We start from the raw sequence: 65,492 nt of genomic DNA, 5'->3' as shown, positions 1-65,492 counted from the left end.
TATAGTATATAGTGATGCAATATTCATTTTCATATTGCATGAGAGCAAATATTAGACTTTTTAAGCATAAATCAAATTGAGGAACTAACATTTTCAAATGTTTTAATATTTTCAAATGTTTCTGGAAGATCTTGACAAATTGCTACTAAAAACTGTTTTTACACCAGAATATTTGAAAAAATTTTTTTATTCGAATCTGCTATGAAGACATGCTCTATAAGTTGACTCAGTTATTGAAGCACCAAGACTAACTTTGATAAAGCTTCCTCCACCATCAATCCCTAATTTGACAAAAAAAGCTGGAAGTCAATTCTCTTTTTTCCTCAATTTTTTTTAAGAATTTCTTTCAAACTTTGACAGTGCACCATAACCTTTGGTCCAGATTTAATTAATATTATCAGATTTATTAATATTGAAATTAGTGAGTATAATTTAATGAAATTAGTTAATATTAGTATTAAATATTCTAGCTTTTTGTGACTACCCTTGTGTACTTGCTGTTTGGGAAATTAAGCACTAACAAATATTTGACTCTGTTAAATTTAGTTTGATTTCCATAAAGTCATACAAATATGGAAAATTCACCAGTTTACCTTCTGAAAATCTAAGAGAAGACCTGCAACCTTCATAAATACCAGTGGGAACTCTTGGGTTGAAGCTTATAGATGTTTGCAAAACTGAATTGAATTGTCTTTTGAGGTCACTTAGCTCTCTGTTTTCTTTTTTTAAGCATATACAAAACCTTCATTTTTTCTTCATGGATTCTTACTTAAGCCATTTTAAATAATTCTCAAATTCAAACAAAAACACTTTTAAATTTAAAAATAAACAAAAAGATTAACTTGATTTTTTCCGAAAACAATTCGTACGAAATTTTAAAAAATTTTTAAGTTATACGGTTTTCCATTACTTCACTGCTCCACAAAATCACAAGATACTACTTTGAGCTGTGCCAAGAAAATGACTTATATTAGCTAAAAGCCCTGTGCATCCAGACTCCAAAAATGTAAGAATTGAAATCCATCTATTTTGTCCACAAGAGAAAATCAATTTCAAATTTTATTACCTTTAGCACATAGTGATGAAATGTCAGCTTTTTAAAGTTTTGCATTTTTACAGCATTCAAAACAATTCCATTTCTGTAAAAAGCAGATAAAACATAATGCAACATATTCTATTGTTACTTAAGGCTGAAAATACAGAATATTTTTACACTGAAATAAATAATCTTAAAATTTCGAATTAGATCATGTTCTTGTTATTCTTAAAATCTTTAGTTCTCATATTCTCGAGTTCTCTTCACAAGTGCTTAGTGTTGTAGTCATTAACGCAGGCCAAAAGCTTTTGGCCATAGTCGGGATGACCAGGAGTTCGCTTGCAACTCTGCCAATGGGCACTAAATTGGTAATGAATTGTTTCTGTTGCTTGTTCACCGAAAATTCCAAGAGGTGTTTTCTTCATTTCAACAAATTGTTTGATGTGAAAAAACACAACATGCACCTTTGGAGGAACACTACACATTGGCAGAGCCAAAAAAGAGACTTTGAACTGGTTGATGCTTCCTGAGTAATCTTATCCAAGTTTTGCGCCAAAGCAACAAGGTACAACCACTTGAAATTTTCTCATGGTTTCCACAAAACCAAAAGCCTGGAAGGTAGAATCTTTCTCTACAAGATGCTGAAGCAAGTCCAGATTGTTGAGAAGTTTGTAGCATTGATTGCCATGGAAAGGTTCTTTATGGAAAGGTTCTTCATCAATATGAAGAGCAGCAGGCCATTGGCTGGCTTTGGGTCAAATATTCTTTAAAGATTTGTACAGGTGGTTTACCACACCAAGCATAAGGTGGAGCTCTATTGGAGGTATCAGCTCTAAAATCAATGAGTCAGAAGAACCAGTAATTATTGGCTCATGAATCACATTGCTAAAAGATTTTGCCACTCTGAAATCACCTCCAGATCGTTTAAATGCTTGTTAGCAGTTCATCAATGATCCAAGTGTCCTAAGTGAGCCATAACTTGAAAGGCATTTTGAATCCACATCACACCATGTGCAAGAATGTGAGCTTGCATGGTTTTGCAGTCCACACATGATGTTTTCCAACTTCAAATCACATGAAATGATGAACTTTGATGAATTTGCTTGAATCAGTGACCAGATGTGCTTGACATTCAGATAGTTTTCAGGTAATTCTTCAGCATTGGCAACAATCAACTGTTGTTTGACACCACTGTCCTTGGCTATTCTCTGAGTCAAGGGTTGCTTTGAAGGTGGGGAGCTGACATCCTCTCTCTGGCCCATTTCAATGATTCCAAGGCAAACCTTCAAAAATCCACCTCCTCCATCAATCTCAACCTTGATCAAATGATCAGAGAAAACTATTCTTGACAAGAGAACCTCATCAATTAGCTCTTTCAAGTTTTTGCAATGAGCAACAAGGTTCTCTGTCTGTTCAGTACTGTTTTCTGGTTGTGATTAAATTGTTGTCTGAGTGAAAAAGTCGGACAAAAGCAATGACTTTAGCTGAAACTTGGCTCGAAAGTTGGGTTCAACAATCCTTGATTTAGCAACTTGATTAATGGTTGAGGCAAGCTTTTCCATTCAATTGTTTGATAGCCCAGTATTAAGCTGAACTTGAACAAGATCTTCTGTTGTCATGCTGGACTCATGGAATAATCTCTTTGGACTGGATGGTCCTTAAGCATATAAAATATTTTACTACCATTTAGAAAAGAAAAATAATGATTGAGCACAAAGTCAAAGTATTTTCAATTTGCAAATCAGATCTTCATTATCTTACACGAAGTTGTTGACCTCCTTGAGGTTGAGAGATTTTGACTGATCCACCAGGAGTTGCATCTTTGGTTGTGATCATTTGTGAGGCAATTTGCTCTGCTGCTTTTGGGTCTTCAGATGCAAGTTGTTTCAAATTCTGTCGGTACTGAAACTGATTACAGTTGTGTGTCAAACCTTTGCCAATAAAGCTCAGGTAGGTAGAGTAACGTTTTTGTGGCTGACAATCCTTTATTTCCTTTGTTTCTAATGGACTTCTTTCATTCAGCTTTGAGTGACCTATCTGGCATATTATGCAGTGACATTCTTGGTCTCTGGTTGCCATTCTCACATTGATAAACTTGAAGTTGAAAAAGGAGGGAAGCTCAACATCTTTTCCTTATTTTTTTCTCAAAAGAGTAATCCGGCATGCTGAACAAATGCCTCTGGGCACTCTTGGGTCTAGGAAGTCGAGATTTTCTTCAAAGATTTTTTTCACTCTGTCCGCTTGAAACTGAGTAAGCTCTCCAGTAGCCTTCTTCATGCACATAAAACAAACGGTTTTCCTGCAATCTTCATGATCTTTTGCTTTGTTAGGCATTTTGACGATTAAAAAAGATCCTGCCACGGCTGCACATTTCAAAACAAATAAAGGTTTTTCGTAAAATAACCTGTAATTTTGCAAATTTGCAATAATAATGACGTAATTGGGTTTAAAGTTCGGGTAAAAGTTGGGCCAAAAACTACAAGTAAGCATGAATTTTTAATAATATTTACAGGATTAAAGGGCTTACTTATCTGTATCTTCAGCAGCAATAATTGTAACATACCATTGTTTATTAGTATTATTATTCTTACTCCTAAAAGTCTGTAGGTCAGGTTTGCATATTTCTGGAATATTTCGATGTAGTTTTTGGTGCTGTAAAAATGAAAAATTCTGAAAGGCTGTCATTTCTTCATATTGTGCAAAGTAGGTAAAAACTAAAACCTAATTTTCTCCAACAAACAAAATAGGTGGATTTCAATTTTACATTTTTGAAGTCTAGTTGCATAGGGCTTACAAAATTCCGTAAAGTTATTTTTAAAAGAATGGCACTAATATTTATTTGCGTTAATTAAAAATTTTCATGTTTGTTTTGTATTATTGGATAAAAATTCAGAGTTTTGAATGTAAGATAAAGGGTGTTTTCGGGTCAGCCAGGTTCGCAAGATTTTATTATTTTGTAGGAATGAAGTGACTTAAGTATTTTAAATAATTTTAACTATTTTCCAAATAATGAAATATTATGTGCATTTTAGTGTGACAGTATTATGTAAATACGACTGAACCTAGCATAAATTTTCAAGTTAGAACGTGTCAATCATTTTATCACTTAGGGATTTTTTCAACTTAGTAATAAAAAATCCAGTAGCACTTTCTACTTTCAACTGACGATGGTGGTAAAGACTTTAAAACATAGCGTAATTTTTTAAGCATTTTTCAACAGCAATTTAATTTTTCAAATACACCCAGTTCCTTTTTGATGCTAGTCAACATATTTAAGGAAGTCTTGTTCATTAATCAAATTGGATTTTTGCGATTGGAACTGTCAAGTTTTTCAGTCTTACACTTTTTTTGTAAAGGTTCTTTAATTTCAACAAAAAGCTACAGCCAAAACCAACGTGTGTTTTTTGTTTTTTTTTTATCTCTAGGCTAAAACCAACATAGAAAAATAAGTTGGAATTTATCAAGACAACGGTGTTGAAGATCTTTATTTCTTAGAGGTGACCTTTTAAAAAACCTTCCAATCAAGCGACTTTTTTTGGATAATGATTTTAATTCCATGAAGCTCACATTAAGCTTAACAGCTTCGTCGTTAAGTGGTAATTCTTCCCAAAAGACAGAAGTTTGATAAATAGTTTCATTATCATCATCATCAACTTCTTTAGCGTCCCCTTCTACGTTGTCACTACAAGAATCTTTATAAAGTGTATCAACTATTACCAATTGAATTCTATGAAAAAGATAGTTGATAAGGAATTTAGACAATTTTCCGGTTTTTTTCCATTACACCATTCCAAAAATATGATTGCTAAGTTTTAACCAAAAGACTTCAAGTTTTGATTCAATCAATTAAATTAAAGACCATCTTTAATCAATCAATTTAAAAATAAAATTAAAGACCATCTTTAGCCTTCATTTAGAAGTCAACCATTCGATCAAAAACATGTTCAGAAGAATCTTTCCTGAAATAACTGGCAACAATTGAAAGTTTTCTAAGATCAGGGTATAAATTCGAACTCAAAGTTGTTCCTGACGATGACGTTCGGCAAGAAACTCCCGTCACTTCTTTAATGCTTATATTTTCTACTTTTGCTAAATGATAAATGAAATGCTATTGCTGTTTGTATTGCCTTAAAAGTTGAAGGATAATATTTGCATTTAATAAAGTTGAAGGACAATATTTGCATTTAATTTTCATCTCTTGTTGAACTAAAGTACTAAAGTTATTGTTGAAAGAACTCAACTTAAGCCTTCAAATTTAACTTTTCTTTTTGTACATAAGGTCTGGAGAAGCATTATTGTGGCTACTGAAGTAATACCCATCATTCCCAACAACTGTGGTGTTTGATAAAGTAAAATAAGATTTGTCATCAAAAACAAAAATCTTTTTAAAAAACTTTTAATACAAGTGTTCGCATTTAGGGCGAGTGACAGCTCTTCGTTGCTCAGGTCACTAGTGATTCCCAGTAAAGGTGTTTGATGTTGTGCGTGAGTGTGGTCAAAATTTTTTGACTCCTTTTGTAATGGTTGTACTGGGATTATTATCAAATTAAGCTTCAAAATGGTTGATTTTACGTTTTGTCATTCTTGTACCTTTTTTTTGTTTGAAAATTTTTTTGTTTGCTGCTGTTTGGTCCACTTTTGTAACTTCTAAATATACGATGTAAAGTTGCATTCAAACATTTATTTAAAAGCAGTTTTGGGTTAACAGTTTTCCTTGTGTAATGCTATCTTAATAGAACTTGTACGCCCGTTTTATACAACTTGCCCGTTTTCTTACTTCCACTGTTTTTGAGCTCATTTTTATAAAAATTATTTATGAACAATTATTATTGACTAATACATTTTTTTTTTGGTAATTAAATAATTGTTTAACTTGCATAAGACGTTTTTTATTCAAACATTTACACATAAGCCATTGAATTTTTTTGAGTTCCATTTTTAAGAGAATACTCATAAATCAATTGCAAGACTTAAATACTTAAGGTTGTCGAAAGGTCTTCAAGTTTACTTCCTCCTTTTCTTACTCTTTTCCCTTTTCTCCACTTTTGTTTATCTTAGAATTTTTTTTTGTATATTGGTTTCTTTGTGTTAGATTGTTTGCATCTTTTCGTTATTGTTTTTTTAGTGTGTAAATTATTATTTAAGTAGCTGCGAATGGAGTCTTATTTTCATTTTGCATTACTTTTAGCTTCCTCACAAATGTACTTTTACGCAACTACTTGCTCAATTTTGTAACCATAATTTATTGCTTTATTAGTTTGTATTAGTTTATAACTTTATGCAACTACTTGCGCAATTTTGTAATCATAATTTATTGCTTTTATTGTAACTAGTGTAGCAATACGTTGTTAGCGTCAATTCGATGCGAGTGGAGAAGAAATAACAACTTAAACAAGGTGTGGATGCGTGCTCTGCTTAAATTAAGAGTTGAGACAAAAAAAATTATTATAGACGCGATGGGAGATGTGTTATTTTGAAAAGTGCAAACGAAAGACAATACCAATTTTTAACAAAAAGATTTTTTCTTTCTGATTAAAATTATTACTATCAATACTGTTTATAACGTTATAGCAAAACCAACACGAACTCCTCTACTATAGCTAAAAAAAGAGTTGTGGAACTCGAGCCATATTTTAATTTAAACAATAGCATCAAGAAATAAAAGTTATAATAAGAGGTCAACGCTAGTGGAAGGGTTTATCAACCACCAGGTTTTTAAGATCTGTTGCACTTAACATTAAGAAAGAACAAGGTGTTTTTATATTTTCATCAAACAAATCTTGCAAAGCGTTCTCCGCAGTAGATTCATAACTAGTTATTAAATTTTTTGAAGGTCATTAGTAATAACATGTTGTGTCTGGCATGAAGGACTGTGTTTGTATCGGAAGGAATATGTACCTTCAAAAAAAAACTGATTCTCATTACTTTAAATGAACTATATGTTTGCAGCATTTTCCCACCAAATAAAAGCAAACTAAATCATGATGAATTAAAGTTTATGCAAACTTTCAATCTAGCGACTAAAGCTGCAACACCATCAGCACTTGCATTAGCAAATATTCTAGTGACTCTATCTAAACCAGCGACGCGATACGCCCAATATCAAGAAGCAATTAAATCAGGCAATTGGAAATTGAAATCTTGCACACACAAAAAAGAAACGAATTTAAAAAACATGTGTACCAGAAGAACATGTAATAGCAGTGCTCAAGTAACTAGTATTGCTCAATACTTTAATACTGCAATTACATGTTCTTCTGCTACACATGTCTTTGCAGTGCTCAAGTATCGAGCGAACAAAGTTACCAAAAAATTAAAAACTCTCGTTAAACATTGGCAATCAAGGTGATAATTATGATTTTATAATTATCATAATTATCATGTAATTATCATAATTGTCATCAATGTCTGAATAAGTTCCATAGGTTGCTTAAAACAATAAGTAGATACACTTTAGAGAAAAGTAACAATTGAAGTTTGCAACAATCTTTTTAAATTGATGCAAATGAAATACATGGCCTTTGTAAGAGTACATGGGAAATACTCGTCCTTTTTTTTCCACTGAAGACTGACCAAGCATGATTGACCCAACCAGTTATAAAATTACAGGATTACGGCTAAAGAATTACTGATAAAAAAAACACTAAGGATTAAACTAACATTAAATTGTTTCCAGGAATCTGTACCTAAAAAAGGAAGATTAATACAAATCATATTACTGAAAATGGTACTCAGTAATGTTTATTTAAAACAATATTTTGTTCTTTATACTTTTTTCTTTGCCTCAAAAGTTACTTCAATCCAAATGACCTCATCAAATACTTTAATATATGTTTTAGATACTAATTAATATTTTTCTTCTCTAACTCATTTATAAAAATTCTTTATATTGTTGGAATTTTTTATATATTAAATACTGATTGTAGCCATTTAATAAATAAACTATCTTTACCCCCGTGAATTAATATTATTTATGGCGTTCCTCCTCGGGGGAAGAACAATATGGAACTAAAAAGCGATAACTTAAAAGAAAAAATGGCGGAATAGGTTAGCGTTTTCCTTACAGAACAATAGAGTATATAAAGCTGTATATTTAGTGTAGAGTTAAAAAAAAAAAAACCAATAAGTTTGGATCATGTAGTTAAAAAAAAAAGAGTATAACGACTATAGTATAACTTGTTCTATTACTTTTAAGCTTTTCGTATGAGTAAACATATCAATAATATTCTTATTTAATACATTTTCTCAAAGGAAAGTAAAATAAAGAATTTGAAAAAATGCTTATCATTTTTTAGTAATGTTTTATAGTTATAGTGTTATATATAAATAAAACTAACTTAGATAAGAAAAATTTAATAGAATATGTTAAATAAGTCTCTATGCTATGAACCTAATTAAGTTAGCAGTTATGACCTGGATACCTTTTTTTAATGGGTACATTAATTTTTTTATCTTATGCAAACTACAATTAGTTTAATTGGTATACTTCATTCTAAGTTTTATTTTTTTTTAGTAATAAATTATTGTCGGAATGTCTCTGCACTGGCTGAGTTTGGTCACATGTGTTTAATATAAGAATTATTTTTGGTTTAAAATGGACTTGAGAAAAGTTCCTGATGCCGAAAAAGTTCGGTTATCAAGAATTTATATGTTTGGGGGGATTGTGTTCTTACCTTTCTTATGGTTTATAAATGCAGTCTGGTTTTTTCGTGATGCATTTTGTAGAGAGCAATTTGAAGGACAGTCTTTAATTAAAAGAAGTGTTGTTTTATCTGCCATTGGGGCATTACTATGGATTATAGGATTGTCTGTCTGGGTAGTTATGTACCAAGTGAACAGACCTAGCTGGGAAGAAATTGGTGATAAACTTTCTTTTTTGATACCTCTGGGTCAACCCTAAAGCATTTTTTATTTATCTAGATGTTGAATTTTGATGTTAAATTCCCCATAAATTTAGACATTTTCTTTTGATTTGTTTTTGCTTTTGTTATTGTTATTGCATAAAAATTGTAATATGTCATAAAAGTTGATGCTAGTTTTAAATTAAGTTTTTTTTATATTTTGATAAATGTGATGCATGTTTTAAAGCATCTTACTAAGGTGTTTTTTTTTTTCTTTAGATTTGTTTTCTTTTTAACTTTTTTCCACTCTGTTTATTTGATCTCTTAAAAAGCTTCACTATGGAAATATTTTCTAGAACATGAACTGGTTTCTTTTTTTTTTTTAATTATGTTTTAGTTTAATGACTGTTTATATTTTGTTCTTATTTTTGTCCTTTTCTAGATGAAGTATACACTCATTAAAATAGATTGTTTATTTATCATTATAGTTTTGCTATAAGATCTTAATTTTATTGTAACTATGTTTCTGTACATAAAACCAATAGATGTAACTGTATGAACTCTTTGATTGTAGCTAAAAAAATTTTCAAATGCTTTAAATAATATACTAGAGCAAAGTTTGTATCTATGAGCATGAAAATATCTTTGTATGTACAAGATAAAGTAATCAAAACTCCAAAGCTTATAAGAATCATTTGAAATAGTTTTTAGTAAACCATTAAGATTTGAGGACTCTAGTAAGACTACTAAGATCATCTCTGAAAAATAGATATTGCCAAGAAATAATGAAATACCAAATTGATTGATAAAAATAAATTTTATATTGTAATAAAAAATATTTATTACATTAATATTTGTATAATTATATGTTTAAATATAATATGTTTAGTTAATTTGAATAAGTTATTGCTAAGTTCAAAGTTAGATTTTTGAAATAAATATTGTAAGAATAAGGTTTCACTTCTAAAAGTATGCTTTGAAATTCTTATTGTAGAAATTACACAGTACAGGTGTTCCATACTTCAATATTACTGAATTATCAGTCATATTTCAATTTTGCAAAAAGATCTAAAACTGCTGGTTATTCATGGTTGAAAAAACTGTATTTGTTAAAAAAAAATTACAAGATGATAGATAACCAAGTTAAAAGTGAAATGGGAATGGTTAAAAATAATCAATCTATGCTCTCAGATAAATCTTATAAGGCTAAAAGTCAAATAGTTGATCTCTCAAGAGTTTATTCCAGCTCTGCATTAAAAGATGAACCCAACTCTGACCTTAAAAGTATCCGCCGAAGTTCTTCTCGTTCAATTAAAAGGCCAAAATTTGATGATGAATTGGTAGAAGCTGGTCATAAAAGAGTTCTATCAGCTAGAAAAAATTCAGATTCAAGTTCTGTAGATATGAAGTTAAAAAAGGTATGCTTTTATGATGTTTTGTTGAGTGTTGAAATTCTACATATAAGCTTTGCTATGATATTTTCAAATGTTTAGAATGTCAGCAACAGCAAACAAGTATCAAGTATTCTTCCCAGAAAAAAAGTCTGCAAGGTTAAGGTATGTTACTTTTCTATTTTTTTTTTTTCTTTGGATAAACTGTTATTTTATTTTATTTTAAATAAAAAACAATTTATCCAATTATATATCAGATATATACTTGGATAAACTGTTTTTTTATTTAATAGAAATATGTCAGATATTAATTTATGTCTAATCAGTAATTTATGTCACTAAAAAAGCTAGTAAATTAAAAACTTGTAAATTGAAAAATAGCATATTTTAGCATTTCATGTTTAAAACAATATATAGCTAAGAATTTGTTCTTATTAATTCTTATCCTTAGTTACATTTCTAATGATTACCATAGTTTGCATGATGAGATCATCCTATTACATTGATATTATAAACAAACAAAAATTTCTTACTTGATTTTTTTTTACCATTTTTTACTTAGAGATAGTAAATGTGAAACTTGTTTTTTACTTAGAGATAGTAAATGTGAAACTTATTTTTTACTTAGAAATGTGAAACTTATTGAAAAGTGCATCTGTCATAGGTTGACAACTGGAGATTCAGCAGACCATTCAGAACATCTTTAAGGTTTTCTAACCAACATTCCTTAACACTTTGTGTAGTTTGTTAGCAGCAAAAATTGGCTAAATCTTTGCAAAGCAATTTATTGCAGACATTATAATTAAAAATTATCAATTATACTTTTTAGTTGGTAATAGTTAGAAATATTCAAAATTTATTAAACAAGTGAGAAAAAAAAAAAAAAGATTATACATTTTTCACCAACAAAATTAGAAGAAAAAAAAAGTTTTACAATTGTCTAAGAACATTTTTCAAAGAATAATATATATTAATATATATTTCAAAGAATGCTAAAAAAAATTAAATTTCTACTTTGGAAACCTTTGCAATAAATTTTGCTTTGATACACTAAAAAATTTAGCATATATAACCCAAGTTATTTAATTCAAATTTATGTTTGTCAGTTTCAATGAATTGATCGAGAATTGAAATTCAAAAGTTTTACTCATGAATCTAACAATTAGAACAGTGATTGTAGTTAACTAAATCTCAACAACAAGAAAATGTATTATTTTAAAATGTTATGAAAATTAATAAAAGTTGAGATAAGTTGATGTAAATGAGACCAAGCTAAGGGTGAACCAAAGGAAGAACATTTTTAAAAAATTTTAAATGATGACCATTTACTAATTGAAGCATAAAAAGTGAAAACTTTTTTAGGATTACATTGCTTCAATATTTTTAATGGAACAATGAAACAACAAGTGTATTGTACGTACTTTGCATTTTAATTTTATAAACTTGTTATATCTAAAACAATATGATGTTTTGTTTTGATAAGGTTTACTTCTATCCTTATATTTTTCAAGGTCCTTTAATAAACTTTTTATGAGAGAGCATAATTTAGAAAAGCATAAGTAATTCTTTTATATTGAAAAAGTATGTGCAGTAAAAAAAAAAGTACTGTCAAAATCAAAAGCTGCATAAGACCTTTTTCCAACTTATAAAAACGTTTTTTAAGGCAGAAATAAAACAGGTGACTAAAAAGATTAAGACTGAAAGAAAAATATCAGATTAGAAAAAGTTATGTGTTAAGTTTAGAAATGCAAAAATAACTTGAAAATGTGATACTTAGACTTGACTACATGGCTGGTTTAAGGTTGCATTGTTATTAGTTATTTACATTTTTCTCATTTTGTTTTTGTTAAATTCATTAAAAGAAAATATTAACATATTGTTTAAACTTATCATTATTATTAGACAAACCCTGTTCCTAGTGATTTTGGACGCTGGCGTCCTGCAGATGACCTCCGGTTGATCACCTCTGTGCAACAAGTATGTCATGAACTTTAATAAGAAATTAAATTCTTTTGTTTTCAGTTGATTAACAATTAAAAGGTTGTTTTAAAGTCTAAATAGTGGAAATTATCAAGGTATTAAGTTTTTTTTTTAACTTTAAATCATCTTCTTTAGACTTGTGATTTGCAAGCTGTTCACTTAGCGGTTCGTTTTTCATGTTCTTTTACTTTGAAAGAAATACAAGACCGATGGTTTGCATTACTTTATGATCCTCTCTTATCTAGGTGTGGAAGTAGTAAAAACTATTTCTAATAAAAATCATAAAGTTAATATTACTATCCAATAAAATCTTTATATTTTGTATTTGTCAAACTTTTTTTGAGTGAGTTAAATTTTTTTGTTTTGGTGTTAATATTTTAAAGCTTATCATCTTAATTTTATTTTGAAATTTTATTTTATTTTGGTTTATGACTCAAGATTATCACAACAAGCAATTAAATCTCTTCCTGCAGATGTTGTCAACAAAATTTTGAATGAAGCTTTGTGGTCTCGAGAGGAGGAATGTTTGTTGGCAGATGTTGATATGGTTTATAATTTGTTAATTATATTATTCTGATAATATGTTTTTACTTTAAGCATCTATTTGTACTTTATAAGTTTATAAGTTTACTTTTCTCTTTTGTCAACTTTGTTTATTTGTGTCTTAAAATGCTTATTAACAGACTAGAGTAATAAATTTCATCAAAAAATGTTTTTATATGTTGAAAAATGTTGTTTATGTTTATTATGTAAGTATTAATTCGATTATGTTTAGAGTGCAACTCGAGATACCACTTTCTTCCAAAAGCTTTTAGATGATAATGTTTATGTTTTTCATAAAACTAGAACTGCTCAGGTTCTTCAAGATCATTGGTTACTTCTGAGACATTATTATCTTCTTAACTCCCAAACAGGTATTAAACTTTTTTTTTTTTTTTTTTTTTTTTTCCTTTAATTTCTTACATTGGGTAATTTATAAATGACACTGAAGTTGTGAAAAACTAATTGCAAATTTAACAATTATTACATTTCAAAATATTTTCCTTTTGTAGATATGTATCTGTTGAATCATCTGTAGATTAGCATTTTTTAAATGTTCTGTAGATGTGCATTTTTTGAATTTGGTTTTGCGAAAATCTTGTTACTTTGCTTTTATGATTGAGTTTTTGTTGATTTTCACTTTATTTTTTACTTTTAGTGAAATCACATGTTTCAACTGGAGTTGCTACATCAATTTCTGAGATGGAAGCAAAGATTGTTGACGATCAGTTAGTGTACGTTCAATCACGTTAAGTTTATGGTTCAATCACGTTAAGTTTACGGTTCAATCAGATTTATAATTTTTACATGTACTTATTTTTATTTGCAAATAAATTTCTTAGGGGCAATGAAGATGAAGCGCTTAAACAAGCATTAGCTTTAAACGATCGGTGTGCCAAGCGAGAAATCAAAAGATTGGAAAAAGAAATACCCCAGTGGGAGTTGTTACTGGAAAAATATGGTGTTCATGGTATTTTTGAACCAAATTAAGCTTTTTCTACCAGGATTTTGTTAGTTGATAAATCTGTTATCTTGTAAGTATGTGCTAAAGTTTTGTTAAACTGTCTATTCAGAGTTGGCGTTCACAAGTTTTAAGCAAGGTGATCTGGCAGTATTGCAAGGCAGAGTACTAAAATATTTCATGAAAACAGATCAGGTACTTTTCATATCATCATTTTTCTTCATACAATCTTTTCATTTTTAAGTTACCAAAATCTCTCATGAGGTGTTTTTTTAGTTACTTATTGGTAGAGCAGGATATGGTTATGAAGTCGATGTTGATCTAACAATTGAAGGTCCTAGTAGAAAAATATCAAGAAAGCAGGTTTTTTTTTCTTATTATAATCGTGGCTTCGTTTTGTCTTGGTTGTTTTTACTTATTTTTATTTCTTTGCTTTTAAAATTTCTTTAAAGTTAAAATTGCTTTTAGATTCTAATTGAACACGAAAGTGGCCGCTTCCGCCTTCGTAATATTGGTAAATTACCAATATACGTTAATGGAGAGGTGATTTCAAAGAACATTGAAATCGATGTTATCGATAACTCCGTTATCGAGGTAATTATGTATACGGATTAAGTTCAGCGGGAAAAAGTACTTTTATGTTTTTGGCTTATGGCTGTCTTTTTTTTATTGTTTTAGGTTTACTGTATGAAGTTCTTGTTTAACATTAACCCAGATCTGCATAAAACTGATGTAAATCAATCAGACGTCTGTGTTGAAGTCACTTAAGAAAGCGAATTGCTTTCTTTTCATGCATGCGGAGTCAATTAAATCATCCATGGCGATGATAGACTGAGTTGTGCCGCGAATCAGTTAAGGCTCGCGTGATTTACGAGCCTACTAAAGTTCACCTTACAGGGTTACGAGCCTACTAAAGTTCACATTGCTTCTTTTTAAAGGAGAACCTTCTAGTAGATTGCTTTATAAGATTGATATCGATTTGTGTTAATGTAACGAAAGTTCAAGCATTTTATACTACAGATGTTCACGAATATTTCACTCTCGCTCCTGTAACAATTTAGTCTGAACTTCATAGTCAAAATATGTTTTGGCATTTCTGGCAATTAAACTTGAGTTTTTAAATCGCAACTTGAAATTTTTAAAAATTGGTATCAAAGATATATGTTAGCAATCTTTCTTTAAAAAAAGAAATCTGATAGTGCCAGGATTAAAAATATAGAGTAGGGTGGGGCAAGATGCCCCCCTTAACAAACTTTAGCGTATATAACAAATGCTTTTACATTTTCTAGTAGTTTTTCTTTTTAATATCAAAGTTTACTTATAAGAGAAGACATTGGTGAGATAAAATAACTACTTTATTACTGGTGATAAACTTTAAATTTAAAAAAACTAATAATTGTGCAAGGAGACATCTTGGCCCAGCCGTGGGGCAAGATGCTCCAAGGAGTGCATATTGCCCCAAACCTTTAAAACAGTTGTTAAAAATAACTATCAGTTAGAATAAAAGCTATTAATAGTTCTTTATAAAAGCTCTTTAGATTTTGTTAAAATAACTGAAATGTAAACACTGCAATTATTTTATGCAATTGTCTTGAAGATAAATAACTTCTTCTTAATTTATATCACTAACATAAATGTTCAAATAACATATACATGATTATGATTCACAGTAGTAGCAGAAGTCTGAATCTTCTGGACCACATGAAAAGTGGTACCAAGATGTACATTTAGTACACTGTGTCACGAAATGACTTTTAATTCGAACCTCTTGTCCCGAGAAAACCCTTTGGAGGTTTGAGAGTACACATGTGTAGAATAACACTAGAGTTGGTTTTGAAATCTTTCATCATCGTCCGAGAAAGAAAAATCAGTTTAAAGTTTTTAATTTTATTGCTCAAAATAAAAATTTTACAAAAAAATAATTTCTTTAAAAAAATCTTTGTTCTCTATTATAACATAAATTTCTTCAACATATAATGTGTTTGCAACTCTAAACAAAGCAAAACCAAAAAAAATACATACAAACTATTCTTGAAAGACAAACAGTTTTCTACTTTCAGCTTTGAAATTCAAGCTGTGAAAAACATTAATGATTCTAGATACTTATACAAAATTATTCTACTCAATTGATTAAGAAGCAAGCCTTTATTAAACTCTTACATAGCATAAGTAATTAATAACTGTAAATGTCTCTTCCACAAATAGAAATCAAAATAAATGTTTACTGTTATACTCGATCAAACAGTTTCGAAGATTCCTGGGATAATCCCGATGGATTATCCCAGGAATCTTCGAAAACGTTGCCGATGAAGACTGAAGTTGTGGTGAAGTGACTCTGTGGCTTGCTCAGAAAAGATGCCCAGAGAGTGGTTGTGGCGATCAATAAGCTGTGTCACATGGAAGAAAACAGTATGTGCTTTGGGGGTAACACTTGTGTTTGGAAGGTTGAGATAGGAAGCTTTAAACTCTTCAATAAGCTCACAGTAGTTCTGTTGGAGTGTATTCCCAAAGCAGGCATGAACAACAGCATCAAATTTTCTGAGGGTTTCAATAGATGGAAATGCCAAAAAGCAAGCATGCTTCTCTGCAAGTTGTTGAAGTGAGTCAACATTTCTCAAAAGCTTTCTACACTCATTGCCAGCAAATTGTCCTCCATGAAAAGGTTGTTGTTGAATGTTGATCATCTTTGGCCACTCATCTGCATTTTGCCAAACCTGACAGAGGTTCTTAAAGAGGTGGTTCACAACACCAATAAGAAGGTGAAGTTCCATAGGAGGAATAAAATCTAGGACAAGAGTATCATCAGAAAGTCTTATTATTGGCTGGTGAACAACATTTTGAAAGTCCCTTGCCTTTTTGTTTGGGCACCGGCTGCTTGGAAGCCTTCAAAATCAGAACGAATGGAGCCAAATGTTCGAAGCTCACCACTGTGATGAAGATTCTTTGACTCAATGTCACACTAGGTGCAAGGGTGTGCACTAGAGTGAGATTGCAAGCCACAAATTATGTTAGCAAGCTTCATGTCGCATGACAACACAAAAGACATTCTCTCTAAACACAGTTTATCCAGGATTTGTTTGACATTGTCATAGTTTTCAGAGACATTTTCTGCAATGGCCACCAAAAGTTGACGCTTCACTCCTGAGTCTTTGAATTTTTCAAAGAGAGGTTTCTTTGATGGAGGAAAAGTATCTGGTGTTTCTAAGCTCATAATACCAAAAGAAACTTTCACGAACCCGCCTCCACCATCTATCCCCACCTTAATAAGCTGGTCTGACTGAGGGCCTCTGACTTCAGCAACAGTGTTTCTTAATGACTCCATTTCATTGCAGTACACCAATAAATGTTTAGACTCTTGGCTAGTGCTTTTGGATGTATCAGTAATTTCTGAGGTGACAAAGAGGTCAGAAAGTTGTTTTCCAAGAGATTCAAACTTTTCTCTGAAATTTTTCTCCACAACACGCTGTGGAACTACTTTGTTTAGAGTTGAAGCAAGCATATTCATTCCTCTATTTGAAAGACCAATCTGGTTTTGAACTTGTACTAGATGTTGTGCGGTCAAGGTGGGTGTAGATGAAGGAAATAATTCTCTTTGTCGCGATGGACCTGCAAAAAATCACAGAAAGTTACCATTGTATCATTTCCGAAATTCATAGTGTATATTTTATTGCTATGCCCTTTGACAAAAGTTTTTTTTGTTTAAAAAGTACAGTTTTTACCTGGAGTTACTGGAAAGGGTCTTCCTACTCCTTGATTGAGACGGACAGTGCCATGGGGGGAAGGAACTTTGTTGGCAATTACAGAAACAGCCACTCTTTCTGCTGCTTTTTTGCCCTTTTCTGCAACTTCGAGTAAGTTCTGTCGTAACATTGCTTTAGTACAGACATGAGGGATGCCTCTTCCTATCAATGAAAAGCATGCTGAACATCTTTTCTCAACAATTGGCTGTTCTATAAGCTGACTGGCAGTGTTTGTTGCTCCACTTATCTGAGGGCTTCTGAATTTTGCTTTTCCCACACTACAAATCAAGCAATCACATGCTGATTCTCTTGTTGCAGGACGGATCTTTATGTTTTGATAGTCTGGCAAGGAAGGAAGTTGGACATCTCTCCCTTCACCTTTTCTTCTGAGACTTACTCGACAGTTTTCACAGATTCCAATTGGTACTCTTTGGTCTTCAAAGTTGATTCTTTGGCCCAAAATTTCTTGACTGCGTTTAATCATAAAATCAGTCAGCTGCCTGTTAGCTTTGTTCATACAGAGAAAACAGACAGTTTTCCTGTTGTCTTCATGAGTTTTTGCTTGGTTAGGCATTTTGAAAAATGACGCACACCTTGTTCTTTTAAAACGGTTTCTAAACTGTTTGCAGGTTTTTCCTGGAATTTTTTAGTTAATTATTTTTTTGCTAAAGTATTTTTGTATGTACTATTTGTAAAACAAATAACCAAAATAGACAGTTTTTTTGAGAAAGAAAAAAAAACTCTTAGTTTATTGACCTTATTAAATAAGCATGAAATTAGAAACTTTAAACTGATTTTTCTTTCTCGGACAATGATGAAAGATTTCAAAACCAACTCTAGTGTAATTCTACACATGTGTACTCTCAAACCTCCAAAGCGTTTTCTCGGGACAAGAGGTTCGAATTAATAGTCATTTCGTGACACAGTGAGTACGTTGTGTCCAATCATCAAATGGTGGCATATTGTATGGACAAGAGCAAATGGTGCATAGAGTTGTATCAGTGATAAAACTTTCAGAGGCAGAAACCATATCTTTCTTCCTTTTCATTTGTTTCTTTATTTCATTAGGTCTTTCTGCTTTCTGATTTTCAGGCTTCTTCACCTTTTTTGTCTTCAAATTTATTGATTTCATTTTTTGCTTGATCACCTTATTAAGTGCAGCTTTTTCTTTACGCACTATGACTGCTTGTTGCTTTTCTTTTACATTGTTTTCATGCTCTTCTAGTCGTTTCTTGAAAGGTGAAGAAGTAAGATTTTCAGCTGACTCTGTCTTTCTCTTTCGTTGTCTTAATACAGGAATTTTGGGACGTGGAGAAATCTTTTCCAAAATTTTTAAGGGAGACTTAAGGCCAAGACACTCGTCAACAATTGGCAAAACTGCATCATCAACAGCCTTCAATTTTGCAGCAGTAAATGTTGTGCTCATGACATTTGGCAACTGTATAGGTGCAACAAGAGGCAAATTAGACAATTCACTAGATTGCTGACAGATTTCCAATGGCTCAGCTTCATTAGTGAGCAAAGCTGCGTCAAAGGCTTCATCGTTAAAAATAAGGTCATTTATTGGGTATAAACCAGAGCATCTAAACCCATTGATTGATTTGTCAATGTTTGCAGTAAAGTTGTAGGCAGTTGCAAAAATACCTGCCATGTCAAAAAATGAAATTCTACGCCGCTGATGTGATAACATCCAGTTGCTTGCTGCTGTATTGTAGCCAACTTTCAATGGTTTAAAAAATGTACGATCTAAAGGTTGCATCTTGTGTGTACAATGAGGTGGAAGAGTTATGAGATGGATCCTATTGTCACGACAAAAGTTAATGGCCTCAAGTGTTTTGTGACTGTGATGACCATCAAGTACAATTAATTGCTCATTAGTTTTAGATGCATGAGTCACAGCAACAAAATGTGTTAACCATTCAATGAATAAAGATGAATCAGTCCATCCTCTGGAGCTAACTCTAATTATTGAGCCTGAAGGTGCACCAACAGCCAGCCTATCAGTTATTCGCTTACGGGGAAATATAAATAGTGGTGGGATATAAGCGCCACTTGCACTCATTGCACACACAACTGTCACAGTAGCTCCTCTCTCTCCACTAGTCATTTTTGTAACTTGTCGTTTGCCTTTCGTTGTAATTATTTTTCCTGGCTTATGGACATTTGTGATTCCAGTTTCATCCATATTCCAGAGCTGATTGGCTGAAAACTTATTTTCCTCAAATAATGACTTGTATACTGAAAAAAACTGATTTACTTTTGGTTTATTAAAGCCAATGGCTCTGCTTATACTGGTGGCTTGTGGAGTTCGAATAGAAAGTTGTGGATTGCGAGACATGAATCCTCGCAGCCAATCCACTCCTGCCATTTTTGACTCTTTATTAAAAGGATTATCAATTCCCATTTGTTTAGCAAAATCATATGCTAGGCGACGCACATCTATTGTTGTCAAGCCAAATAATGCTCTTTCCATAATCTGAACTTGTGTAACAATCTTTAATTCAAATTCTTTACTAACAACAGGAGATTTTCCACCCAGAGATAAACCACCAACTACTTTTACTTTTTCATCTCGATTACGCTGTAATGTTTTTTTGTTAATACTAAATTCTGATGCAACATTCTTTAGACTGCAGCCCATCTTGATTGCATCTAATGCTGACTTTATTCTATTATTTGTTGCACCTCTCTGTGTTTTTTGCACATAATTTCTCACCATTATTTGTAATATTTAAATATGTATCTAAAGAAATATTAAAACCTTAAAATTTTAATTGTATGAACATACACACACTAAAAAAACTAACGGCATTATAACAGCATTTATGTACGCAGATTCTATAATGCCGTTATTAATGCTGTTATATTCACGGATCCAAAGATATAATTGGAGACCAAACAATTTTGGCGTTATAATGGTGTTATATTTGCTGTTATATTATGCTGTTATGTTATGGTGTTATATTTAAAGATTTTTGCTGTTATTTTTACTGATAGTTTTGCATTTATACTTGCTGTTATATTTAATGTCACACACGTGACAGCAAATATATCAGCAAAATATCACTGCAATGCTGCCACATTTTGGCATATTTAAATAAGATGTTTTGAAACTGCCAAATTAGTTTCTAAAGCGTTAGCACGAGCTGATAAAAGTAAAAAGTAAATAAAAATGAAAGCAATTAAAGTTAATTTTAAAGAAAATGCTGAAATAGTTATTGCCAGTAATTTTTTAGAATTTTGTGCATCTGGTAGGTATATTTTATTTTATTTAGACTAAAAATTTTATCATTTTAATTCACCGTATCATTAACGATTTTTAATTTAAATTGAAAATTATCATTAGAAAATGCTCATGCATCTTAATATAACTAAATAACATGCTAATTTTATATTATATGTTATGTTAAATTTTGATTCGAAATAATTTTATAGTAGCACTAGGAAACTTTACTTGCTTTTATAATAACATGTTAACATGTTATTATAAAGTCAAATGTCCTAATCGTAGTATCATCTCAAATCAAAATCTAAAAATACTTTGTTACTTTTTTCAAACTGTTAAAATAAAATTATAGCACCAAAAAATTTGTCACTCCTTTTTTAGTATGATAATTTGAATTAGTAGATATGTAAAAGACAATTTTCAATAATATCAAGTTATATTTACACTATTTTATGTTTTAGCTCGTGAAACCTTTAATTTGCCCATGATTGAAGAAATCAAGTGGAACGGTTGTAAAGTAACTGCTAGTAGTTTTGCTGCTCTTCTCAATGAACAAAATTTAGAGCTTACGATTCAAGCTCCACAACTTGTTGATATTTCCAACACTCAACAAGTTGGTCTTTTATCTAATTTAAATAAAACTGACACAGCTCAATCATCACCATTATGCCAATTTTCATCCATTTTAAATGATTATGTAGATTTTGTGGTACCATCAAAGAATATAAATCTGATTTCTGAAAAACAATATATGGCTGAAGAATGTAGTGTAAATGTTGTTCAGCCTCCAGTGAGACAACTATCTTCATCAGATCTGAAAACACCCCCGACACCACGAAAGGTAATAAACTATAACTGTTCTGTTTGTTATTGTAAAACTACAACTTATAGTTTTATGCTTCATCACTTAAAACTGCATGGCAACCAAGCAGCCGTTTTTTGTGAAATTTGTTTGTCAAATTTTAAAAGTCTTTCAGGATTCCTGAAACATTCCAAAAAATGTTCCATTAACCAGGTCAATACCTGTACTACTGAAAATGAAGTAGAAAACGAGTTTGTGGTTGAAATTGGTACTACAAAAATTAACGAAGATTATTTAGGAGCTTTGGCATTACATTTACAAGGAAAGCACAGATGTGCTCAAAATGTTTTAAACATAATTTTCAGTAATTTAAAGGAAATGCTTTCTGTATTGAATGTTGACATAGAGGCTTTAAAAGCAACTTGTGATAAACTGTCAACACAATATTTACGGGAAAAGTATTACAAGAATTATTTACAGATTCCAACCGCAAAAGTGATTGCTCTGAATAACCAAGGTTGTTTTATTCCTTTCATTGAAATATTGTCTTTCCTATTACAATCTCAAGAAATTAGTAACTTTACAGCAGTGAATGGGGACACAAACCACATGAAAATTGGAATATATTGTGATGACCTTGGAATAACAAATCCTTTAGGAAAGGCGCGTAAAAAGCAAAAAATGTTTGTATTTTACTTTCAAATTTTAAATATCCCTTCATTGTATCGCGGTAGAATGTCTACTATCTTTCCGTTAATTTTTACTTTAACTAAATGGGTAAAAGATAAAAATTTTTACAGTAATCTTTTCAGTGATTTTATTTCTTCGATAAGCCAGCTGAAAAATGGAATGGTAATTAAAGTTAAGGGTGTTCCCAAAAAAATTACAGTTGAAGTAGTATACTTCTCAGGAGACTCTCTTTCTGCAAATGCAATTGGAGGTTTTAAAGAAGGTTTTAGTGAAAAGACATTGCGTTGTTGCAGAAGTTGTAACTCAACCAGACAACAAATGAAAGATTTTTCTAACCATGAAGAATGCAGTATTCGCAATGCTCCTGAACATATGATACGTTTAAATGAACTAAACTCTGGTTTAAGCAAAGCTGATAAGTTAAAATGGTCCAAATACTACGGCGTTGTTTCAAAAAGTATACTGTCAAACATTCCAGGATTTGATGTGACAAAACAGCTTTTATTTGATCCTATGCATGATTTGTTAGAAGGTCTCATTCCACTTCAGTTAGAGTTATTTTTGTTGTACGCCATTCAGAACAATTTTTTTACTTTGCAAGAAATAAATGATTGGCTGCAGCGGTTTAGCTATGGTAATGGTATTGAAAAGCCTAATATGATTCATTCCTCAATAAAGATTCATGGTAGTTTTGGCAGTGGCCAAACATTGACCCTTTCTCGTGTGATATCATTTTTTGTCTTAGAACGCATGGGTCAAACAGATGTTCATTTCATTTGTTTGTCAAAAATTATTCAGGTGCTTCAGCTGTGCTTGTCTCCTGTTGTTACCCCCCTTTTTTTATCTGATTTAAAAGCGTTAATTCAAGATCATCATTGCTTATTTTTGTATTTGTATCCTGATAAATTCATTCCGAAGTTACACTTTCTTATTCACTACCCTGCTCAAGCTGAACGGTTTGGGGCTCTACGGGAACATATGTGTATGGTTTATGAAAGAAAACATCAGGTTGTGAAGAATTTTCGACACTTTAATTTCAAGAACATTCCCTTTTCAGCATGTAAAATGATGGTTGTTAATACCACAAGCAATTTTTTTAATGCAGCTGGAGAAAGACGTGGTGATGTATATGGACAAGTGGACGAGTTGAAGTTCAAAAAAGGCTCTATTATTTCTGCTAAAGTAAATGGCATAATTTACAAGATTAATGATATCATTTCATGCCTACATGAAGAAAAGTTGATATTCTACAAAATCCTTTCAATATCATCAGAAAATGACAAGCGTGCTTTTAAATGCTCTAAACTTATAGTACAAGCGCACTCAGCATATTTGATATGTTGTGAATCTTCTGAACAAGTTCTTATTTATCCAGATACTTTGATATTTCCTTGGTGCGTCATACAATATTCTAATTCTTCAAGTTCTGTGAATGGCAGAATCAGTATTTTTCCTTTAGCAGTGCCAAATCTAAGTTTTTTTAATATATGTTTATAAGTTTATATTTTAAAGTACATAATAAAAATTTGTTAATTTTATTATATTTTTTATTTTTACAGCAGAAACACATTTAAAATGTGAAAATATTGTTTGAATAAAGATTCAAAGGAAATTCAGATTTTAACATATATTATATCCTTTTTTGTATGTTCAGAAAATTTGGTTTGAAATACTGAAATCTATTGTATAACTCTTGCATTTTATTTTATTTTTTGGCTATTAAACTTTCATAAATGTTGGCATTTTGACATGACACAACAACACAATAAATATGTTGCAATAAAAATCACAAATAATGTTCTTAAAAAGATATGAACATTTTCTAACATGATTCTTTTATACACAATATAAATAGTTGTGACATTTAATTACAAATTATATAAAATTTATATTAAAAAATTTATCTAAACCTTATTGTAAACAATGTAATATTATTTAATGTATGTTGCTTATAATAAGCTCTGATTTTTAATATGCCACCATGAAACACCCTAAATTCTAAGTCTCAAAAACCATTTAAACAATCGCCCCACTATGATTTAGCTAATATATCACACACTTTGCTGTAATATTTATTATGTCAAACATTTTATTGTGTTAATGTTTTTTCAGATTTCAACAGTTCCTTTTGATTCAGATGAAGTTGCTCACCTGAGGACTTTTTTTAGTACATCATCTTTGAACTTCTTAAACAATGTCTCAACAAATGATATTTTGAAAAAGGAGTTAAAAAGTAGCATTCTTCAGTATTGTCATGTTGCCCTTCCTTCAGACAATGATGCATGGGTTCGGAGAGAGTTTTTTTCTAAACTTAAGTCAACACTTCGTTTTAATTTTCCAAACTGCTTGGAACACTGGGTAAGAATTGTTTTAAAAATTATTTACAATCTCATGGCACTGCTATATTTTTTTAGGTGTGTTTATGACACATACATGTTTTGTTGCTGTTGTATGAAATAAGTATTTGTTTATGTACCCTTAAATGATATAGTTTTGAAAAATAAATTCTCCTAGGATTCACTTCTAACCCAGGTATCAAACATAATTAGGCAACAACGTTGGTCTAAAAGTCATCCAAATGGAAAAGCAATTAGACAATTTCAACAGGTTTCAAAACCTAAAAAGTCTCCATATATTATGGATTCAATATCCACAGCTGAACCAGTACTTTCAGAAGATCAGCTTCTTCTTGAAGTTGAGGTTATATTTTTAATTTATTTATTATGCTAACTTAATTGGAACAGCAATATGATAATCAATACTTGAAATATTTTACTGAATTAGTAAATATTATATAATTAGTAACTATTATATAGTTTTTTTTACTAATTAATACTTTTTCACAATCAAAAATACTTTAAAAAATTGTTTAATGTATAATATATCAAGTAATTTTATAACATGTGTTATACCCACCTTAGCACCATGCGCCATATCATGTTATTTTAAACGATTTTATGATAAACAATTTTTGGTTGGTTAATTGATTATGTGCACCATTGCTTATTTTTGAATTTACAATATTTTTATTTTTATATTTTTTAGAATGAAATAACAAAAACAAAACCATCTATCAATGTTCTTGCAATTTTGAATAGAAATCTTTTTAAACCAAAAATATATGAAAAACTCCCGCTTCGATTGTCACTGGCTCCATGTTTAATAATTGCTGAGTTTAAGCGCCTTTACCCACAGTATAGTTTTATTGAAGAAGCATGTACAATTTTTGTTAATAAAGCATTTGCAGGATCTTCGAATCACCTTGAAAGTTTGCTTGATTTACAATGTAAAATAGGTTCAAAAAAAGCAAAGGATGTCTTGTTTAAGAAATCTGAAGTAAGTAAAATGAAATATTTTATGAATTCTGTTTAATGATTTCAAATAATGAATTTATGAAAATGTCTACATTATTTTTGTGTTAAATAATCTACTTAATGTAGAATTTATTTGTTTATTACAAATATTTATTTGGGAATAATATTTGCATAAATATTTATTTCATTTCAGTATAAACTTATTATAAAAGAAATTAAAATAATTATACAATACCTTAATTAAAATGCAAAAATAGATTAAAAGCTGAAAGAATAAAATTCATGAAATAGTAGCTGAAAAAATTAAAATGAAATCTGGTGTTATAAGAAAAGATTTTATAAATTTTAATCTGTTACAACGAAATCTTTTAAACTATTTGGAAAATACCTATTAAATTATATTTGTAGAAATTTTTATAATTAAAGTTTGAATATATTTCATTAAGTCTGACGATCTGCTCGATGAGTTGAAGATACCTGCAAAGTATGGTCCGCAAGTGCTTTATAACGCAACACAATATGGCGTTCGTAGTAGATCAGGATGCGAAATGATCAACACAGATATACGGACGATTAAAGAAGTTTTATGCGTTATTGTTTGCATTTACTACTTGTTAGACCTCTCTTATCCGTCTTCTTTTTCACAACTAATGGGCCTTTTCCAAGAAATGTTACTAAATGAATGTTTCGAAAAAAAATCAAAGAAGACTTACTCTTATATTACATGTATAAACAGTTAACTTTTTTTAATTAAGTAATTCTTTAAATTTTTTATAAAATATTTCATTTTATATTTAACTTTTTTATGCCTAACGATTAAGGGATATAAAGCTTTTTTTTGAAATTACAAAAATAATAAACTGATTTTATAAATTTTTGATAATTGACACGTCATTAAAAATATGACACCTAATCCTTGGTTTAAGCGGTTACTTAAAATAAACAGATTTATTAGAAGTTCATTGATCTAAAATTATTTTTACAAGGAATATTTATGGTGTCTTTTTTACAATTATATCAAAATGTCATTGGATATATTAAAAATATTTTATAAGATATATATTATGCCTTACTAGTAATAATTGCATTGAAAGAACTCATATTGTTTAATAGATCAAATAACTGCTATTAATTATATTATATATAGATAATGTATTAATGATTAGTTTTTTATCTTACTTGCAAGTAATTTTTTTACACGCTTTGTTTTTATCCATGGATAAAGACAAAACGTGTAAAAAAATATATAACGGCATATTATGCCGTTAGCTTGGTTTTTGAATATAACACCAAATATAACGCCATTGGATAACGATATAACAGCATTTTGCTGTTATTTATATTTAAATAACAGCATTTTACTGTTATTTTTGCTGTTATTTATAAAAATATAACAACATAAGTGAAAAAAAAAACAGCATAATAACACCATAACAATACAAGATAACGCCATTAATGCTGTTATATCGTGTCCCAATGCTGTTATATTTTTGTTAAATATAACAGCATAATTTTTTAGTGTGCAAACACATACACACTAAAAAATTATGCTGTTATATTTAACAAAAATATAACAGCATTGGGACACGATATAACAGCATTAATGGCGTTATCTTGTATTGTTATGGTGTTATTATGCTGTTTTTTTTTTCACTTATGTTGTTATATTTTTATAAATAACAGCAAAAATAACAGTAAAATGCTGTTATTTAAATATAAATAACAGCAAAATGCTGTTATATCGTTATCCAATGGCGTTATATTTGGTGTTATATTCAAAAACCAAGCTAACGGCATAATATGCCGTTATATATTTTTTTACACGTTTTGTCTTTATCCATGGATAAAAACAAAGCGTGTAAAAAAATTACTTGCAAGTAAGATAAAAAACTAATCATTAATACATTATCTATATATAATATAATTAATAGCAGTTATTTGATCTATTAAACAATATGAGTTCTTTCAATGCAATTATTACTAGTAAGGCATAATATATATCTTATAAAATATTTTTAATATATCCAATGACATTTTGATATAATTGTAAAAAAGACACCATAAATATTCCTTGTAAAAATAATTTTAGATCAATGAACTTCTAATAAATCTGTTTATTTTAAGTAACCGCTTAAACCAAGGATTAGGTGTCATATTTTTAATGACGTGTCAATTATCAAAAATTTATAAAATCAGTTTATTATTTTTGTAATTTCAAAAAAAAGCTTTATATCCCTTAATCGTTAGGCATAAAAAAGTTAAATATAAAATGAAATATTTTATAAAAAATTTAAAGAATTACTTAATTAAAAAAAGTTAACTGTTTATACATGTAATATAAGAGTAAGTCTTCTTTGATTTTTTTTCGAAACATTCATTTAGTAACATTTCTTGGAAAAGGCCCATTAGTTGTGAAAAAGAAGACGGATAAGAGAGGTCTAACAAGTAGTAAATGCAAACAATAACGCATAAAACTTCTTTAATCGTCCGTATATCTGTGTTGATCATTTCGCATCCTGATCTACTACGAACGCCATATTGTGTTGCGTTATAAAGCACTTGCGGACCATACTTTGCAGGTATCTTCAACTCATCGAGCAGATCGTCAGACTTAATGAAATATATTCAAACTTTAATTATAAAAATTTCTACAAATATAATTTAATAGGTATTTTCCAAATAGTTTAAAAGATTTCGTTGTAACAGATTAAAATTTATAAAATCTTTTCTTATAACACCAGATTTCATTTTAATTTTTTCAGCTACTATTTCATGAATTTTATTCTTTCAGCTTTTAATCTATTTTTGCATTTTAATTAAGGTATTGTATAATTATTTTAATTTCTTTTATAATAAGTTTATACTGAAATGAAATAAATATTTATGCAAATATTATTCCCAAATAAATATTTGTAATAAACAAATAAATTCTACATTAAGTAGATTATTTAACACAAAAATAATGTAGACATTTTCATAAATTCATTATTTGAAATCATTAAACAGAATTCATAAAATATTTCATTTTACTTACTTCAGATTTCTTAAACAAGACATCCTTTGCTTTTTTTGAACCTATTTTACATTGTAAATCAAGCAAACTTTCAAGGTGATTCGAAGATCCTGCAAATGCTTTATTAACAAAAATTGTACATGCTTCTTCAATAAAACTATACTGTGGGTAAAGGCGCTTAAACTCAGCAATTATTAAACATGGAGCCAGTGACAATCGAAGCGGGAGTTTTTCATATATTTTTGGTTTAAAAAGATTTCTATTCAAAATTGCAAGAACATTGATAGATGGTTTTGTTTTTGTTATTTCATTCTAAAAAATATAAAAATAAAAATATTGTAAATTCAAAAATAAGCAATGGTGCACATAATCAATTAACCAACCAAAAATTGTTTATCATAAAATCGTTTAAAATAACATGATATGGCGCATGGTGCTAAGGTGGGTATAACACATGTTATAAAATTACTTGATATATTATACATTAAACAATTTTTTAAAGTATTTTTGATTGTGAAAAAGTATTAATTAGTAAAAAAAACTATATAATAGTTACTAATTATATAATATTTACTAATTCAGTAAAATATTTCAAGTATTGATTATCATATTGCTGTTCCAATTAAGTTAGCATAATAAATAAATTAAAAATATAACCTCAACTTCAAGAAGAAGCTGATCTTCTGAAAGTACTGGTTCAGCTGTGGATATTGAATCCATAATATATGGAGACTTTTTAGGTTTTGAAACCTGTTGAAATTGTCTAATTGCTTTTCCATTTGGATGACTTTTAGACCAACGTTGTTGCCTAATTATGTTTGATACCTGGGTTAGAAGTGAATCCTAGGAGAATTTATTTTTCAAAACTATATCATTTAAGGGTACATAAACAAATACTTATTTCATACAACAGCAACAAAACATGTATGTGTCATAAACACACCTAAAAAAATATAGCAGTGCCATGAGATTGTAAATAATTTTTAAAACAATTCTTACCCAGTGTTCCAAGCAGTTTGGAAAATTAAAACGAAGTGTTGACTTAAGTTTAGAAAAAAACTCTCTCCGAACCCATGCATCATTGTCTGAAGGAAGGGCAACATGACAATACTGAAGAATGCTACTTTTTAACTCCTTTTTCAAAATATCATTTGTTGAGACATTGTTTAAGAAGTTCAAAGATGATGTACTAAAAAAAGTCCTCAGGTGAGCAACTTCATCTGAATCAAAAGGAACTGTTGAAATCTGAAAAAACATTAACACAATAAAATGTTTGACATAATAAATATTACAGCAAAGTGTGTGATATATTAGCTAAATCATAGTGGGGCGATTGTTTAAATGGTTTTTGAGACTTAGAATTTAGGGTGTTTCATGGTGGCATATTAAAAATCAGAGCTTATTATAAGCAACATACATTAAATAATATTACATTGTTTACAATAAGGTTTAGATAAATTTTTTAATATAAATTTTATATAATTTGTAATTAAATGTCACAACTATTTATATTGTGTATAAAAGAATCATGTTAGAAAATGTTCATATCTTTTTAAGAACATTATTTGTGATTTTTATTGCAACATATTTATTGTGTTGTTGTGTCATGTCAAAATGCCAACATTTATGAAAGTTTAATAGCCAAAAAATAAAATAAAATGCAAGAGTTATACAATAGATTTCAGTATTTCAAACCAAATTTTCTGAACATACAAAAAAGGATATAATATATGTTAAAATCTGAATTTCCTTTGAATCTTTATTCAAACAATATTTTCACATTTTAAATGTGTTTCTGCTGTAAAAATAAAAAATATAATAAAATTAACAAATTTTTATTATGTACTTTAAAATATAAACTTATAAACATATATTAAAAAAACTTAGATTTGGCACTGCTAAAGGAAAAATACTGATTCTGCCATTCACAGAACTTGAAGAATTAGAATATTGTATGACGCACCAAGGAAATATCAAAGTATCTGGATAAATAAGAACTTGTTCAGAAGATTCACAACATATCAAATATGCTGAGTGCGCTTGTACTATAAGTTTAGAGCATTTAAAAGCACGCTTGTCATTTTCTGATGATATTGAAAGGATTTTGTAGAATATCAACTTTTCTTCATGTAGGCATGAAATGATATCATTAATCTTGTAAATTATGCCATTTACTTTAGCAGAAATAATAGAGCCTTTTTTGAACTTCAACTCGTCCACTTGTCCATATACATCACCACGTCTTTCTCCAGCTGCATTAAAAAAATTGCTTGTGGTATTAACAACCATCATTTTACATGCTGAAAAGGGAATGTTCTTGAAATTAAAGTGTCGAAAATTCTTCACAACCTGATGTTTTCTTTCATAAACCATACACATATGTTCCCGTAGAGCCCCAAACCGTTCAGCTTGAGCAGGGTAGTGAATAAGAAAGTGTAACTTCGGAATGAATTTATCAGGATACAAATACAAAAATAAGCAATGATGATCTTGAATTAACGCTTTTAAATCAGATAAAAAAAGGGGGGTAACAACAGGAGACAAGCACAGCTGAAGCACCTGAATAATTTTTGACAAACAAATGAAATGAACATCTGTTTGACCCATGCGTTCTAAGACAAAAAATGATATCACACGAGAAAGGGTCAATGTTTGGCCACTGCCAAAACTACCATGAATCTTTATTGAGGAATGAATCATATTAGGCTTTTCAATACCATTACCATAGCTAAACCGCTGCAGCCAATCATTTATTTCTTGCAAAGTAAAAAAATTGTTCTGAATGGCGTACAACAAAAATAACTCTAACTGAAGTGGAATGAGACCTTCTAACAAATCATGCATAGGATCAAATAAAAGCTGTTTTGTCACATCAAATCCTGGAATGTTTGACAGTATACTTTTTGAAACAACGCCGTAGTATTTGGACCATTTTAACTTATCAGCTTTGCTTAAACCAGAGTTTAGTTCATTTAAACGTATCATATGTTCAGGAGCATTGCGAATACTGCATTCTTCATGGTTAGAAAAATCTTTCATTTGTTGTCTGGTTGAGTTACAACTTCTGCAACAACGCAATGTCTTTTCACTAAAACCTTCTTTAAAACCTCCAATTGCATTTGCAGAAAGAGAGTCTCCTGAGAAGTATACTACTTCAACTGTAATTTTTTTGGGAACACCCTTAACTTTAATTACCATTCCATTTTTCAGCTGGCTTATCGAAGAAATAAAATCACTGAAAAGATTACTGTAAAAATTTTTATCTTTTACCCATTTAGTTAAAGTAAAAATTAACGGAAAGATAGTAGACATTCTACCGCGATACAATGAAGGGATATTTAAAATTTGAAAGTAAAATACAAACATTTTTTGCTTTTTACGCGCCTTTCCTAAAGGATTTGTTATTCCAAGGTCATCACAATATATTCCAATTTTCATGTGGTTTGTGTCCCCATTCACTGCTGTAAAGTTACTAATTTCTTGAGATTGTAATAGGAAAGACAATATTTCAATGAAAGGAATAAAACAACCTTGGTTATTCAGAGCAATCACTTTTGCGGTTGGAATCTGTAAATAATTCTTGTAATACTTTTCCCGTAAATATTGTGTTGACAGTTTATCACAAGTTGCTTTTAAAGCCTCTATGTCAACATTCAATACAGAAAGCATTTCCTTTAAATTACTGAAAATTATGTTTAAAACATTTTGAGCACATCTGTGCTTTCCTTGTAAATGTAATGCCAAAGCTCCTAAATAATCTTCGTTAATTTTTGTAGTACCAATTTCAACCACAAACTCGTTTTCTACTTCATTTTCAGTAGTACAGGTATTGACCTGGTTAATGGAACATTTTTTGGAATGTTTCAGGAATCCTGAAAGACTTTTAAAATTTGACAAACAAATTTCACAAAAAACGGCTGCTTGGTTGCCATGCAGTTTTAAGTGATGAAGCATAAAACTATAAGTTGTAGTTTTACAATAACAAACAGAACAGTTATAGTTTATTACCTTTCGTGGTGTCGGGGGTGTTTTCAGATCTGATGAAGATAGTTGTCTCACTGGAGGCTGAACAACATTTACACTACATTCTTCAGCCATATATTGTTTTTCAGAAATCAGATTTATATTCTTTGATGGTACCACAAAATCTACATAATCATTTAAAATGGATGAAAATTGGCATAATGGTGATGATTGAGCTGTGTCAGTTTTATTTAAATTAGATAAAAGACCAACTTGTTGAGTGTTGGAAATATCAACAAGTTGTGGAGCTTGAATCGTAAGCTCTAAATTTTGTTCATTGAGAAGAGCAGCAAAACTACTAGCAGTTACTTTACAACCGTTCCACTTGATTTCTTCAATCATGGGCAAATTAAAGGTTTCACGAGCTAAAACATAAAATAGTGTAAATATAACTTGATATTATTGAAAATTGTCTTTTACATATCTACTAATTCAAATTATCATACTAAAAAAGGAGTGACAAATTTTTTGGTGCTATAATTTTATTTTAACAGTTTGAAAAAAGTAACAAAGTATTTTTAGATTTTGATTTGAGATGATACTACGATTAGGACATTTGACTTTATAATAACATGTTAACATGTTATTATAAAAGCAAGTAAAGTTTCCTAGTGCTACTATAAAATTATTTCGAATCAAAATTTAACATAACATATAATATAAAATTAGCATGTTATTTAGTTATATTAAGATGCATGAGCATTTTCTAATGATAATTTTCAATTTAAATTAAAAATCGTTAATGATACGGTGAATTAAAATGATAAAATTTTTAGTCTAAATAAAATAAAATATACCTACCAGATGCACAAAATTCTAAAAAATTACTGGCAATAACTATTTCAGCATTTTCTTTAAAATTAACTTTAATTGCTTTCATTTTTATTTACTTTTTACTTTTATCAGCTCGTGCTAACGCTTTAGAAACTAATTTGGCAGTTTCAAAACATCTTATTTAAATATGCCAAAATGTGGCAGCATTGCAGTGATATTTTGCTGATATATTTGCTGTCACGTGTGTGACATTAAATATAACAGCAAGTATAAATGCAAAACTATCAGTAAAAATAACAGCAAAAATCTTTAAATATAACACCATAACATAACAGCATAATATAACAGCAAATATAACACCATTATAACGCCAAAATTGTTTGGTCTCCAATTATATCTTTGGATCCGTGAATATAACAGCATTAATAACGGCATTATAGAATCTGCGTACATAAATGCTGTTATAATGCCGTTAGTTTTTTTAGTGTGTACACAGTATTATACAATTGTTTAATGCATTATTACTTTATACATTACATAAAATCCATAAACTAACTCTCTTTGAGTTAAATTATGGATTGAGTTAAAAACTTACTAAAGTTACATGTACATACAAAATTACTCAAGATTATTAATAATAACACGATGTTGCAATTATTAATAATATGATGTTGCAAACTAAACACAGCTCTTTTTAGTAAAAATTGTATTACACGCATGTAATAATAAATGAAATTGTATTACATTCAATTGCTGATAAGTAATTGAATGTAATACAACTTCATTCAGCTGAATGCAAATGCATATTTGTAAAAGTTTTACAAATATGCATTGAATTGCAGCAATTGCATGTGATACAGCTTCATTTTACTTAGCATACACATTATAACATTTAATTAATATATAAAGTTATTTTAAAAAGCTATTTATAAATATGTTTAATAGTTATCAACATATAAACCAACATATAAACATTGTCAATAGCTAAATTAGTAAACGCTTTAATGTTCTAAACACATTTTAAAAGTGGTAGAAATTCCGTAAAACCACGACGCAAGAAGCCCTTTGAGGGCATCTTACCCCACGTAACCGAGGACATCTTGCCTCATCTGTAGTGAGTGCAAGTTTAATACAAATAAAATTAATTTTATTGTTCAGTTATAAACTTTCTTTACTATATATTATTGTGGGATGAATTCTCTATAAAATAACACATTCCTTACCTTAATCGCATCAGTATTGCCAATCCAATAAACATTCGAAATTAGAAGCAACTTACTAACAAAATACTCCAAAAAGTTATAAACCGATTTAAACCTCAACTAATAGCAATATTAAAAACATTTTTTACTCCACGATACTGTTTTAACTTTATCAATAGTATAATAGAGGAATAAAACATTGTTATTCTATAATATTCTCACAAAAGCAAAAAGACTTCTTGCCCCACGGGTCATCTTGCCCCACCCTACCCTAATCTCTTTAATCCTGGCACTATCAGAATTTTTTCTTTATAAAAAGTTGTATAAGGCGGGATGAATTCAATATTTAGTTTGGTTGCTCATGAGTATTACAGCTAGAGTAAAATTGACATCTGATTTCACTGATGTACCTGGTGTAAATGTTGTTTTGTGCGCCACAACAACGTTGTCTAAAAATGAAAGATAAACAAAGTCAGTAAAGAATTTCATGTCGTGCTAAAAATTACCCAAGATACAACAAATATATCGATTATATCATAAAGCTAATATCTTCTAATAACTTAAAATATAAATGTACAAATTACAGAACAAACAATTGTTAAACTAATTTAAATCAGGACGCCCTTTGTCGATGTTACTATTATAACTTGTAACTCTTAACGATTACGTGATCAACCCACTATTAATTTTGCAACAGTTGTTACCGGGCTGTCACCAGCTAACTGAAAATCGTTAAGATACGCCAGAAGTAACTTTCTGCACGAGAAGAAACTTCTGTTTACTTCTACAAATTTTTGAGATCTTGCTGACCAGAGAAAACCCTTTGGTAGGATGAAAGGGTAGAGCCAACTGAACAATAACATGTAGTCACTGAAATCTAATCTATAAGAACAAAAAAATAATTAAGGTTTAAAATTCTATTCTTTGACAGAATCTACTTATAAATGACAACTATATTTTTCATTTTTACAGTATTGCATACTGTTTTTGACAAAATTATCACATCCTTGATAAAAAATCATAAACCATAAAATTAGTTCAAAGCACATCCTGTTTTTACTTTCCACAGAGTGCAAAATAAAACAAAGACAAAAATAAATGCAAACTATTTTCTAAAAACAACAAACATGTTTTTAATATCATAATTTTGACATTTAAAGTTAATCCAAACCCAATTTTTATTTCCACACTAAAGTTGTTTTTATTAAATAAATACTCAGCAAATTCTAAGAACAATTCTAGGTAGGGGAGTGCGTGAATCATTACCAATGAATCTTGAATTAATGATGAAGTGCCTCTGTTGCTTGCTCTAAGTATATTCCCAAAGATGGTTGTTTTCATTGAATGAAGTGCTGCATATGGTAAAAAACTGTGCGGACTTTTGGAGAAACATTTGCGCTTGTTTCAAGAAAAGAGTTGAGAATTTTGGATTTTTTCTTAACAGCTTAAGTCTAGGTTCATGCCAAAACAAGCCTCAACAAGTTCATTAAATTTTTTAAGAGTGCATACGACAGGGATTGCTTGAAAAGCAGCTTGACTCTCTGCATATTGCTAAAGACTATCTAGTTTTTTGAGAATTTTTCGGCAATCTGACCCTTTAATTTGGCCCCCATGATAGGGCTGTGTTGCAAATTTTTTGTCTTCAAGCCATGTTGGCAGGTCAGCACATATTTCTTCCAGAAACTTTACAAGGTGATTTACAACTCCCATCATCAAGTGAAGTGCCATGGGAGGTATCAAATCAGCAACAAAAGATTTTTCGCAGCTTGATGTGAGAATGGGCCCATTTATGTATTAAGTATTTTTTAAGAGTTTGGTATTTTTCACATCAGCCGCAGAATCTGTGAAAACCTTGTGCCATCTTTTCAAGGATTCAACTGTTTGGGGTGAGCCAGTAAGGTTGAGAATTTTTTAATCAATGTAACGCCAACAGCGGGGATGCATGCTTGAATGAGATTGAATTCCACAAACAATATTTGTTAATTTCATATCACATCAGAGCAAATATTGGACATCATCTGCTTTGATAAAATTGAGCATGGCACTAACATTTTCAAAGGTCTCAGAAAGATCCGGAGAAATTGCTACCAATAGCTGTTGCTTCACACCAGAGTCCTTGTTATTGTTTTCGGTTAAAGGTTGGTTTGAAGGTGTGGGCTCTTCTGGTGGTGATTCTTTTGATAAAATCCCCTGACTGACTTTGAGAAAGCCTCCTTCACCATCTATTTCTATTTTAATGATAAAGCTATTGGCTGGTTCTTTTCTCTGAAGAATTTTTTTAAAAAATTTGGTTCAAACTCTGACAGTGGAAAACAATTTTTGGTCCAGAGTCAGTAGGAATTGATGAAACAACAAAGTTTTCTGACAAAGTTGACCATGGACTACTTAAATACCCGGCCTTCTTTCCTGCCTAAATCGAAAAAAAATAGAAGGCCAGGGGGCAATGCTATAAACATAAAAAACGAAGTTTTTTCTGTAAAACATGAAGCTTTTATCGTAAAAAGCGAAGAAAAAAAAAGTCCATTGCTATAAACATTCAAAAAATTCCGTTTTTAAGATAAAAACTTCGCTATTAAATCCAATGCTATAAACGAACAAGGGAATCGCTTTTTCAGATAAAAAAAATGCGTTTTTTCGAAAAAAAACTTTAGATTTTTTATCTCTATTTTAGATATTTTCTTCGTGATTTTTAGCGGCCATTGTTGGAACAACGTTAGCGCTTCAAAATCATTGAACATTCTTTGTTTGTCTTTTTATGTAGTTATTCTATAGATAAAACTGAAAAGGATTTTGGTAACTCCATAATAAACTAATTACTTAAAATCTGCATTTATTCAGATTTTCATTTCCTTGTTGTCCTTCGTTAACAAACCATGCATGTATTTAACATTCCATGCTTATTTATGTAGGTTTTCCATTGTAATTTTGGTTAAACAAACTTTTCATAACGTTTGACTAAAAAAAAGTATGAATAGTCCACAAATATGCCATGTAATACACAAGTAAAAAACAAAATAAAATGCTATCTAAAGAACTTAAAATGTTACTAGAAATAAAGATCAGAGAAAATAAAAAGGTTCTTCTTGGGAACTTAGTATATTTTAATCAGCAAAACTATTTAAATAAAAATATATATTCACAAATGTTACAGTATAAGTATGTAATATATAGTGTATTTTACATTCAAGTTTATATACAAATAGTTATAAACTAATGTGAAGTAAACTACTAATAGTGCTAATGATATATAACAAGGGTAATAATAATGGCAATTTAATCATTATATTCAAAAACAGTAGCAGCAGAGATTTATTACAATATATAAAATTAACAATGGTAACATGATGTAATGTATGGTATATATCATTTTTATATATATATATAATATATATACAAAATTGATATATATGTAATATATATATATATATATATATATATATATATATATATATATATATATATATATATATATATATATATATATGTATAATAAAGGTAAGCTTTTTAAGGTATTATTCTAATTATAAAATAATATAATATTATAGAATATTTAGTGAAATATTTAGACAGCCCAGCCTTTTTAATAACTAATAAAGTTTATTAAGTAGGCCTACTTAATAAAAATTTTAAAAAAATTGTTGTTATCAATAACGCATTACGGATAAAAAAAGTGCGTGAATTCTAGTGACGTATACGTTTTATGCTTTATGGCAATGGCCGAAAAAATACAAACAGCGATAAATTCTTCGAGTTTACGCATTTTTTTACGTAAAAATAATTTACTTAAAAAATTGCGTTTTTATGAAAGATTTTATTTCTCGAAAAAAAGTTTTTATTGCATTGGCCCCAGTTTAAAAAACGTATATTTCGTTAGATGGACAAACTATAGCACGATAATTAAAATTTTTTTGAGAAAGAATGTCCATCGGGTTGAATATACGATTTTTAAACTGGCCTTCTATTTTTTTCGATTTAAGCAGGAAAGAAGGCCGTGTATTTAAGTAGGCCATGGACCAATGGTTTGAAACTTAACTGGAAAGTTGGGTTCAACTAATCTGCTTTTAGAGATTTTGTTCAACGATGATACCATTTTATGCGTCTTCAAATTCGTGAGATTGGTGTTAACTTGGGCTTGAACAAGATCTTGTGTTGTGAGTATATGTGGATTATTTGCAATTGAAGCTGAGGCTGGTCCAAGATGCACTGGAATAGAATGTCGTCTTTGTGGCTGACTTAAACAAATAGTTCCTCCTGGTGAAGCAGGTGTAGTGAAAAAAATAAATTTTGTTATAGCTCCAGATGCAAGTACATCTCTGGAAGCAATTTCTTTGATGTTCTGACAAAATGATGATTTTTTACAGGAATGTGGTACTCCACGACTGATCAGGGAAAAACAGCAGAGCATCGTTTTTCAACTAATGGTTTTTTTATTGTTTGTTAAAGTTGATTGATGTTTGTAAAATTGAATTCACTTTTTGTTTATCAAGTTCTCTGTTAGCCTTTCTTAAACACAAAACACACACAATCTTTCTGCTCTCAGTATAGTCTATGGCAGAAGCCATTTTAATCGTTCACTAAATTCCACAATATTAATTATCTGACTTCAAAAAGCAATAACAAATAGGTTTTGTTTTTATTTGTGATGTGCGAAAAATCAAATTATGTGTTTTTTTTTAAATCCTTTTCAAAGTTTCATAACTTTTTTATTTTTTGTCCGATTTTAATTAAAAACCAAAACAACGTGGTTTTAAATTTCCTGCTGTATGGTTTATTGATAATTTAATTTAATTGTATAAAATCAACGGACATTGATTTGTACATACCCACTTCAATTTTTCTTTTTTTTTTTTTAAGCAAAATTTAGTCTAAATATGGCGTAAAATTTGTTTATATGAGCGAAAAAAAATCATAACAAAACAAAGGCATTATCGTTTACAGAGATTCTAGATAGTTATCTCTATCACACAATTTTTCGGTGATGATTTATCTCACCTTTAATACTTTCAAACATTTGCTGTCATTTTACAATTTAAAAAAAATGCTATCTTTGCACACTTAAGTAAACATAACTCAAGAAAAAAAATGTTTGAAGTGCTGTAATAATGCAAAGTACAGTTGTCATTTATAAAAAGATTCTGCAAAGTAATGAATAAAGTTTTAAACTTTAACTACTTTCTTACTGTTCTTAGAGATTAGATTTCAGTGATTCCATATTATTGTTCTATTTGCTCTACCTTATCATCCCACCAAAGGGTTTTCTTGGGTCAGCAGGGTTCGCAAGATCTCAAAAATTTCTCGGAGTGTTACATTATCCAATTAATACTTCATTGAAGTAAATATCAAGGATGGAGATTAGTTTTCGTGAGACTTTTGTCAAGAATTTACGTGTGGGTACACTAATGTAGTTCTATTTAAAAAGAGGCCACAAATTATTTGTGGCCCCTTTTCAAATAAACATTTTTAGCAAATGATAACATTTGCTGAAAATGTCAACATTAAAAATCAAAAACACCAAATTACAATTTTAGCAAATGACAATTTTAGCAAATGATAACATTTGCTCATTTTCACGCATCATTTTCCAAACTAGACATTATTTCAAGCTCCAGATAAACCCAGGTTCGTACAAAAATATTCATTTCGCTTTGGTTAGGAAAATGTGGCTATTCGGAATGTGATGAACACCACTCTTTAGATTCATTAGTACCTTTATTGGACAGATGCGATGATGAGGTTGATGGGATGGGAACTGGCATCTGATTATTATGTGGCACTGGCACAATTGATGACGTAATATCGCGATATGTTAGCTTCTATCTATTCGTAATTTTCTTATATCTTGATATATCGACCATACAGAAATAGTAATCTGTATTGTGGTTTGTTGATTCTCTCCAATCAAGATATAATACTAGAAGTGTTTTAGGGTGAATTAAAGTTTTCATGATGCTCTGTGTTCAATAGTTAAGAAAACTATTATGACAACATTGGTTTTGAACATCTTCTCCCAACAAGTCTATAAACTGTTTAAAATTAGTAATTTGAGTTTTAAGAGTTCTAAATGTTTAGGAAAAGTAAATATTCATATATGGATAAAACATCTCACTTTAAAGAATTTCGGTTGATTACACTCTATTCGCAGATCATAAAAAATCCTTTGTTATTTGAAAACAATTAACGACTTGTGAAGTTCGATTAATTCGGTGCCCGAACTAATTTACTGTTGCCGGGCACGTTCAGAGTTGTTTAAAAGTATGTTTATGTTTTCTTAAAATTGTAGTAAATGCATTTTATTTTAAAGATTATAAAAGTTATTTAAAAAGACTTACTCAAAAAGGTATCAAATATAGGTTTGTTAAATATTGTTACTAAGTATTGTTACTAAGTATTGTTACTAAGTATTGTTCTAAGTATTTGAATATTTTTGTTGACCTTTAGACTTTATACCTATTAGAAGCTAGTATTTAACATAAAATTGATATATCTTCCTTATAAAACCTGGCTATATTGCTATTTTTGTAGCTATTTTGTAGTTATTTTTGTTGCTGGTTTTATATTTATTATTGAAACCTAAAAACTAACATAGCTATAAGTGATTTTTTTACTTCTGTTTCAGGGGTCAATACAAATGCATTAGATGATGTGGAATGGTACTTTATAATGTGTCAGCATGACATTTATTCGCTCTACATTAATTCACATGCCTTGCAATAGTTGCTCAATTCGGCATAGAAATAGAGGATGCTCTGGAAAATTTATACAAGGAGTTTTGATTGGTGTGCTTGTAGTAACAGTCATTTTTAATATTTTGTTTATTATTGATAACCGCTCAAGGTTTCGCAAGTCATTTACTAGCTCAAATGAAGTCGATGAAAATGCACAAATAAATTTAGAGGAACTTGAAAAAAAAGAAGGGTTGTTGCCTGAAAGTAAGATTATTTTTAATTACTTATGTCCACCCTAGCTTTATTATCTCCTTTAAAAAAAATTTTTGAATAATTCAATTTAGCATCAATAAGTAGAAAAATCAAAATTGAGGCAAAATCAAGCAAAGAAAGTGTTTATGTAGCTGTTGATGGTTTAAAAGTTTATGAAAATGCAGATGAAGGTGATACATCCCGGGGGATACATATTGTTGTTTTAAATGAAGTCACTGGTGTTGTGATGGCAAGCAGAGTGTTTGACACATATGCTCCAAAAGAAGATGAAGCAATGATACTTTTTTTAAATTTATTACAAGAAGGAAGAATTGTGGTTTTTATGATCAAAGTAATGTAGACAATTTATAAAAGTGTGTGTGTGTGTTTGTGTTTGTGTATGTGTTTGTGTATTGGATTTGTGTTTGCACATGTATTAGATTTGTGCATTACGCAAATATTTTTCAAAACCACTCACATAGACTTTATTCTCATTCTAGTGTTAGGTTACAATGTAAAAAAAGTTTTTCAAAATATCAATAACTCTTGAGGCACCTCAAAGCCTCTCAAGACAAGCTCCAACTTTTTTTCTTAAATGTATAGAAACAATTATAATTGCTCACATTTATACTAGTACTTTGACATTAAACTAAAGAAATCAATCAAAATAAAAGCAACTTGCATCTTATATGCTGAAATTGGTTATAATGGTGATTAGTTCTGAAATCAGTCTCACTCCTTTCTCTGCAGTATCTTTATTTGTTGAAAGCAAATAGAACTACCTCTCCTGTCAAAAAAAAACTCATGTTTGGCTAGTTTAGAAAAAATAACATCTGCAACTTCTTTGTATTCATCATGTTGTGTATGAATTGCAGGTCATTCACAGTAATATCCTAGAAAAACTGTAGAACCTTCATTAGCTAGTAAATGTCAAATGCTTTATTGCCTTCTCTTTTTTTTTTATGTTTTGCATCATCAAAGTTCCTTCAACATCTAAAGTTCCAATTGATTTATCTATTACTTGCCAAGCAGTTTTAAAGTTGTGGTGTTATTTTAAAATCTTAATGGCCATTATTGAGGAGTGGGATGCAGTATTAAAGTGTATTGAACAAATCTTAATCTACCTGTTTGCAATAAACATACTGTGTAGGCTGTATGCAAAAGTGTCAACATTGACCCATCTGTATCTATTTGTCAATCTGCTACTCAATTAGGCATCTGCAGAAAACTGCAGCATTTTTCACAATCATATTTAAAAAATATAATTATATATATATATATATATATATATATATATATATATATATATATATATATATATATATATATATATATATATTATATATATTTGTATATATGTATATATGTGTGTGTGTATATATATATATAATGATTATTTTTACCTAGGATGAAGGAAGTTCTAGTTTAAAAGTAGCTGGTAAAAATACAATAAAACTGTTTGGAAGTCGATTCATAAACAAAATAAATTGGAGAGATAGCTGGGCATTTATCTCACAGAAAAAAAATCATTGGTTAGCTGAAGCACATGAATCATCACCTGCTATTGATCAATGGGGCCCTCCTATTATTGTACAAGCAGTATTTGAACTTTCTGAAAAAGATAAAGAGTGTGAATGGGGAAATGATGCTACTGTAGTGCGGCGAAAAAAATTTTGCAATAAGTATGAAGGTTATGGCACTGTATGCAGTTGTAAGTTACTTTATTAATTTACTTAATTACAATTGTCTTTCTTTTTTTGTTGTATTTTTCATAACAATCATTTGACAATAATATTCTATTATGGGTTTTTAAATTCTTTTATAGTTATATTTCAGTACATTTTTACTATTTTTATGTGTAGGTAATAGCCCTGCTCCTATAAACTTAAAAGGCCCTTTGTTGTTAAATAATCAAATGGAACATATTCCTATTGCTGTAATTGCTGCTAATAGACCGCATTACTTGTTCAGAATGCTGCGTGGGCTTCTTACTACGCCTGGTGTTGATCCAAAGATGGTTACAGTATACATTGATGGGTTTTTTGATGAACCATCTGCTGTGGCTGAGCTGTTTCAAGTATCAGTTGTTGAGCATACACCAATTTGTAGTAAAAACTGCAGAATAAGTCAGGCATGTTTTTCACATTAACATTAGAGTTTTTATTTTACATGACTATTGGAAAAGATCATCTTTTTAACTAGCACTTTTTTTGTTTTAAATGTACACTGGTGGCCAAAAGTCTGAAACCATGATGAAAAAAACAAAAAATGAAAGTTAATGAATAAATTGATATGGTAAAGTATTTGCAAAATCAGACCAAAAAAAAAAATTAAAGTTGACAACTAAAGAACACAAAATAAAAATGGTTAAAGCAATATTTAAATACTGATATGTTTAAACTTATTTTTATCAAAATAAACTCCCTTACATTTAATCACCTTTACTATGAGTTTAGGTATTTTAGCTACCAAATTTTTGAGGTTTCAAGTGATATATTGTCCCAACTATCTTTCAAGATATTCCACTTATCCTTTTTTGATGACAGACACCAGACAAAGACTTTTCTGTCCACTTTGTCCCATAAATTTTCATTTGGTTAAAAATGAATGCTTTTTGGAAGTCAAATTATGTTTTTCAAATTATTTCATCTGTTTTTCATTTTAAATAACCTCTGCATAGTTTGGATCTTAGTTTGGAATCATTGTTCTGCTGGCAAATGAATCCAGCACCATTTAATTATCAAAATGAACTGTTTTTTAATTAAGAATTCTTTTGTATCTTTCTTTTTTCATTATACAATTGATTTTCCAGAGTCAAAGAAACAATTCTAAACCATGATGGAGTTTTCAAACTTTGATTCATTACTTCAAAGTACATTTTTCTTTCTCCATTCATGGTATAATAGAATATTATTTTTGAAGTCAAAGTATTGGTTTTCTGACAGCAACTCGACCAATATAATTTTTTATTTTATTTGATGGTTACAGTAATATACTGATCTTCTATTCTTTTCCCTTCCTGACTCAGGAAAATCATGATGTCTTATTGTCACTTTGTCTGTATTGCTGTATTGCACTGTATTCATCACAGTATCTTCAGATTTTTTTTCATTATGTAACGTTTTTATTGCAGATTGGTTTTTCAACACTTGTTTCACAAATTTTCTTGATATCTTTACTTTAAGGAAGTCAATTGAAAACTATGGTGGTGTCTATCTTTAAAAAGATATGTTTATTTTGCTTGTGTATTCCCTACACGTCATTTAAGCAATAGATGTAATATTTAAGCATGAAACAATAAAAACTTACTCTTAAAATTAGTTTAAACATTACTCCAATATTTTTAACTGCACAATAAAGACTATGTATTAGCTGTAGGTGTTGGCTGTAAGTATATTACTATTAAATTATCTACTCTATGGAAGGATATTTGGATGCTCCATTTAAATCTTATTTCAAAATGATTAAAGTAAAATTTCAAAATGATTAAAATAAATACTAATGTTGAAGGAGTAACTCCTTCAACATTACCAATCTGGGGATTTTATTCTCTTTAACAAGACAATATTTAAAAAATTGATTAGCTCGGAAATTGTAAGCAGTTTATTTTTATTAATGTCCATTATCAGTTGCAAATAAAATAGTATTCAGGAACTATACTAATGCTTAGATTCTTATTGATTGAAAAGGTGGTGATAATGAAAATAATTTCTTTTGTAATTATTAGCATTACAAGAGAACATTAACTGAAACATTTGATAAATATCCAGAAGCTGATTTTATGTTAATTTTGGAAGAAGATCTCGATGTATCAAAAGATATAATGGATTATTTTAGTCAGTTAGCACCACTGTTACACTCTGATAATAGTCTATACTGCATTTCTGCATGGAATGACCAGGTAGCAATTTTAAACAAACTGAATTTTTTGTGTTAACAGCTCTTTATAATTAAAAAGCAATCAGAAACTTGTATTTCTTTTTTCAGGGTTATGAGCATTCAAGCAAAGATCCTTCTTTGTTGTACAGAGTAGAAACCATGCCTGGACTAGGATGGTAAATATTTTGATGAGTATATTTGCTGTCTCACACTTTCAATACTTGAAATGTTATGTAAAGTGAAAACATTTGAAAAAAAAAGTAAAGTATGTATGTGTATTAATGTAGATATGCATGTGTGTATATATGTGTGTATATATATACTAGTAAGACAGCATTTGGTCCTGGGTCCCTCATAGATGAAATTTTTTGCTTTCATATTAATGCAGTATTTTAATTTTTTACTATCTTTTGGATTTGATTTAGATAAAAATCTATTAAATTAACTATGTATTAGTATTACATTTTATGATAGATGGGCATAGTTGTGAAAAAAATTCACCTTTTTCAAAACTATGGTCCCTTATAACGTATTAGCCACTTAATAAAAAAAGGTCTGTCCCCAGTTTTTTTTTGTTACTGCTATTTGTTTTTTTACTATTACTGCTATTTGTTCAGGTTACTTAAAAGATCACTATTCAAAGATGAGTTAGAAGAAAAATGGCCAGGAAGTGATAAGTTCTGGGACTGGGATATGTGGATGCGAATGGAAAGTAATAGAAAAGGTACTTGTATAAGTGTAAAAGTGTAGTTTTATTTCTTTCAAATATTATGGTCTTCAATTTTTTTTTCATATAAAGAATAAATTAAATCTAATGATCTGTTATTAGTGGCATGGTACTTATAAATAGATTTTTTTTCACTTTTATTTAAAAAAAAATAGGTCGTGAATGCATTATACCTGATATATCTCGTACATATCATTTTGGTGCAAAGGGCTTGAATATGAACACTTACTTTCAAGATCTCTATTTTAGCAAGCATGCATTAAACACTCAAACAGGTATAACCTTTGATGTAAAAAAGATTACAAAGGATGCTTATGAAGAAGAAATGCACAAATTAATAAAGTAAGATCTTTTTTGATCAATAATAATTTTTTTTTGTATGAAGTTAAATTCTTTTAACACAAACATTGATCTAGGTTTTATGTAATGTTATTCACACTTTTCTAACAACATTTTATTTTACAGCCTAAAGCGTGATCAGGGTTTAATTGCGCGTTAAAAGCTAAATAAAATTGGAGCTGTAAGAAGTAATAACAAAAATATTTTGTAATACACAAGAATTCAAAAATGTTTATCAAATTTATATCATACTACAAGCCTTAATAAGCATTTTTCAGGGTATGCCTGAAATGAGTAAATAGATAAGTAACAACTTTTTCGGGCACTTCTTTCAAAATCGTTAACTAAGTATTCTTAAAGTTACAAACTTTGTAACATTTTTTGTTCAACTGTTTGTATTTTATCTTGCACATTGCACAGTAATGTTCTATTGATTTTTATTTCAGAACAACCTGTGTATTTCTTTCTTCGGTCACATTGTCAATTTTTTTTGTTCAGCTAGATAATCTCGCACATTTCATTCATAATGCTATCGAGCCATATCTAACTAGAAGATAACGTTTTAATCTTGTTTAGTTTTTTTATAAATGGAACAAGACGCTTCTTGATACACTTTTTGAGGTAAACTTGTTTGTTTATCGCTCCAAGCGGCAGTAACATGACTCTGATCAAATTTCGTTCTTTTTTGACGTCCGTTTTTACACGCTTTTGATTTAATTTTTTATCTAAACTGAGTTTGTAGATTTAAAGAAGATAAAAACTTAAGTGCTTTTCTTGAACAAAATTTCTGAACTGCGCAATTAAACCTTGACCACATAACTACTCTTTAAGAAAAGCGTCTTTTTTTACGTGATGTGTTCTCTGTTTAAAAAAATCTTACTTAACATGATTTTATATTTTTACAGGGGTGCTGAACTTGTTGATCACTCAAAAAATCCATGTACACATAATGAATTTATTCCTGACACGAAAGGTCATACATATGTCATTTATATAAAACAGAATCAACCTGCAGATTATGAAACATGGAATAACTTAGCTAAGTGCTTCAAACTGTGGGACTTAGACGTGCGTGGTTTTCATAAAGCCATGTGGAGATTTTTTTTGAAAGAGAATTCTATTTTTATAGTCGGTATGAAATCGCCATATGCTGTATACAAACCTAATGATGTAGTACCGTTGTTTCTTCCCAAGGAAGTCAAAGAAGGGAAGTCATGATTTTAGGCTATTCAACTACTTTAGTTTTACTAGAAAAATCGATTACAAATTTGCTTTTTTATTTATCCCGCTGGCTTAAATGTTCGTTCATAAGTTTTATGTTAGAAAAACTAACGGTTATTCAGTGAAGAAATCTTTGAAGCAACGACAACTCAAAGATAAGAGGTGTTATGCTAGAAAGAAAAGGCAATTTTTTTCTCCGAGGGAGAGAAAAATTGGCATATGCTACCCCTACCTTTTACTTTGATAGGTGCTGAAACAAAATCGGAAACCCAAATTGCTTCATCGCTATCGAATTTTTTAGAAAAACCTTTCAAAAAAACTGTATTTTTTTTTTTTATCATGTTATCGCCACTATAACATCAAAACCACGACTTCTCTGGCTTAAGCTACCCTGTCACTTGAACCCATCTGAATTCATTTGAAATTTATGTTACTTGCAACTAAATCATCTTAGTGTGAATTTCATAGTTTTTTTTTTTTTTTTTTTTTTCGCAAGATCATTTTGGAGCTTTCAGTATTAATAGAATTTACTATGTTAGTAGATTTTAGAAACGAAAGATCTATAGACCTAATAGATCTATTAACGATCGTTGTCACCAAACCGAATATGAAAAGATCTTAAGGTGTTCACACCAAACTCTGTTTTGCGTGAGTGAGGTTTTTTACAAAAATTGAATTAGTTCATTTTTAAATAATCCTGTTTATTTTCTCGAAAAAGTGATTTTCTCTCTGTCCTCGTGTAACACTAAACAATCTCTTTAAAAATGTTTTATTTACATTTTTTCTATGAGAGGGATATAAAGGTCTATTTTGGCTAAAGTTTTTTTACACACGATGAGCTGAAGTATCCTCATGAACATTTTTTTCAGGTTATTTTCATTTCTAAAAGTAACCTTTCATTTATTTATTTTTGAATATTTAAATACTTTAAAAAGAATAATAGCTTAAAACGATACTGCTGCTCCGATATTCTCGTAGATCGTGTTTGTAAAATAATTTTACTCAATGACAAAGGAGTGATATTAAATTCTTTTGCTGTAGAAATATAAACGTGTTTTACTTGCAGAATAAGCTTTTTTTTTTTTTTTTTAATTTAATAACAGAAATCATTTGAACCCTTTGACCCTCGAGACTTTTTTTTGTATGACCTACTAGTAACTCGAGCGTGCTTTTTTGTGAACGTGCACAAAAATAGTTGATTTCAGAAAAAAATATTTTTAAAAAAAGTGGCAAAAGTAGTAGCAACATATAGTCGCCTCCCGAGTTACTGAGGAATTTACCGTGTCGACATATTGTCGCCATTCAAGTGCAAAAGGTTTCAGCAAACACAAGGGTACTAAATTTATTGAAGCTTCAAAACTCAGATTTAATCAGAAATGTGATTTGAGACTGGTTTCAAGCCTGTTTTTTACAAGAATTAGAAGAGTTTTAATTAGGCATGATCAGAATCCCGATTTTGGATGGATCGATATTGAGAGCTCGAAAAAATTTAATTTACCAAAATAAATAACCGGAAAAAATGTACCATTCAAATTTCCTATAAACGAGGGTACACGAAAAGTTTGTATAATTTAAATTAAAATCAGAATTGCATTACATTAATCATATACTCATAATTTAATATTAATTAGTTTTTAAACTTCTTCATGTTCACTTTCATGAACGCTACCATTTGGTGCTAAGTTTGGTTTTTTCTGAAATTGTATAGCCAGCAGATAAAAATAGTTTTTCCCTTTTGGCTCGTTAGGTAGGAATAGAAAGAAATCTCCAGTCTGCTATGTGAAGACACCGCAGAAGTTTATAATACCAATGTGTTAGGATGTTCCATAGTTCTTTTTTATTTCCATTATCCACATAATATTTCGAGTTCACACTTCGCCTCAAAAAAGGAATGAACTCTATCTGACATTTTTCATCTTGTTCATCAGATATTTGTTATAGATTCTCTTCAGGTAAGGAGCTGGGAATTGGGGATCATCATTGTTTCGTAGTATGTATTGAATTGAAGCATCCTTTTTCATGTTAAATTGCAAAATTTTGATAAGATTGCATCTCTTAAATTAAAAAAGAGTTATGAAAATTTGTTCATTTTGCCCCGCAGAACATAGAGTTTTAGTGCAACATAATGAATTGTTATTCTTTCGTTTCAAATAGCTTGTTATGAAAACAATGGAATAAGCTGTAGAACTTCCACCAGGTTTTTGAATGTGTTAATTGCATCTTGAATTGGTTCAGGTAAATATACTTCGTAGAAACCTTTAAGATCCAGAACTAACTGATCCCATCTTATAGGCACATGCAAAATAAGGGTTTTAAGATTACTACTCTATTTATTCATAATTTCTTTTTAAATTCTTGTAGCTTTTGCAAAATGGTTAAAATTTCCTACAAACTGTCAAATTTTTAGAAATATTAGTTTATTCGGGAATCACCTCTAGTGATTGTACGACAATCAAGTCTATATGATGATCACCACAACTTATTTCAAGAAGATTAAAACTATTTGTGATGTACATTTTTATTTATGTCTATTTATACTTCTGGGTTTTAATGCTAAAAATAACAGTAATGTTTTAGTTAAAAAAAACGTTCTAAAAACAGATGATCATGGTTCTAATATTTATTTTAAAAAAAACAAATTTATTTTAAAAAAAAAACAACGCCGCTTCAAAACAAACAAATTTATTTAAAAAAAAAAACAACGCCGCTTCCTGAACAATTCACTTTTTGACATGGCTTTAAATAAACCTCATAAAACTTAATACTTTATTCAAACTATCCATCGTTTTGTATAAAATATAGGACATTTAGAAACGCTCTCTAAAATGTAACATGTACAGCCTTTTAGTAAAGTACGCCAAAAATGATGCACCTACTTATTAGATATTTAGATAGAACTTTTGCAAAAGTTTAAATGATGTTCGAGGTGTAATTTGATTTTTGGACCTATGCACTCTTCAATTCGATTGGATATAATTTTTGATTCGCATGTGTCAAGCTTATTGCTAAGTGTAAAATAGTTTTTAAACGACCGCCTCTTCGATCTGTATATTATATCACTTATCTCAAAGTGTAACTGGATAGCGTATTCTATTACTTTTTTTTTTCAAGTTGGCCTCTCAAGATGGCGGTGATCAATGCTCTTGGCAGTGACTGATGTACATTTGATGAGGCTTTACAGAAATACGAAAGAAAATATTTAGACAGTTATTTATGAAAGAAAAACTAGACTATGAAATAAATTTATTAACAATTGAATGAAGTGAAATGATTCTAAAAAAATTAGAAATGAAAGGAATTATTTAAATATTAAAGTTCAAAATATTCAATATACTTTTTAAATGCAATTTACGATTAAAAGTAATATTTATGTACCTTTTAGTTCTTAGTTACCCAATTCAGTGTGCTAGGAGGCTGATAACATAACTGCATGGTAAGCATGGTATCTACCTATAATTTTGATAAACTGTATATTTTCTGTTTTAAGATACCAGATATGTGTATGCTGAGTACTGTTAGTACACACAACTCAGCGTTTCCCTCTAAGACTTTTTAATATATGAATGTAATTAATGGATATATTATGTAATAAGAATATTAAATAAAGAATATAATTTTTTTTTATATTATATATTATTCTTTGTAACATTCCAGCTCTCTATAATGAGTCAAATGTTTTTCACTTGTTATTCAAAACGACTTTAAAAATTATTAATGGAACCTTTTGATTACATAAATTATGTATGTTATCAAAAAATATATGGAACATTTAAGTTTATATCTTTAAATGTCAATAATTATCCCTTACAGTTTAGGAATAATCACTCCTAGTTTTAAAAAAATTTTCAAAATGTATTACTTCATAACTTTTTGAATAAAGAAACATTTAAATCATCTACTTTTTCACCAATGCTTTATACTGTTATATAGTATGGCCACAGTTATTCAGAAATTAAATAACTTTATCACAATGCCAAATTGCCAAAATATTTTATCTTAAAAAGGATTTCAGCTGCCTATCAGTTGTATTAACCTTCTAGCACACAGCATTGGGTAGTTAAGAACTAAAAGTTACATAAATTATATAACAAATTCTAATTATTTAAATTTTGAGATGTCTGAACTAGCAATTAATAAATTAGCATGTTAGCGGCTTCCAACAGTTGCAAGTTGGTTAGTAATAATCATTGTAGACCTTTAAACTATGTTTCTTTGGTCTAAAATGACAACTTATACAAATACCCTTTCTTCACTAGTATTAAACAAACTTAATTTAAACTAAAGTTAAAATTTATACTTAGTTTTACTGAGAATTTATATTTTACTTTTTTATATTCTAAAAAACGAAAAGTAGAAAAGTTACTATAAACAAGTTATTGTAAGAATATGTTTTGTTAAACAAAAATATATATTTATTTGAAATTTATGTAAATATGTAATATTCTGTTATTTTAAAGAAAAAATGTTATGTTAAACAAATTTATATATTTATCAATATTTAAACTTAAGATATAAAACTTGATTATCATCAGTTTCTTAATTTTCATATGTGCTCGTTGATTCCGCCCCCATCTTGAGAGGGCAAAACTGGCTTCAAAAAAATTGGCGTACGCTATCCAGTCATTTTGAGATCAGTGTATAATATAAAGCGAAGCGCACTATTTCTTGATTACGGTAGTGGGAATAATTTTATTAATGGGAAAAGCAAAACTTATGATGTGATTTATAAATTCGGGCCTTACGACACCATGATATGGCTAAAGACCATTTGCGCTCTTTTAACATAAAGAAATTTTTTTGCGTGAAGAAAGGCCGCTTACTCTTACTGTTTCAATGCCAGTGTAAAATACTTAGCGTGAAATACTGTCAATGTTTCTTTTTTATAAAGTCAAAATTTATTTTATGTAAGAACGAATCTTTAAAAACAACAAATTATCTATAGTATGTTACGTTCAGATTGTGTATGATTAGCTTAGGCTTATACAAAAATTTATTTATAATATTTTAGTACCCCCAAAAATGTCTGACAATGAAGACAAACATGTAATTGATTCAGTAGATCAAGAGTTAAGTGACTATTCCAGTGTTGGCAGTCCAAGTGTTGCAGGAGAGGATGCAAAGCGTTCCAAAGTAACAAAGCAAAAACGCAAGCGACTTTTAAAAGATGTTAATGCACCTAAAGCTCCTCTCACTGGTTATGTTCGTTATCTAAATGAACACAGAGAAAAGTTCCGTTTAGAAAACCCAGATATGCCTTTTCATGAAGTTACCAAAATTTTAGGTCAGAAGTGGTCAAGCTTGGATCAGTCAGAAAAACAACACTACTTGTATGAAGCTGAGAAAGATAAAGAAAAATATATGAAGGCTTTGCAAGGTAGTTTTTTTGGTGAAGATATATATATATAGATAGTTACTTAAATACAATTTTGTTTTTTAGTTACACTTATATATCTTATTTTTTAATGTCTAGTGATACAAATCTAAGTGTCAGAGGGATAAATTATTATGTGTTTGTGCATATTATGCAACACAATTTTGCTAGAGGTAAAAACGTTTTATTGGTTGCTGAATTTATCTAAGAAATTTATTCAGTTAAAATTTAAGTTAAGTTTTAAATTAACTTATCGCTTTGCATTTTTAAAAATATCTACCCTTTCATTATGTTTGACAGTAATCTTTTAGATTATTATTATCTTAGAGTTTACTGTTAAATGCTTACATGTTATTAAAGTTGGTTCAGAAAATTTTATCACATAGATGTTTTAAAACTGTTTCACTATACTTTAATTGAAGTAATTGCTTTCTTGTACCTGAACAAAACTAAAAAATGCAACCAAAGTTTTTTGAAGGGAATTTTATTTAACTCTTTTTTGATTTCATACATAACTAAAATGTGTTTCTTTATTTCTTTGATGCTGAACTGTAATATGTAACAGGTGAATCTTAAAGAAGTTCTCTACAATTTCTTTATAACTTTGCAACAACAACATTGATGTCAAAGACAAAGAATACACTGGAGCACCAAAAAAATCTTAAGATGAAGACTTAGAATCATTACTTGACAAAGATCCATGTCAAGCACTCTTTAAGTGTTAAAGAATTTAATGTAAGCAAGCAATTAAAGTTGATGGGAATAATTTAAAAACATGGGAATTGGTTACCACATAGCTTGAAAGAAAGAGACATTATAAGGTGGTTATCAATGTGAAAATTGTTGCTTCAAGGAAGGAAGTTTATTTACTTATAAATGTTTTCTAAAGTCATATTTAAAAATGTTCTGGATTGAAACCTACTAGGGAAACTTTTTGTACCAGGAACAGCTCTTGCTAGTTGAAATCATTTGTTTAATGAACCTCAAACATCATCCAACTGGTCATTTGTAACAAAGAAAGTCTGCCTTTTAAGTTATCATTGTAAAACAAAAATATTTTATATCCTGTTTAAGTTTGGTTTATAATATTCATTTTAGGCTTACTTTTGTTGTTATTCTTTTCACTGTGCTACCAATTTTCTTGCTATGACTAGTTGCAAGAAAATGCTAAATACAGCCAATGGAAAAATTTGTGTTTTGCTTTTTTGTCAGCACATGTTTATGTGTTTTTTTTATCTTTTCATTGCCCAGTGCAGTTATTAGAAAAGAGAATTTTTGTAAAATTACTTTATACACACTTAAGTCATTTGAAGTAACAATCCAGTCATTTGTAACTCCATTACAATTAAGATTATTGGAGTGATATCTTTGTATCTGAACAATTATGTTAAGGTCTGTGATGGGGACTGTGATGACTAGATACTATGTTCAACTTCCTCAGAATGCTCTTTGTGCCAAAGAAGTTGAACATCTTATCTGGTTCCATTTCCAATTCATAGTAGTATGAATTGCTACAAATTCATACTTTGAATTGGAATTGGAAGTTTTCGCTTTGAATTGGGATTAGAAATTTTCAAAGATGATGATGTTCCAATTTATACAGCTAAATCACTTTAGTAGTATGATTGGAACATTATCATCAAACAGTACCAAGTCCATAGGTTTCCGCTGTCTCTGAGTTGAAGTTTTTTAGTTGTTGCCAAAGAAAATTACATTTTTTGATTGTTCCAATGGGTGATTTTGAAGCTTTATACACTACTCCAAATGCTTTGCAATATTTGTCTTTGAAAGCAAAGGTTTTCCTATTGCAACTCTTCTGTGAAAACCAGTTTTATGTGATCATGGCACACATTTTTGGTAGACACTGGATTTTCAAGATGATTTTTTAGTTCTGCTACAATTTTAGGAGCTATAGTTTGATTTTGTTTCAAAATATGTGTTAGTGTCTGATGGTCCCTTTTTGAAAGCTTTACCTTTCTTCTGAAGTTTTGCCTAGAAGATGTTTTTCCTTCCTGTTCAAATGTAGACATTACTCTTGAGATAGTGCTTCTTGAAACTGCAAATAAATCTGCTGTTCCTGTATCACTTATGACAATAATTTGTCCTCCTTTGGAATCTGACAAGTCCATTGTTATGCTAATTTTTTTATTTCTTTTTTATGATATCTGAAAATAAACAAAGATTTTTGAACAACATAATACAGTACATGAATAATCAACTAATGCTAAAAAATTTTCTTAATTTTGAAGTGTTTTTTTGAAAAGATTTTGATTTTTTTTGTTTTCCTGTTATTTTGTCCAGCCTCTGTATATGTATATCTATATTTATATCTATATATATCTATATTTATATTTATATATATCTATATATACATATATTGTATATTTCTATATTCATATCTATCTATACATACATCTGTTGTAATCTATTGCTAAAAATTTAAGTCATTATAAGATTAATAAAGATATTTTTCATACAATTGGTCTCCTAAAAAAACATAATTTTCCCAATACCAGGACACTCCTCATTTGTGAATCATATGTCCTTTGGATTATCTGCTGCCAACAATCATATCCAAATGTTCATGATACATATTTTCTAAGCCTATTGCACTTAAGCATACTTTAAGATTTTGGTGTTTAATGGGTTCACAACCAGTGAATGCAGTATTGTTTCAATGGAGGAAACTTAGGAAAACTATTTTTTTCAAAAGTGGGTGTATACTTAAAAGAGCTTTCTAATATTGAGTAAAAGTTTTTTTTTTGGGGGCATATGTTAATATCTATCAAATGTATATAGTCTTGATTTCACTTGTTGTATGTCATAACATCAGGAAGTCATAATATTTCTTTGCTTTATTCCAATTTTGAATGGGGGTTTAAAAATTTCAAATTACCAGAACAAAATTTTGTATAGTTTTAATTCAATACCAATATCAAGAGCCTTGAAAAAACCATCTTAGGATTATTTATGCGAAATTGCATTGGAATAAGTCTAAGTAATCCTAAGAATATGTTTGTCACTTGCATGAATGTCCAAAAATAGTTTGGTATGGAAGATGTCATGTTTTTTGTAAGATAATTGTATTAATGACAAAACGTTGAGGAAAATAAGTCCAATTAACCCGAATTCATAACTTTGTAACAAGGGAGAGATAAGTTGAAATTTTGCATTTTCTTTTGTCTTATTGGAATTTATTGGTGATATAAATTTCATAAATTTTTTTAAAAATTAGATTTTTTGTCCAACTTTTTTACGGAATTATCAGAAAAATAAAGAAAAGAAACCTTGAAAGCTTGAGAATCTTTGTTAAATTACTTTTTTAATGCAATTTCAATATTCTAGTTTTAATTTATTTTCAATCCTTTAGGTTACCAACAGTCTTCTGCATACAAAGAGTTTCAAAAAAAGAAACGTAAGGAAGCTGATATAATAAATGACACCGGAAAAAACAATAAAACCAACACAGAAAATAGTTACTCTCCATTAAAGCAAAACACAGAACATTTGCTGAGGGGTCCAAGGATCACCTCTAGTGATGATGTTCATATACCTATATTTACTGAGCAGTTCTTGGACTATTCAAGCAAACGCGAATCAGAGTTACGTCAGCTAAGGAAAGACAATTCTGTTCTTGAAGAACAAAATGCTCTTCTTATAAAACAAATTGAACATATGAAAAATGTTGTCGAACAAGTTAAGAAAGAAATAATCCAACAAGAAAATGAAAATATATCTATGCAAAAATATCTAGATCAGTTTCGAAAAACCCTGGTCTCGTCTTTTGAACAGATTATTGTCCCGCCGTCTTTACCTGGTGAGCCGCAGAAATGGAGCTCTAGTAATGTTGAAACAAAGTTAGCTGTTTTATCAGAATATTTAACTTCTAACGATAGCGAATCAGTGTTGGCAATGAAACAAAAAGTGAAAGATATTATTAGCAAATTAAAGTACTAAGTCTTTTCTTTTAATTTGATAAAAAATATTGTCTTTCATATTTGTAAATTTTTATATAATTTATTGATGTTTTTACTACGGAAAAAATTGGTTATATAGTACGTTAACTTGAATGGCTTTTAAAATTTTTTCTTTGATTTGTCAATATTTACCAATGTTTCTATTTACATCTAATAACAAGAAAATAAATTGTTTTTTATTTTTAGAAACTTTTAAAAAGATTGGTTTAAAATAAATATCTTAAAACACTTAACTTACATGATACACAAGATTTTATTAAAAATAAATTTTTTGTTAGTTTAACTCAAAAACAAATTAAGAATATGCTTTTGCTCGGACTAAAAAAATAGGTATCGCCGTCCCGGTTCGCAATATAATAATCGTAAGTCGTTAAATGGAGTGCGGTCCCGGTTTCCAGTCCAAAGTTACCTCCAGAGCGTGGTTTTCCGATTCAGAAAGAAAAAAAAAATCAAATCATGAAATTCTAAAAAATTCACAGTTATTTACTTAATTGTTTTTCAAAGTTGGTAGCTTAGTCCCCTCCAAAAGGAAAGTCTCCTCTTAAAATAGTTTTTGTCATCAATTTAAGTTTGTCATATTAATTTATATATCGACTCAGTATAAATTGAATGGAGAAAGGTGGAGGGAACTGGGACACCCCTCCTAGGCGTACATTTTTTCAACCTATCAGAATTGTTTTCAAACACGCAAGCCAAAGAGCCCAAGGGATGCAGAAATAGGTTGGAAAAATTTTTAATTGGCTGAAAAAATGACCAACTGCATATGGTTTTCGGTAACAAAATTTTATTTTATGAAATTCGTCCACCATTTCGAAATTCACGTTTTTCATAAGTTTTTACACAGCCAAAAAATATTTGTGGGTAACTTAATTTTGTATTAATAAAAACCAAAACTCATGCTAAACTAGAAAAACCTTTTTTGTTCTAATAAAAAAGAAGATCTTATAAAGGAATTGTATTAGTTTCATTACCTGATGTCAAACCAGTCTCAAAAATCAAAAATCTTCTTATACATATGAACTTCGTAAGATTTCTCAATCGGAACTATAATTCATGCGTATTTAAAGATACTTTATTTGTATGCTTTTAGTGAAATTTACTTGCAAACTCACTTGCATGAATGTTCATATCTTTATTTTTTTTTAGCAAAGAGTAAAGGTATGAACATTCATGCAAGTGAGTTTGCATGAATTTTTAATTAACTGTCGTTGAATTTTTTAAATCTTAATTTTTTGATATTTAATAAAAAGATTAGTTACATATATTTAAAATTAAAATATATTTTCCAGTTTATGACTGTGTCAACTAACCGGTGGAAAAAATTAGTTTCAAACTGCTTTGTGACATCATCTATTGGTTTATAAACCCACGCCTAACAGACGTTAATTCATTTGCCAAAAACGTCATTTTTTAAAATGCATTTTTGAATCCAGAATTTCACCAAGTAATTTGATACAATAATGTAACGCTATTGCCAGAAAGTAAATTGGTTAAGCTAATCAAAATATTACAACAAAAACAAATTTTCGTAAATAAATTAAACCCGTTCAGTAACTCAGCAAGCTCTCGTAAAGTTCAGGCAGTAGAAACAAATATTGTACTTCAAAAATGCAGAAGCATGTTTTTTAACTTACAAGAGTTTTTCAGAAAAACCCTAGGAAACATAAAGAAAATTTGGTTCATCAAAAATTTTTACTATTACGCATCTTTATTAGCGTTCTTCGCATTTTCTCAAAAAAAAATTTGTTCTATAGTAAGCAACAATAAAAAAAAAAAAATAGTATAGTTAAAAAATCAGAGGCGTCAACCTATTTTTATTGCGTTGTGATTTGATAGCATTCGCTTATTTCTATATTTAATGTAGAATTTTTATCAAACAAAATTTACAAAAAACAACAACTAAAATTTGAGGTCTATCAGTTTTTTCCATATATAAGCAGAAAATTTTGCAAAAACGTGCTCTGAGCAAACCATTTTCATAAAAGTTAACCCAACAATCTTTTTGTTATGACGTTTTAATGACGCCTATGATCTAAATTAAACTCATGGATGTCAAAGTTAAAAATTTATAAGTCTTTCATTCTAAAATATTTACTAATCTGGCATCAAATAACGGTAAGAGTTTACTTTAGCACCGTAAATCTCAAAAGAAAAAAGTACATCGCAAAGGCCATCCTAAGTGTGGGCATAAGTATCCGGAAGAGGAAAAGATTGCATTTACGATAAAAAGGTTAAACAAAGTTGTACTTTGAAAGTTGTATTTTAATCAAAAGTGAATTGCATAAATAATTTTTTTAATTAAATGATTTATTTCAAATGTTTTTTTTTTTCTTAAGCATGAAAAAAATAACAAATAAAATTTCTGAACTAATACTTACAATAATAACGATTAAAACAATAAGCTAGAATATTATAAATGAAACAATTTTTATTAAGATTAGTATAGTTTATTTTTTTAACCAGAAGTACCGTGGTGTGACCTAACAAAGTCATATGCTTCAAGAAAGTCCTAATTTAAGCAATTATAAAATTCGTATATATAAAATAAACAATTAGAGAAAAAAATTTAGTTATTTCCACTAACTAGATATCTTGTTAAAACAACCAAGTTATTTTCCCCAAAGGTTTATTCTATATATACGAAATTTGTCATTTCTTAAATTAAGACTTTCTTAAAGAATAGGGCTTTGTTTGGTCACACCACGGTAATTATTCAAGTATTTTTTAATTTAATCAAATTGATAAATATGAGGTTTTTTTTTTTCTTCTTCTTCTTTTAATAGTTTTGGATATTAATAGCAATAATATGATAATATTTGTGGTGTAATTATTTGTGGTATAACTATTGTTTGTTTTTTTTCTTTCGAGTTTTACGACACTAAAGTTAATAACAATGTAACTTTTTACATTAGAAATTTTTATTGATGATTTTTTGTAATAGTATACTATTCTTCTAATAGACTATAAAGCTAGTGTTATATTTACATATCTCCATCAAAATCAAAGCTTTGGTTCAGCCAATTAAATTTCAAAGGTAGAGCAAATAAATTGGACTAATATGAGTTGTGGTTGCAATAAGGTTAAGTTAATAAAAAATATGACGTTTACCAAAAGTATTTAGACAATTTTTTATCACATTGTAATTCTTTAGGAAGTGACACTTTTTAAAGTCCGTAAAAACCACCAGTATTCTATTCCTCCAAAATGCAGTTAAACTTATATCATAAATAAAAATAATCATTATTATAGATAATAAAACCAAATATTGATAAAAATGGTTTGAAAATTTCTCTTTTGGCAATAACTTTGTAATGACATGACAAATGCGTGACGGAAAATTATTTTAAAAAAGTATACAAGTTTTAGATTTTAATGTAATAAAGGATGCGTGAGTATATACAATAAAAATGTACTTCCGTTTAAACTGTTTAGCTTTAAGCTTTCTTTAGTAGTTTTTTTTGTTCAAAAAATGCTAATGAAAAGGTACAAAAATCTTTTTACACAATTATTTTTTTCCATTTTACAGTTCAACGGACAATTAAAAAAAAAAAGTTAGCTTCACACAACATATTTTCATTGGGTCTATAACATATTTTTGTCTTGTTATAGATTTTAAAAATGTATGAGTCACTTATAGAAGTGTTTGTTATTATATTTGAAATGCATTTATGTTACGCTATTAGAATTTTATAAAAATAGATTTGATATCTTACCGGCACCGTTTTTAATTGTTATGAAAACTCTATCAGTGCGATAAATATTGTCAACCAAGAGGTTTTATACTACGCCAGTGACAAATAATCTAAAGTATTCAGCCAAAGGAATAGACTTTAGGAGAACAAATCATAAAGGGAAGTTACGGCAGCATGTTTTTGATAAAATAAAGATTATGAAAACAGTTGATTAGATAATTAAAAGTAGGTAGGAAATATGATAAGTTAAATATTTGCTCAAATACTTGCCCAGAAAGTCCATACAACACTAATAAACTCAGCTATTAATGTTGATAAAAATCCCAGGTTATTTAGTAAAAGTCTTATTTCAGAAGAAATGTTTGTTATGATAGTGTAGACATCAGGGTATTTACTTTGATGTCATATTTAAGAAAATAAAAAACACCTGCACTGCTAAATATTCGGATATTACTCATTTAATCTAACAACCAGAATAAATTAGTAGTACTCAAATTATAATATAATTTTAGCACTATTTTTGAAATATGGTTTTTAAAGGTCTGTTTATTTGCTAAAAACTGCTAAAACATTCTTTTTAATTTAGAGGGAGTAAAGAAGATTTTTTTTTAAAAAAAAAAAGTTAAATGAATATTTAATTTCTTTGTAAAATATAAAAGATCATCTCCTGTTAAAAGAAAGCTATGTTACAAAAAGGAGAATAGCCTAACTCGCATTGAATTTCTATTTTAGCTGTATACATGCATACATTATCATGTACGAGTTCATACTTAAATTTTAAATTTATGTAAAACCTATGTAGGCTTCTATAAATATTCTTTAGGTAATTGGTTACAGTTTATAATTTGTTTATCCTTATTTTTTTTTTATATCTTTAGTATAAAGTACAAATATGGCTAGTTATGCCAAAGCACCTGCTATTCCTCTCTATACTTTTCTTTTGCGGCAAAAATCACCAAGATTTAAGTTAATCACTTACCAAGCTCTAGTTATTGGAATTACATACCTTACATATATGTCATATCATGCAGCTAAGCGACCTTTCAGTGTAGTTAAAGGGGAGTTGAACCCAAATTGTACAAGAGTAGCAGTAAACAACACATGTGATGCATGGCCACCATTTAACAGTCCGTCTGAAACAAAAGATTTATTTGGTTTACTTGATTGTGCATTCCTACTCAGTTATGCTCTGTCCATGTTTGTGAGTGGGTATATTGCAGAGCACACTAACTTACGTATATACTTATGCGTAGGAATGTTTTTGACTGGAATGCTAACTGCGTCATTTGGTTTGGGATTTTATTTAAAGATTCACTCTTTATATTTCTTTTTCTTGATTCAAATTCTAACTGGTATTGTACAATCAACAGGTTGGTTTGTTTATAGTTTTTTTTTCTACTAGTTACAACTTTCTTTTAAATTATTTGTTTGAAAAAGTTATACTTACAATTTAAATTCAATTAAATATCATTTTTTAGTTGTGTCTCTTTAATGGTGATGCATAAGTTATTGGAAAAAATAAACTTTAATATCTTACTTATAAATAAAGACAAAAACTAATATAATTTTTTTCTAAAACCAAGTATTTTTTTTATTAAAAGTTTGTCATTTCATATGAAAAAGTTCCATTCATCTGCAATAGATATCAATTTTGCTCTTTCATAAGTGGCTGTAAAAAATTCAAATCAATTTCTTTTAGTTTTATTTTGGTGTGATCAATCAAGACTAGTTCTGTTGAAGCCTGCCAACCTCCCTTGTTAATCTCTTGAGTCAAATGTTCCCAAAAAGTCTCAATTGGTAATGCTTGAGACATCTTTGGTGGGTTGGATTTCTTTTCAACATTAGTGACATATTTGTCCATTTAATTTAGAGAATCTCTAGAGTAATGAGAATGTGCTAAATCTGGCCATAATAAATAGTTAAAGTCATCATCATACTGTGAATGAATGGAAGAAGTTTTTTTTTCTAAACATTCATTAACACATTCTATGTGGGTAATCTTACTCCAATCCAAGCTAAAAAGCGAGTGAATTTTGGAAATTTACCTAAAAAATTGTGCATTGTGTTAAATAGCTATATCTTCTCAAAAAATGCACATTTTAAGTAAATGTTTCAGTTTTTTATCTCATGATAATTTGTTATAATTCCAATATTTTTTTTGAATTTTTATTTACAAACAATTACAAAATTATCAATATTTTCATACATCTAACAATAAAACATATTTATAATTTGTAAAATATGTAAACAATAATCACTAATAATGTTTAAAAGTATTATATAGAGTAAAACATTTTCCTTTATTTAATAGAACATCACAAAGTTTGCACATATATTGTGTTTTGCCATACACTTTTGTTGTTTGGACTGCACACACAACATCACCTTAGAATATCTTCTTTTTTTTTTTACTGGTGCCTACAATCTTTTCCAAAGTATGTTTTCTCATATCATTACTTAGCCTCCCTGGTGGATCTGATTTTAAAGATGTTCTTCTAATGTTGGATGTTGAGGGTTCTGGTTTTAGGATTTGTCTACACATAATTCTATATCACTATTATTTCTAAAATATAAGTTTAGTTTAAAATCAATATATTAAAAAGAAACTAGCAATAAAGTACTTTGAAGAAAGTTATAATATCTCTCTAAGGAATAATTTCTAACAGCAAGTTTACACAAGAACAAACTCACAGAATGTTTTGACATACATATTACTTTATCTCAGCTTATAACTTGATTGTATTTTTTAAAAAGTTTACAAATTATCTGAACTTCAACCATAACATGATTAAATATTGCATAATTTGTTGACTCAGTGATCCTTAAACCCCTGCCTTCTAACAGTTCTTGCAAATAACTACTTTTTCGTAAAATCCAAGTTTTGTCAGCTCATACACACTAATGATATTATGTGCAGCCCGTGTTAATTCGTTTCCTGCAAAAAATGTGTTAACATAGACGGATGTATGGGGATGTTTCTTTGATGTTTGTGCAGTACCCAGAATTTCCAGGCGTGTCATCACCTTTAAAACAAAAGTATTTTTCATCATTGATGACCAGAAATGATTTTGTATTATAGAGCTGGTTAAAAAGTTTTTTTACTTCTTTTCTTTGCTTTTACTTGTTGTTCACTTGTGTATTTGGGAGCCTTTTCACGTTTTCTGCTTGAATTTTTGTTTTTTAAATTGGCGACCACTTGTTAATTGATTTACACCAAATTTAAGACCTTTTTTTCTCTGACTTTGATTGTTGACAAGTCTTTTTAGTTTGATTTTCTTTTCTCTAGTGCAGAATGTCAGATAATTAGAATGCTTTTTATCATAAACAGGTTGACCAGTTTTAAGTCTTTTTCAGTTATCAAAGATTGTATTTCAAACTATTCCTTTTTTGTAATGATTTATGAATTCACAATTTTTTAATAGGGTTTTTTACAAAAAAAATTTGAGATATTTTCAAAAAGAATGTACTTGTACTTATCTTAAACTTACAATTAGAGATTCCACCAATTGCAAGTGCAAGTGCATTCAGTGTCAAGTTAATTTTTTTACAAGAAGCTTTCAAACAATGCCAAGTTATGGCTGGTTTTTGAAAGATATTAAAGCACCAACTTGAGTGAAAAACCACTGTGGAAAATTATAATGCTGATTGCATCATAAATGTAGTAAGTAAAGAATAGTTCATTTGGCATAGACATGCAAAAATTGCTATGTTACCTAAGTTATTTTAAGATTTTTCCTAGTATTGCTACATTGATGTTCTTGAAATCAGCCATTAATTGCATTTAATTGACATTCATTGGATTGAATTTAAAAATCCCTGTACATCAAAATCCTGACACCATATTTTTAGGAGTTAATACTAAAGGGAATACAATACCAACCAAGCCTGAAATGTCATAAATTTTATGGGTTTACCTGGATTGTTTACCATTAAGGCATTTACAGCATAATTATAGAAGGATTTAAATGGTCTATAAACAGTTCTGTCAAAGGTTAAATGTTCTGTCTAAAGGTTTTGACTAGAGTGAGGTTGAAATTACAACAAGACAGCCCCTTTTTCTTTTGCTAGATCAATCATCTCAATAGAAAGGTGCGTCTCATTGTCCGAAATCAATAAGACCGGTTGCTCATTTGAACATTTTGTTGATGTAATAAAGTGTTTCATAAATAAAAACTATCAGCGGTCATCCAACCTGACACATGAGCTGTCCTGACTGTTCCAGGTGGAGCACTGTGTATTAAATCTTTGAAATGCACTCTAGGAAACATTGTAAATGGAGGAATTTCAATTTCTACAGCATTTACAGTAGCAAGCATTGTAACCAGAACACCCCTTTCTGCTGAAGTAATTTTTCCTATTTGCTTATCTTTTTTTACAGGCAATGGCTTTTATATTCCCTACTTTCTGCACTGTACAACAATCTGTCTCATCTGCATTATAGATGTCATTAGGATTAAAATTATACTTTCCAAGAACTTTTTTCAGATTTTTAAAAAATTCTGCAACATTTTTATTAAGACTTGTTGCATGTGACAAACTGGTTGCTTCTGATCTACATAAAGAAAGATCTTTAAATCTATTCATAAAACCATACAACCAATCTTCTCCAGCAGTCAGGGTTTTTTACCATGATTGGGGAACAATTTTCCTGTTGTGGTCAGCAAAATCATAAGGTAATTTTTTAAACTAAGTGCAGGTAAGTCCATTATGTACCCTGGAAGCCTTTAATATGTAATCTTTTAATAATATTTCTTCATTAGTAAAAACCTGCCTGCATTTCATCAAGACCATATTGTTTAGCTTTTTCTACATACCGTAGTAAACTTGAAAATGCAA

General features: G+C 29.4%; 8 protein-coding genes across 22 annotated transcripts in view; 6 read left to right on the top strand and 2 right to left on the bottom strand.

Moving 5' to 3' along the window:
- Positions 1 to 8,002: 8,002 nt before the first annotated feature.
- Positions 8,003 to 9,643, top strand: LOC145185430 (gamma-secretase subunit pen-2-like). The gene is made up of 2 exons (XM_090099264.1): positions 8,003 to 8,083; positions 8,550 to 9,643. The coding sequence occupies exon 2, from the start codon at positions 8,631 to 8,633 to the stop codon at positions 8,934 to 8,936; it is 306 nt and encodes a 101-aa protein (XP_089955390.1). The 5' UTR covers positions 8,003 to 8,083; positions 8,550 to 8,630; the 3' UTR covers positions 8,937 to 9,643.
- Positions 9,644 to 9,840: 197 nt separating this feature from the next.
- LOC145185429 (microspherule protein 1-like) lies at positions 9,841 to 15,096 on the top strand. Its single transcript, XM_080061327.2, has 12 exons — positions 9,841 to 10,295; positions 10,371 to 10,433; positions 12,171 to 12,245; positions 12,384 to 12,493; positions 12,687 to 12,795; positions 13,024 to 13,162; positions 13,447 to 13,522; positions 13,631 to 13,758; positions 13,862 to 13,944; positions 14,026 to 14,112; positions 14,218 to 14,343; positions 14,428 to 15,096. The coding sequence occupies exons 1-12, from the start codon at positions 10,005 to 10,007 to the stop codon at positions 14,515 to 14,517; spliced, it is 1,377 nt and encodes a 458-aa protein (XP_079917453.2). The 5' UTR covers positions 9,841 to 10,004; the 3' UTR covers positions 14,518 to 15,096.
- A 966-nt stretch (positions 15,097 to 16,062) lies between these two features.
- LOC145190660 (uncharacterized) lies at positions 16,063 to 18,063 on the bottom strand. Its single transcript, XM_090099263.1, has 2 exons — positions 17,469 to 18,063; positions 16,063 to 17,355 (listed from the first exon to the last, which is right to left on the bottom strand). The coding sequence occupies exons 1-2, from the start codon at positions 18,061 to 18,063 to the stop codon at positions 16,709 to 16,711; spliced, it is 1,242 nt and encodes a 413-aa protein (XP_089955389.1). The 3' UTR covers positions 16,063 to 16,708.
- A 2,300-nt stretch (positions 18,064 to 20,363) lies between these two features.
- LOC149883797 (uncharacterized) lies at positions 20,364 to 26,798 on the top strand. Of its 4 annotated transcripts, none has more exons than XM_090099261.1 (6): positions 20,364 to 20,740; positions 21,177 to 21,556; positions 24,320 to 24,565; positions 24,740 to 24,907; positions 25,253 to 25,543; positions 25,968 to 26,798. In XM_090099261.1, exons 1-6 carry the CDS (start codon positions 20,662 to 20,664, stop codon positions 26,259 to 26,261), a joined length of 1,458 nt encoding a protein of 485 aa, XP_089955387.1. In that variant the 5' UTR covers positions 20,364 to 20,661; the 3' UTR covers positions 26,262 to 26,798. The 4 variants fall into 4 exon arrangements, with proteins under 4 accessions (XP_089955387.1, XP_089955386.1, XP_089955385.1 ...); XM_090099260.1 differs by having other exon boundaries at positions 24,722 to 24,907; XM_090099262.1 differs by lacking the exons at positions 20,364 to 20,740; positions 21,177 to 21,556 and having other exon boundaries at positions 24,483 to 24,565; positions 24,757 to 24,907; positions 25,968 to 26,797.
- A 989-nt stretch (positions 26,799 to 27,787) lies between these two features.
- On the bottom strand, positions 27,788 to 33,808 carry LOC149883796 (uncharacterized). Of its 5 annotated transcripts, none has more exons than XM_090099256.1 (6): positions 33,359 to 33,799; positions 32,543 to 32,922; positions 29,534 to 29,779; positions 29,192 to 29,377; positions 28,556 to 28,846; positions 27,788 to 28,131 (listed from the first exon to the last, which is right to left on the bottom strand). In XM_090099256.1, the coding sequence occupies exons 1-6, from the start codon at positions 33,435 to 33,437 to the stop codon at positions 27,838 to 27,840; spliced, it is 1,476 nt and encodes a 491-aa protein (XP_089955382.1). In that variant the 5' UTR covers positions 33,438 to 33,799; the 3' UTR covers positions 27,788 to 27,837. The 5 variants fall into 5 exon arrangements, with proteins under 5 accessions (XP_089955382.1, XP_089955383.1, XP_089955384.1 ...); XM_090099257.1 differs by having other exon boundaries at positions 29,192 to 29,359; XM_090099258.1 differs by lacking the exons at positions 32,543 to 32,922; positions 33,359 to 33,799 and having other exon boundaries at positions 29,192 to 29,342; positions 29,534 to 29,616.
- Positions 33,809 to 40,673: 6,865 nt separating this feature from the next.
- Positions 40,674 to 47,662, top strand: LOC145185381 (protein O-linked-mannose beta-1,2-N-acetylglucosaminyltransferase 1-like). Of its 3 annotated transcripts, none has more exons than XM_090097178.1 (10): positions 40,674 to 40,785; positions 41,150 to 41,462; positions 41,543 to 41,802; positions 42,858 to 43,161; positions 43,313 to 43,581; positions 45,178 to 45,351; positions 45,438 to 45,505; positions 45,947 to 46,053; positions 46,212 to 46,398; positions 47,301 to 47,662. In XM_090097178.1, the coding sequence occupies exons 2-10, from the start codon at positions 41,204 to 41,206 to the stop codon at positions 47,611 to 47,613; spliced, it is 1,941 nt and encodes a 646-aa protein (XP_089953304.1). In that variant the 5' UTR covers positions 40,674 to 40,785; positions 41,150 to 41,203; the 3' UTR covers positions 47,614 to 47,662. The 3 variants fall into 3 exon arrangements, with proteins under 3 accessions (XP_089953304.1, XP_089953302.1, XP_089953305.1); XM_090097176.1 differs by having other exon boundaries at positions 40,727 to 40,870; XM_090097179.1 differs by having other exon boundaries at positions 40,739 to 40,883.
- Positions 47,663 to 52,388: 4,726 nt separating this feature from the next.
- On the top strand, positions 52,389 to 57,054 carry LOC145185885 (high mobility group protein 20A-like). 2 transcript variants are annotated; one of them, XM_090098910.1, is made up of 3 exons: positions 52,389 to 52,520; positions 52,625 to 52,990; positions 56,358 to 57,054. In XM_090098910.1, exons 2-3 carry the CDS (start codon positions 52,636 to 52,638, stop codon positions 56,942 to 56,944), a joined length of 942 nt encoding a protein of 313 aa, XP_089955036.1. In that variant the 5' UTR covers positions 52,389 to 52,520; positions 52,625 to 52,635; the 3' UTR covers positions 56,945 to 57,054. The 2 variants fall into 2 exon arrangements, with proteins under 2 accessions (XP_089955036.1, XP_079918050.2); XM_080061924.2 differs by lacking the exon at positions 52,389 to 52,520.
- Positions 57,055 to 59,085: 2,031 nt separating this feature from the next.
- The window catches only part of LOC145185400 (glucose-6-phosphate exchanger SLC37A2-like), a 30,137-nt gene continuing 23,730 nt past the window's right edge, over positions 59,086 to 65,492 (top strand). Inside the window, exons 1-2 of one of the 5 annotated variants that reach the window (XM_090097873.1) lie at positions 59,086 to 59,194; positions 61,535 to 62,026. In XM_090097873.1, the coding sequence (XP_089953999.1) occupies positions 61,549 to 62,026 (478 nt within the window). In that variant the 5' untranslated portion in view covers positions 59,086 to 59,194; positions 61,535 to 61,548. Of the gene's footprint in view, positions 59,195 to 60,735; positions 60,886 to 61,534; positions 62,027 to 62,355; positions 62,475 to 65,492 lie in introns of those variants that run through there. The other 4 variants (XM_090097875.1, XM_090097876.1, XM_090097877.1 and 1 more) reach the window with 4 other exon arrangements.

The sequence above is a fragment of the Hydra viridissima genome, unplaced genomic scaffold (genome assembly GCF_058129835.1).
Source record: "Hydra viridissima isolate aposymbiotic clone 2 unplaced genomic scaffold, HvirCarnegie_v1 scaffold_9, whole genome shotgun sequence".
NCBI lineage: Eukaryota > Metazoa > Cnidaria > Hydrozoa > Anthoathecata > Hydridae > Hydra > Hydra viridissima.
Note: the sequence above shows the minus strand (reverse complement) of the source record. Positions and strands in the feature narration are given on the sequence as shown.

What these genes read in the sequence shown, in the direction of transcription:
- LOC145185429 (XM_080061327.2), top strand. Translation starts at nt 10,005, where the DNA reads ATGATAGATAACCAAGTTAAAAGTGAAATGGGAATGGTTAAAAATAAT. An exon ending in TATGATCCTCTCTTATCTAG is followed by an intron (nt 12,494 to 12,686) that starts GTGTGGAAGTAG and finishes TTATGACTCAAG; the next exon opens with ATTATCACAACAAGCAATTA. An exon ending in ATTTCATGAAAACAGATCAG is followed by an intron (nt 13,945 to 14,025) that starts GTACTTTTCATA and finishes GTGTTTTTTTAG; the next exon opens with TTACTTATTGGTAGAGCAGG.
- LOC145185381 (XM_090097178.1), top strand. Translation starts at nt 41,204, where the DNA reads ATGACATTTATTCGCTCTACATTAATTCACATGCCTTGCAATAGTTGC. An exon ending in AGAAGGGTTGTTGCCTGAAA is followed by an intron (nt 41,463 to 41,542) that starts GTAAGATTATTT and finishes AATTCAATTTAG; the next exon opens with CATCAATAAGTAGAAAAATC. An exon ending in ACCATGCCTGGACTAGGATG is followed by an intron (nt 45,506 to 45,946) that starts GTAAATATTTTG and finishes CTATTTGTTCAG; the next exon opens with GTTACTTAAAAGATCACTAT.
- LOC149883796 (XM_090099254.1), bottom strand. Translation starts at nt 33,437, where the DNA reads ATGAAAGCAATTAAAGTTAATTTTAAAGAAAATGCTGAAATAGTTATT. An exon ending in TTTAGAATTTTGTGCATCTG is followed by an intron (nt 32,923 to 33,358) that starts GTAGGTATATTT and finishes TTTATGTTTTAG; the next exon opens with CTCGTGAAACCTTTAATTTG. An exon ending in CTCTACGGGAACATATGTGT is followed by an intron (nt 30,848 to 30,907) that starts ATGGTTTATGAA and finishes AATTTCAAGAAC; the next exon opens with ATTCCCTTTTCAGCATGTAA.
- LOC145185430 (XM_090099264.1), top strand. Translation starts at nt 8,631, where the DNA reads ATGGACTTGAGAAAAGTTCCTGATGCCGAAAAAGTTCGGTTATCAAGA.
- LOC145185885 (XM_090098910.1), top strand. Translation starts at nt 52,636, where the DNA reads ATGTCTGACAATGAAGACAAACATGTAATTGATTCAGTAGATCAAGAG. An exon ending in ATATATGAAGGCTTTGCAAG is followed by an intron (nt 52,991 to 56,357) that starts GTAGTTTTTTTG and finishes TCAATCCTTTAG; the next exon opens with GTTACCAACAGTCTTCTGCA.
- LOC145190660 (XM_090099263.1), bottom strand. Translation starts at nt 18,063, where the DNA reads ATGCCTAACCAAGCAAAAACTCATGAAGACAACAGGAAAACTGTCTGT. An exon ending in ACCCTTTCCAGTAACTCCAG is followed by an intron (nt 17,356 to 17,468) that starts GTAAAAACTGTA and finishes GATTTTTTGCAG; the next exon opens with GTCCATCGCGACAAAGAGAA.
- LOC149883797 (XM_090099259.1), top strand. Translation starts at nt 21,467, where the DNA reads ATGGCTGAAGAATGTAGTGTAAATGTTGTTCAGCCTCCAGTGAGACAA.